We start from the raw sequence: 71,234 nt of genomic DNA, 5'->3' as shown, positions 1-71,234 counted from the left end.
CTCACCCTTTAATATCACAGTATTCACAACCTCTCTCACACCACCTCCCTTTAATATCACAGTATTCACAACCTCTCTCACACCACCTCCCTGTAATATTACAGTATTCACATCCTCTCTCACACCCCCACCCTTTAATATCACAGTATTAACAACCTCTCTCACACCCCCACCCTGTAATATTACAGTATTCACAACCTCTCTCACACCCCCACCCTTTAATATCACAGTATTCACAACCTCTCTCACACCCCCACCCTGTAATATTACAGTATTCACAACCTCTCTCACACCCCCACCCTTTAATAACACAGTATTCACATCCTCACCCTTTAATATCACAGTATTCACAACCTCTCTCACACCACCTCCCTTTAATATCACAGTATTCACAACCTCTCTCACACCACCTCCCTTTAATATCACAATATTCACAACCTCTCTCACACCCCCACCCTTTAATAACACAGTATTCACATCCTCACCCTTTAATATCACAGTATTCACAACCTCTCTCACACCACCTCCCTTTAATATCACAGTATTCACAACCTCTCTCACACCCCCACCCTTTAATAACACAGTATTCACATCCTCACCCTTTAATATCACAGTATTCACAACCTCTCTCACACCACCTCCCTTTAATATCACAGTATTCACAACCTCTCTCACACCCCCACCCTTTAATATCACAGTATTTACAACCTCTCTCACACCCCCACCCTTTAATATCACAGTATTAACAACCTCTCTCACACCCCCACCGTTTAATATCACAGTATTCACAACCTCTCTCACACCACCTCCCTTTAATATCACAGTATTCACAACCTCTCTCACACCCCCACCCTTTAATATCACAGTATTCACAACCTCCCGCACACCCCCACCCTTTAATATCACGGTATTTACAACCTCTCTCACACCCCCACCCTTTAATATCACAGTATTCACAACCTCCCGCACACCCCCACCCTTTAATATCACAGTATTCACAACCTCTCACACCACCTCCCTTTAATATCACATTATTCACAACCTCCCGCACACCCCCACCCTTTGAACTTCTTCTCTCTCTGAGTACACATGTAAGGGGGTCCAGGCTCTAAATGGAACCAGGCTCCTTATCTCCCTTTTCTTTGACTGGGGTAACTGGTGGGGTAAGGCTGGGGGTCTATTTACCTTCACTACGCAGGCTGCTTCTAAAGAGGGGGGTCATGGTACATGTGGTACATGGTATCCTCCAGACTTACCACCCTGTGTAGGGCTGAAATCCTTCATCTCAGACCCCCCTGTGTTGGAGAGAAGTAGGGAGGTCTGGACACCCAGAGGACACCCAGCGGGGGACTAACGAGCAGATGACAGTGTGCCTCAGCGGGTGTCGTGTGGAGCGGATACACTTGGGTGAGGTACCTCTGGCCTCCACCAAGTAGTAGTAGAATCAGAGAAGATAGAAGGCATTCCTGTCTTGTCTGCTACTCAAGGCAAAGGAGAGGATATATTTCAACAAATCCTTTATCTCCTTCCTCACACCCTACAGATCCCACAGTTTTATGAATGACTCTACCAGGAGCTGAGGAAGCCGGGGCCTTGATTATACTGTATACAGCCTTATACAGCCTGTCAGTCTGTTGTGTCTGTTCTATAGGGATTAATCAGCAGACCATAGCCACACCTGGTTGAGTTAGTTTGGGTGCCTGACTGTAGACTGGACATCCCCATTGAGCCCCCAGGCCCTGTTTTCTAAACATGTAGCTGAGGTTACTCCAGAAACGGGGGACGGGTGGAGGTGGAAGGGGGAGGGGGAGGGGGAGGTTAGAATGGAGGGGGTGGATGGAGAGGTAGCGTTAGGATAGAAGAGGGTTCAAGAGAGGCTGCAGTAGCTTTAAAACCCCAGTCGGTCACATTTGAATGGAAGAGGAGGAGTGAAGATGGGTTGCAATTCAGTAGCATGACTCTCCCTGTGTCTGTCTGTGCTTTTGAGATGGAATGTTGTGGTTGGGATGATTAAGACAGAACAGGATGACTGTTCAGTCGTTTTCTCTCTGACAACATAGCCCCTCCCCTTCTCTGACAGTCTGTCCCCCATATAACCATCACCTTTCTCTGTTCTATTCAGTTCACAATTGGGTTGTATCATACATTCTGGGACCAGAATTTGTTATTTTGGTTTCTGTTTTACATTCTGGGATGAGAGTTAGTTATTTCTCAGAAGAAGGCAAATCCTCCTGGTACCCAACAACCAGCATCACCCTGGCCTCTCTATTTGTACTCTATCCCCCTCTAACGTTTGGGGATTTGAATAGTATGAGTCAGAGGAAGTTCAATTCACTGTGTCCGATTATTCCCCATCAGAGGAAGTGTGAGTTCTATTGTTAATGGTAATGAGTAAACAAAACTTTACTCATCCTTTTCTCAAAGGGCCAAGAAACAGACCTGAGGGAGGAGAAGAGTAGCATACCATCTTTCACACCCACGCACGGACGCATGCTAGCATACAAGCACACATGCACACGTGCACACACATAACCTACTGCTGTAGTTACTGAGTTTCCCAGACATTTTATTTTCCTGAGATATTACTGGTTCCGCTTCACTGAGCTGTGGTGGACAGAAAAGTAGTTTGAAACAGTAAAAAGCTTATTATAGTGAAAACATCCAGGAATAAACACGTGTAGGCCATCATTGTAAATAATAATTTGTTCTTAACTGACTTGCCTAGTTAAATCAAGGTTAAAACATTTTTTAAATAAATGACCTACCAGAACAAATGAAAGCCACTCTCGTGCATCACAACGGAGAGTGATTAGAATGTTTGTGTGGAAATGGAACACAGGGGAATAAACTATCCCGTAAGAGGGTTGTTCATCCCTTCAGTACACCAAACAGGGTTAAACGGTAACCTTTGGTCTTATCTAACCCTCTCCTGGCTCCACTAGCAGTATCTAAAGGGTCATTTGCATCCTAGACAGTAGCCTTGAGGCCCTTTTAAAGTGTATGTGTGTGTGTGTGTGTGTGTGTACCGCTCCAGTGTTTGTGTGTGTGTACCGCTCCAGTGTGTGTGTGTGTACCGCTCCAGTGTGTGTGTGTGTACCGCTCCAGTGTGTGTGTGTGTGTGTGTGTGTACCGCTCCAGTGTGTGTGTGTGTGTGTGTGTGTGCGTGTACCGCTCCAGTGTGTGTGTGTGCTGTGATTCTGGGTCAATTAACATTCCAGCCTAGTTTCTCAGGGGTTTAGCATGCGTGACCTGAGGCCCCAGGGCATCTTGGGATAGCCAAGGTCCGTGGTGGAGCAAGCCATCCTTCCACGCTACTGACCTTTGACCTTCAACTGAGCATGGCTCAGGAGTTAAACAGCTAAGTAAATGTTAGAGGAGGTTAGAGAAAATGGTTCTGTTGCAGGTAGTTTTCTGTGTTGACTGAAGTGCGGAGGTCAAAAGCCTGGAGCATTGACATTGGAGATACACTACATGATCAAAAGTATGTGGACACCTGCTCTTCGAACATCTCATTCCAAAATCATGGGCGTTAATATGGAGTTAGTCCCCCTTTGCTGCTGCAACAGCCTCCACTCTTCTGGGAAGGCTTTCCCCTAGATGTTGGAACATTGCTACGGCAACTTGCTTCCATTGAGCCACAAGAGCATTAGTGAGGTCGGGCAATGACGTTGGGCGATTAGGCCTGGCTCGCAGTCGCCGTTCCAAATCATCCCAAAGCTGTTCGATAGGGTTGAGGTCAGGGCTCTTTGCAGGCCAGTCATGTTCTTCCGCATCAATCTCAACAAACCATTTCTGTGAGGATCTCGCTTTGTGCACAGGGGTATTGTCATGCTGAAACAGGAAAGGGCCTTCCCCAGACTGTTGCCACAAAGTTGGAAGCACAGAATCATCTAGAATGTCATTGTATGCTGTAGTGTTAAGGTTTCCCTTCACTGGAACTAAGGGGCCTAGCCCAAACCATGAAAAACAGCCCCAGACCATTTTTCCTCCTCCACCAAACTTTACAGTTGGCACTATGCGTTGGGGCAGGTAGCGTTCTCCTGGCTTCCACCAAACCCAGATTCGTCCGTCATACTGCCAGATGATAAAGCGTGATTCATCACTCCAGAGAATGTGTTTCCACTGCTAGTTTCCAATGGCGGCGAACTTTACACCACTCCAGGCGATGCTTGGCGCATGGTGATCTTAGGCTTAGGCTCCATTTCATGAAGCTCCCAACAAACAATTATTGTGCTGAAGTTGCTTCCAGAAGCAGTTTGGAACTCAGTAGTGAGGGAAAGGGAAAGGGGGATACCTAGTCAGTTGTACAACTGACTGTATTCAACTGAAATGTGTTTTCCGCATTTAACCCCTCTGAATCAGAGAGGTGCGGGGGCTGCCTTAATCGGCATACACGTCATCGGCGCCAGGGGAACAGTTGGTTAACTTCCTTGCTCAGGGGCAGAACGACACATTTTTACATTGTCAGCTCAGGGATTCGATTCAACAACCTTTTGTTTACTGGCCCAACACTCCTACCCGCAAGGCTACCTGCCGCCCCAGTGCTGCAACCAAGGACAGACGATTTTTACGCGCTACACGCTTCAGCACTCGGCGGTCCAATTCTGTGAGCTTGTGTGGCCTACCACTTCGCGGCTGAACTGTTGTTGCTCCTAGACGTTTCCACTTCACAATAACAACACTTACAGTTGACCTGGGCAGCTCTAGCAGGACAGAAATTTTATGAACTGACTTGTTGAAAAGGTAGCATCCTATGACGGCGCCACATTGAAAGTTGCTGAGCACCTCATGAAGGCCATTCTACTGCCAGTGTTTGTCTACGGAGATTGCATGCTGTGTGCTGGATTTTAGACACCTGTCAGAAATGGGTGGCTGAAATAGCCAAATCCACTAATTTGAAGGGGTTTCCACATACTTTTGTATATATAGTGTGTTTTCCTTCTTCTGAGCAATATATACTGAACAAAAATATAAATGCGACATGTAAAGTGTTGGTCCCAATCTTCATGAGCTGAAATAAAAGATCCCCGAAATATTCCATCCGCACAAAAAGCTTATTTCGCTCAAATTTTGGTCACCCAGTGACTGGCTGGCACTGTTAGTGAGCATTTCTCCTTTGGCAAGATGATCCATCCACCTGACAGGTGTGGCATATCAATAAACTGATTTAACAGCGTGATCTTTATACAGTTGCACCTTGTGCTGGGGACAGTAAAAGGCCACTCTAAACTCATTCTGATTGTCTGGGCCTGGCTCCCCAGTGGTTGGGCCTGGCTTTGAAGTGAGTGGGCCTGGCTACAAAGTGGGCCTATGCCCTCCCAGGCCCATCCATGGCTGTGCCCCTGCCTAGTCATGTGAAATCCATAGATTAGGGCCTAATGAATTTATTTCATTTGACTGATTTCCTTATATAAACTGTAACTCAGTAAAACCGTTGAAATTGTGGCATGTTGCGTTCATATTTCTGTACAGTATAAACAATCTCTTTCTTTCTCTCTCGCTTTTTTTCTCTCTCGCTCTCTCTCTTATTATATATCTTTCTCACACACAAATACACACACAAATACTCAGGAAACCAACCACATGACCTGCCTGGGGCAAAAGGAAACGTGAATATTGAGCGGCAACCTTTAACTGACCTCAGAGATGCAGAGCTCTCTCCATCATGATTGGACTGAAGCCAAGCCAGGGTCGTCCCTACTGGGTCGAGGCCAAAGTGGGCTCATTCATGCTGGAGCAGAGCCAAAGTGATGACTCAGTCAGGAGGGCAGTGGAGGTGTTCTGAGTCCCACTAATGATGAGAGGAGAGGAGAGGAGAGGAGAGGAGAGGAGAGGAGAGGAGAGGAGAGGAGAGGAGAGGAGAGGAGAGGAGAGGAGAGGAGAGGAGAGGAGAGGAGAGGAGAGGAGAGGAGAGGAGAGGAGAGGAGAGGAGACATTGCTCTCTGAGTCAGAGCATGGGACTGAGATGCGTAAGAAGAGAAAGAGTGGGATTATGTGAGAGGGGAGGATAGGGATAGAGAAAAAGACAACAATAAGGACAGAGAAATACTTAGGGTTTTGTAGAGAACAAAACAGTAATTCAGTGCTTGGTTCAGACATGTTTTCATAAGAGTTAGCATTATGGAGTGGAATGGGGTAGACAGAGCACTGAATATACAGTATGCACTATACACAACTAATTACAATATTACTCACTATGGAGATGTATTTCATGCTACGTTAAAGATGCTCCAGGTCAGGAGATGTGTGAGTCAGATAGATCCAGTAGGAGTAGCGGAAAGGAACAGCCATGGCTTGTCTCTATCTGTGGGAGGGACTGCTTTGTGGATGGGAAAATGTCCTGGAAGATCAGTCATGAGGGAGGGCTGGAGGGAGAAGGTTGGAAGGAAGGACAGATGAGTTGTGTGTATTTTCCTGTGGTCTGATAGATGGAGAATGTCTGTGCACACAGAACAGAAGAGTCAAGGAGAGTTGAAAGTTGAAAACTGGGTCATGGTCTCTAAGGATGTTAACGTCTAGAGAGAGCCAAGGTTAGAGATAGTGATGCAGCAAGGGAGGAAAGTGAAAAAGAGATTTTTAGCTTCTCATAGAAAAAAGTCCTTAGGAAAAGGCTGAAAAATAATATAGAAACTGAATGATTGTCTATTACATTGAGGAATATTCTGAAAATAATGAATATGCAGTATTAGAGCGAGTAAGTTAGTTAAAACACTTCAAATGTATCAATGTAAGCAAGGGGAGTCAGTGGAAAATGGAAAATGCATTAATGAGAGAGGGGAAGGAAGGAATTGTAGATGAGGTGAGACTCGGCACATGAAGTGGGCCTGTTCAGAGGGAATGGATGATGGAGGTGCTGTAAGGATGTCATTTGGAGGTTAAAGGAGGTTATAGCTGTATGAAGGTTGAACGTCAAGGTAATAGAGAGTACAGTAGCCTAAGCCTGAGGTGTACTGTAGTTGTACACTGAACAAAGAGAGGTTTCCTCCTTCCCTCCACAGCTGTAATGGTTTGCCAGCTGGACCATTTCCAATCATCTTTAAATATTAAACAAAATCACAAAATGTCATTGAATTGGGAAACACAAAGAAACAGAAAGGAAGGACAAACTTAAAGGGAGCAAGGCAGGGAGGGAGAGAGGGGAGAGCAAGGGAGGGAGGGAGGGAGGGAGGGAGAAAAGTGAAGGCTATAGATACAGCAGAATGACGAGATAAAGGGACATTCCCATTTCCCTCCTGAAGATTCTCCTCCTCTCCAAACTGCTCCCTCCCGGCCTGCCTCTAACCCCACTGCTTCCTGCCTGCCTCTTCTACCCCACTGCCTGACTCTCCTCCCTGCCTGCCTCTAACCCCATTGCATCCTGCTTGCCTCTCCTCCCTCCCTGCTTGCCTGCCTCTTCTCACTGCTTCCTGCCTGCCTCTCCTCATTGCCTTCCCATGTTTCATACAGCACTATTTTCACCCTGCACATAAAGTCCTTGTTTTTCACCCAGACCCAGTCCATACGCTGTCACGGGAATCAACAGAAATAATAGTATCTGTAATAGTCTCTGTGACTGGAAGGGCAAAGTCATTTTCCACCATAATTGGAATGCTTCGTCATTTCATTCTATTTATCATGTCTGAGCTGGTGGAGGAAGAGAGTGAAGGAGGAAGAGAGAGCGAGAGAAAGTGAGAGAGAGAGAGAGAGAGAGCGAGCAAGAGAGAGAGAGAGAGTTGAATTGAAAGTGAAAATGAATTGAAATTGAATTGAGATATTTTCTCTCTCACACACACTTCTATAAACAGACACTAGCTCAAAGTCATACACAATCAAACACACACAGACACACACTAACAATCACACATACACACACAAATACACACACACACACACACACACACACACACACACACACACACACACACACACACACACACACACACACACACACACACACACACACACACACACACACACACACACACACACATAGACCCATGAGCACAGAACCCAATCACCCGCTGTTTGTCTCCCTCTCTGTAGACTCCCAGGCTAAATCCTCAAGCTAATCTTCAATTAAAACAGTGATAATAGCTGTTAGCATAACACTTGCTGGCTAGCCCTCCACCCTTCTACCCAGTGACTTGCTGGCTAGCTGTCCACCCTTCTACCCAGTGACTTGCTGGCTAGCCCTCCACCCTTCCACCCAGTGACTTGCTGGCTAGCCCTCCAACTTCCACCCAGTGACTTGCTGGCTAGCCCTCCAACTTCCACCCAGTGACTTGCTGGCTAGCCCTCCACCCTTCTACCCAGTGACTTGCTGGCTAGCCCTCCACCCTTCTACCCAGTGACTTGCTGACTAGTCCTCGACCCTTCCACCCAGTGACTTGCTGACTAGTCCTCCACCCTTCCACCCAGTGACTTGCAGGCTAGCACTCCAACTTCTACCCAGTGACTGGCTGGCTAGCCCTCCACCCTTCCACCCAGTGACTTGCTGGCTAGCCCTCCACCCTTCCACCCAGTGACTTGCTGGCTAGCCCTCCACCCTTCCACCCAGTGACTTGCTGGCTAGCCCTCCACCCTTCTACCCAGTGACTTGCTGGCTAGCCCTCCAACTTCTACCCAGTGACTGGCTGGCTAGCCCTGCCCCTTCCACCCAGTGACTTGCTGGCTAGCCCTCCACCCTTCTACCCAGTGACTTGCTGGCTAGCCCTCCAACTTCTACCCAGTGACTTGCTGGCTAGCCCTCCACCCTTCTACCCAGTGACTTGCTGGCTAGCCCTCCAACTTCTACCCAGTGACTTGCTGGCTAGCCCTCCAACTTCTACCCAGTGACTGGCTGGCTAGCCCTCCACCCTTCCACCCAGTGACTTGCTGGCTAGCCCTCCACCCTTCCACCCAGTGACTTGCTGGCTAGCCCTCCCCCTTCCACCCAGTGACTTGCTGGCTAGCCCTCCACCCTTCCACCCAGTGACTTGCTGGCTAGCCCTCCACCCTTCCACCCAGTGACTTGCTGGCTAGCCCTCCACCCTTCTACCCAGTGACTTGCTGACTAGTCCTCCACCCTTCCACCCAGTGACTTGCTGACTAGTCCTCCACCCTTCCACCCAGTGACTTGCTGGCTAGCCCTCCAACTTCTACCCAGTGACTGGCTGGCTAGCCCTCCACTCTTCCACCCAGTGACTTGCTGGCTAGCCCTCCACCCTTCCACCCAGTGACTTGCTGGCTAGCCCTCCACCCTTCCACCCAGTGACTTGCTGGCTAGCCCTCCACCCTTCTACCCAGTGACTTGCTGGCTAGCCCTCCAACTTCTACCCAGTGACTGGCTGGCTAGCCCTGCCCCTTCCACCCAGTGACTTGCTGGCTAGCCCTCCACCCTTCTACCCAGTGACTTGCTGGCTAGCCCTCCAACTTCTACCCAGTGACTTGCTGGCTAGCCCTCCACCCTTCTACCCAGTGACTTGCTGGCTAGCCCTCCACCCTTCTACCCAGTGACTTGCTGGCTAGCCCTCCAACTTCTACCCAGTGACTGGCTGGCTAGCCCTCCACCCTTCCACCCAGTGACTTGCTGGCTAGCCCTCCACCCTTCCACCCAGTGACTTGCTGGCTAGCCCTCCACCCTTCCACCCAGTGACTTGCTGGCTAGCCCTCCACCCTTCCACCCAGTGACTTGCTGGCTAGCCCTCCACCCTTCCACCCAGTGACTTGCTGGCTAGCCCTCCACCCTTCCACCCAGTGACTTGCTGGCTAGCCCTCCACCCTTCCACCCAGTGACTTGCTGGCTAGCCCTCCACCCTTCCACCCAGTGACTTGCTGGCTAGCCCTCCACCCTTCCACCCAGTGACTTGCTGGCTAGCCCTCCGCCCTTCCACCCAGTGACTTGCTGGCTAGTCCTCCACCCTTCTACCCAGTGACTTGCTGGCTAGCCCTCCACCCTTCCACCCAGTGACTTGCTGGCTAGTCCTCCACCCTTCTACCCAGTGACTTGCTGGCTAGCCCTCCACCCTTCTACCCAGTGACTTGCTGGCTAGCCCTCCAACTTCCACCCAGTGACTTGCTGGCTAGCCCTCCCCCTTCCACCCAGTGACTTGCTGGCTAGCCCTCCACCCTTCTACCCAGTGACTGGCTGGCTAGCCCTCCCCCTTCCACCCAGTGACTGGCTGGCTAGCCCTCCACCCTTCCACCCAGTGACTGGCTGGCTAGCCCTCCACCCTTCTACCCAGTGACTGGCTGGCTAGCCCTCCACCCTTCTACCCAGTGACTTGCTGGCTAGCCCTCCACCCTTCCACCCAGTGACTGGCTGGCTAGCCCTCCACCCTTCCACCCAGTGACTGGCTGGCTAGCCCTCCCCCTTCCACCCAGTGACTGGCTGGCTAGCCCTCCCCCTTCCACCCAGTAACTTGCTGGCTAGCCCTAGACCCCTCCACCCTGAATCCATCCCTCCGTCCTTCCACACCTCTACCCTGAATTAATCCCTCCATCCCTCGCCCTTTATCCTGTTAAAGGGGACTGACGCAAGCAAACTAGCAAGCACACGCACGCACACACACACACACACACACACACACACACACACACACACACACACACACACACACACACACGCACGCATTGCCGGCCGGACTCTTTTCCAAAGGATTGACCTAAATTGAGCCCCACTTCACAAACTAATTTGTGTTTAACACAAAGGGGGATTAGTGCAGATTAGGATGACAGGGTCTGAGGGGTAACAGGCCCGGGCCAATTAGAATCACTGTGTGCGTCCCAAATTGCACCCTATTCCCTATGTAGTGCACTACTTTGGAAGAGAGCCCTATGGGCCCTGATTAAAAGTAGTGCACTAAGTAGGGAAGGTGTGTTATTTGGGATGCAGCCACTGCCTTTACAAAGACACCAATAGGGCTAATCCAGCCAGCCGTGCTGCAGAGGCTAACACTGGAATCTGTGATATATGGCCCTGAAATGTTACAACACTACAGAACTGTTATGTACAGCAGTTGTCACGAGGCCTGCGTTGTTTATTTTCTTTCAAATACTTTAGCTGTGCTCAATTAAAGTTGCCTGGCGCAATAGAATCAATGAGATAACCCTAAACCTAAATCTGCTACTAATCTTCATTGAATTTATATCACTTGTAAGGAATTGATTGCCCTCCTCCTCCTATAATACAGTCGTGGCCAAAAGTTTTGAGAATGACACAAATCTTAATTTCCACAAAGTTTGCTGCTTCAGTGTCTTTAGATATTTTTGTCAGATGTTACTGTGGAATACTGAAGTATAATTACAAGCATTTCATAAGTGTCAAAGGCTTTTATTGACAATTACATGAAGTTGATGCAAAGAGTCAATATTTGCAGTGTTGACCCTTCTTTTTCAAGACCTCTGCAATCCGCCCTGGCATGCTGTCAATTAACTTCTGGGCCACATCCTGACTGATGGCAGCCCATTCTTTCATAATCAATGCTTGGAGTTTGTCAGAATTTATGGGTTTTTGTTTGTCCACACGCTTCTTGAGAATTGACCACAAGTTCTCAATGGGATTAAGGTCTGGGGAGTTTCCTGGCCATGGACCCAAAATATCCTTGTTTTGTTCCCCGAGCCACTTAGTTATCACTTTTGCCTTATGGCAAGGTGCTCCATCATGCTGGAAAAGGCATTGTTTGTCACCAAACTGTTCCTGGATGGTTGGGTGAAGTTGCTCTCAGAGGATGTGTTGGTACCATTCTTTATTCATGGCTGTGTTCTTAGGCAAAATTGTGAGTGAGCCCACTCCCTTGGCTGAGAAGCAACCCCACACATGAATGGTCTCAGGATGCTTTACTGTTGGCATGACACAGGACTGATGGTAGCGCTCACCTTGTCTTCTCCGGACAAGCTTTTTTCCGGATGCCCCAAACAATCGGAAAGGGGATTCATCAGAAAAAATGACTTTACCCCAGTCCTCAGCAGTCCAATTTCTGTACCTTTTGCCGAATAGTAGTCTGTCCCTGATGTTTTTCCTGGAGAGAAGTGGCTTCTTTGCTGCTTGACACCAGGCCATCCTCCAAAAGTCTTCGCCTCACTGTGCGTGCAGATGCACTCACACCTGCCTGATGCCATTCCTGATCAAGCTCTGTACTGGTGGTGCCCCGATCTCGCAGCTGAATCAACTTTAGGAGACGGTCCTGGCGCTTGCTGGACTTTCTTGGGTGCCCTGAAGCCCAAGAAATTCTTCACAACAATTGAACCGCTCTCCTTTAAGTTCTTGATGATCCGATGAATGGTTTATTTAGGTGCAATCTTACTGGCAGCAATATCCTTGCCTGTGAAGTCCTTTTTGTGCAAAGCAATGATCATGGTATGTGTTTCCTTGCAGGTAACCATGGCTGACAGAGGAAGAACAATGATTCCAAGCACCACCCTCCTTTTGAAGCTTCCAGTCTGTTATTCGAACTCAATCAACATGACAGAGTGATCTCCAGCCTTGTCCTCACAGCTGTGTTAACGAGAGAATCACTGACATGATGTCAGCTGGTCCTTTTGTGGCAGGGCTGAAATGCAGTGGAAATGTTTTTGGGGGAATCAGTTCATTTGCATGGCGAAGAGGGACTTTGCAATTAATTGCAATTCATCTGATCACTCTTCATAACATTCTGGAGTATATGCAAATTGCCATTATACAAACTGAGGCAGCAGACTTTGTGAAAATTTATATTTGTGTCATTCTAAAAACTTTTGGCCACGACTGTACATAATATAATATATAATCTGAGTGTGGGAAGGGGGGGGGGTATGAGTGTGGGAAGGGGGGTAAATGAGTGTGGGAAGGGGGGGTTAAGAGTGTGGGAAGGGGGGGGGTTATGAATGTGGGATGGGGGGGGTCAATGAGTGGGGGAAGGGGGGGGCCTATGAGAGTGGGAACGGGGGTCTAAGAGTGGGTGTGGTTGTGTGTGTGGGGGGGTCTATGTGTGTATGGGGGGGGTCTATGAGTGTGGCTAGGGGAGGTCTATAAGTGTGTGTGTGTGTGGGAAGGGTGGTTGAGCAAATTCTATTGTGGTTGTTTGGATGGGTGTTCAGCACATGGTTGTGATTATGAGTGTCTAGCCTGAGATGGAGGAAAAGAAGCAGGGCTCTCATCCACAGCACAGAGACATACAGACATCCAGGCCCCATCCACAGCACAGAGACATACAGACATCCAGGCCCCATCCACAGCACAGAGACATACAGACATCCAGGCCCCATCCACAGCACAGAGACATACAGACATCCAGGCCCCATCCACAGCACAGGGACATACAGACATCCAGGCCCCATCCACAGCACAGAGACATACAGACATCCAGGCCCCATCCACAGCACAGAGACATACAGACATCCAGGCCCCATCCACAGCACAGAGACATACAGACATCCAGGCCCCATCCACAGCACAGGGACATACAGACATCCAGGCCCAGGCTATGTGGGTGTCTATGTGGGTGTCTATGTGGGTGTCTATGTGGGTGTGTGTGGGTGTGTGTGGGTGTGTGTGTGTGTGTGTGTGTGTGTGTGTGTGTGTGTGTGTGTGTGTGTGTGTGTGTGTGTGTGTGTGTGTGTGTGTGTGTGTGTGTGTGTAGGTGTAGGTGTCTGTGTGGGTCTGTGTCTATGTGGGTGTGTGTCTGTGTGGGTGTGTGTCTATGTGGGTGTGTGTCTGTGTAGGTGTGTGGGTCTTCTATGTAGGTGTTTGTCTGTGTGGGTGTGTGTCTGTGTGGGTCTGTGTCAATGTAGGTGTGGGTGTGTGTCTGTGTGGGTCTGTGTCTATGTGGGTGTGTGTCTGTGTGGGTCTGTGTCTATGTGGGTCTGTGCCTATGTAGGTGTGTGTCTGTGTGGGTCTGTGTCTATGTGGGTGTGTGTTAGTGTAGGTGTGGGTCTGTGTCTATGTAGGTGTGTGTCTGTGTGGGTGTGTGTCTGTGTGGGTCTGTGTCTATGTAGGTGTGTGTTTGTGTGGGTCTGTGTCTGTGTGGGTCTGTGTCTATGTAGGTGTGTGTCTGTGTGGGTCTGTGTCTATGTGGGTGTGTGTCTGTGTAGGTGTGTGTCTGTGTGGGTCTGTGTCTATGTGGGTGTGTCTGTGTGGGTCTGTGTCTATGTAGGTGTGTGTCTGTGTGGGTCTGTGTCTATGTGGGTCTGTGTCTATGTAGGTGTGTGTCTGTGTGGGTGTGTGTCTGTGTGGTTGTGTGTCTTTGTGGGTCTGTGTCTATGTGGGTGTGTGTCTGTGTGGGTCTGTGTCTGTGTGGGTCTGTGCCTATGTAGGTGTGTTTCTGTGTGTCTGTGTGGGTGTGTGTCTGTGTGTGTGCGTGCGTGCGTGCGTGCGTGCGTGCGTGCGTGCGTGCGCGTGTGGCAGAGATACAGTTTAGAGAGTGAAGCTGCATGCCACCGGTCGGGGGTCAGTCCTAGTCGGAGGAGCGTGTCTCTCTGAGGCACAGTTAACAAGCTGCCTGTGGGGCAGAAGATAAAAACAGTCCAACTCCTCGCCAGCTGTTGGACGTCCTGCTTAACTCTGCTAATTACAAACTCACTGGGCTTCCTCTCTGTCCAGACTCCCCCTGCACACACACACACTGACACACACTCACACATGCATATGAACGGGCAGACACGTGAACACACACACAGGCACGCGCACACACATAAACACCCCACACACACCCTGTCCCATCCTGCCTGTCCCGTCCGACCCCCACCTCCGCTCCATCTGCTAGCGAGCTCTTTAATTAGGAGCATCTCTTTAGTTGATGAAAGAGAGTGAAGGCTTGAAAACTTCAAACCAACGTCTGACTCCAAACCACGGCACGTCTGCGCTGTGCTGCACTCAACCCCACATACAACTGCCAATGAAATGGGCCTCCTCCCTCCTTCATTAACATTAGATAACAGTGGCTATGCTAGCTACCTCGTCATGTCAGACGTCATTCATTAATGGGGCGTCTGAGGTAAACCGAGTGTGCCTCCATAAATAAAGGCTTTACCTGAAGCTATGTTGTTCTTTGTTTGCTGGACTTGTTTTCTCTCTGTAGTTGGTTTGGTTTGTAGATTAAGGTCTTTGCTTGGGACTGTTGTTTGGACTAGCTAGCAGGCTGGCAGGAGCACTGATCTTGTCACTGACAGGTACCTTCATTGGGGGTTTGGTAGGGTGGTGTGTGTGTATATATATGTGTGTATGTGTGTGTGTGTGTGGGGGGGGGGGGTCAGTTCTTTGCTGTGGAGGTAGAATAGTGGCCTTGTGGAATATTGATCGTTTTGATCCGTTGACAACATTCCCCATCATTTGATGTCTGCTGTTGTCTTGTCTGAGACAACACTCCAACTATTTCCCTCCCTACTCTTCATTCAGATGGATTGTCTGACTTTCATTCAGATGGAATATCTGATTTTCATTCAGATGGAGTGTCTGATTTTCATTCAGATGGAATATCTGATTTTCATTCAGATGGAATATCTGACTTTCATTCAGATGGAATATCTGATTTTCATTCAGATGGAGTGTCTGATTTTCATTCAGATGGAATATCTGATTTTCATTCAGATGGAATATCTGATTTTCATTCAGATGGAATATCTGACCTTCATTCAGATGGAGTGTCTGACCTTCATTCAGATGGATTATCTGATCTTCATTCAGATGGATTATCTGATCTTCATTCAGATGAATTATCTGATCTTCATTCAGATGGATTATCTGATTTTCATTCAGAAAATCACTGGCCTGACCTGAGCCGCTTTCCCTTCTGTGTCCAAAAGGCACCCTATTCCCTTGATACTGCATTACTTTTAATCAGGGCCCATTGGGCTCCCTATAGGGCTCTGGTCAAAAATAGAGCACTATGTAAGGAATAGGGTGCCATTTGGGATGCACATAGGCCTGCCGGTCAACGGAGTAGCAGATTGTGCCGGTTCCTCATTCTAATCTAATCACCTCCTCTGTGTTACGCCCTGATCTGTTTCACCTGTCTTTGTGATTGTCTCCACTACCCTCCAGGTCTTGCACATCTTCCCCATTATCCCCAGTGTATTTATACCTGTGTTCTCTGTTTGTCTGTTGCCAGTTCGTTTTGTTCGTCAAATCTATCCGCGTTTTCCCCTTGCTCCTGTCTTTTCTAAAGTTCCTGTTTTTTAGTTTTCCCGTTTTTGACCTTTCTTCCTGCCCTGACCCTGAGCCTGCTTGCTGTTCTGTACCTTGTCCCACTACCCTGGGATACTGACCTCTGCCTGCCCTTGACCTGTTGTATTGCCTGCCCTCTGTTCTAGTAAAAAACGTTTGTTACTTCGACACTGTCTGCATCTGGGTCTTCCCTGAAACGTGATACTCTGTGCTGGTTCCTCATTCTAATCTAATCACCTCCTCTGTGCTGGTTCCTCATTCTAATCTAATCACCTCCTCTGTGCTGATTCCTCATTCTAATCTAATCATCTCCTCTGTGCTGATTCCTCATTCTAATCTAATCACCTCCGCTGTGCTGGTTCCTCATTCTAATCTAATCACCTCCTCTGTGCTGATTCCTCATTCTAATCTAATCACCTCCTCTGTGCTGATTCCTCATTCTAATCTAATCACCTCCTCTGTGCTGGTTCCTCATTCTAATCTAATCAACTCCTCTGTGCTGATTCCTCATTCTAATCTAATCACCTCCTCTGTGCTGGTTCCTCATTCTAATCTAATCAACTCCGCTGTGCTGATTCCTCATTCTAATCTAATCAACTCCGCTGTGCTGGTTCCTCATTCTAATCTAATCACCTCCTCTGTGCTGGTTCCTCATTCTAATCTAATCAACTCCTCTGTGCTGATTCCTCATTCTAATCTAATCACCTCCTCTGTGCTGGTTCCTCATTCTAATCACCTCCTCTGTGCTGGTTCCTCATTCTAATCTAATCACCTCCTCTGTGCTGGTTCCTCATTCTAATCTAATCAACTCCGCTGTGCTGGTTCCTCATTCTAATCTAATCACCTCCTCTGTGCTGGTTCCTCATTCTAATCTAATCACCTCCTCTGTGCTGGTTCCTCATTCTAATCTAATCAACTCCGCTGTGCTGGTTCCTCATTCTAATCTAATCAACTCCTCTGTGCTGGTTCCTCATTCTAATCTAATCACCTCCTCTGTGCTGGTCCCTCATTCTAATCTAATCACCTCCTCTGTGCTGGTTCCTCATTCTAATCACCTCCTCTGTGCTGGTTCCTCATTCTAATCAACTCCGCTGTGCTGGATCCTCATTCTAATCAACTCCGCTGTGCTGGATCCTCATTCTAATCTAATCACCTCCTCTGTGCTGGATCCTCATTCTAATCACCTCCTCTGTGCTGGTTCCTCATTCTAATCAACTCCGCTGTGCTGGTTCCTCATTCTAATCAACTCCGCTGTGCTGGATCCTCATTCTAATCTAATCACCTCCTCTGTGCTGGTTCCTCATTCTAATCACCTCCTCTGTGCTGGTTCCTCATTCTAATCACCTCCGCTGTGCTGGATCCTCATTCTAATCTAATCACCTCCTCTGTGTTGGATCCTCATTCTGATCTAATCACCTCCTCTGTGTGTTTGAAAAGGGCAGCTGACAGGGAATCACTGGAGTCTGACAACATTGGAGACAGGCTCACTGAATGCGTCCCAAATGCCAACCTATTCCCTATATAGTGTACTACTTTTGACCAAGGCCCTTGACCAGGGCCCCTAAGGCTCTGGTTAAAAGTAGTGCACTAATAGGGAATAGGGTGCAATATGGGACACAAGCACTGTTCAACTGCCAGGCAACGGACTCATTACCAAATACCTAGCTGTAATTAGAAAGCTGATGATTGCGCACCTCGATAATGTTTAGCGTTTAACAGACTTCACCAAAACTATGCTACTTTGGAGTGAAAATAATACATAACCAACCGAGCTAATTCAACAACCCCTCCTCTCTCTCACCCTCTCCTTATCACATGTGCCATTTATCACAAACTCAACCTTAACCACACCCAAGCAAAAAACCTTAGAACAGTAGAAATTGCAGGGCGAACCAACGCATTTCCTTTGAGCTAGAGCCTGATTAAAAGACCAAACAGGACTATTTCAAAGCGAGAGAGAGAGGGGTGTAAACAATGTTATGAGGCTGCCAGCTACACCTTGCGCCCGCCCGCCTGCAGGGACTCAGACCTGTACCACACTGGTATTACACTATATCCCAAATGGCACCCTATTCCCTATAGGCCCTGGTCAAAAGTAAATCAAATGTTATTTGTCACATGCGCCGACCTTAATGTGAAATGCTTACTTTTTTCCCCCTCATTTTTTATTTTATTTTATTTAACCTTCATTTAACTAGGCAAGTCAGTTCAGAAAAACATCTTATTTACAATGACGGCCTACACCGGCCAAACCTGGACGACGTTGGGCCAATTGTGCGCCGCCCTATGGGACTCCCAATTATGGACGGTTGTAATACAGCCTGGATTACAAGCCCTTAACCAATAATGCAGTTCAAGAAATAGAGTTAAGAAAATATTTACTAAATAAACTAAAGTAAAAAATGAAATAAAAAGTTACACAATAAAATTACAATAAAGAGGCTATATACGGGGTACAGGTTAGTCAAGGTAATTTGTACATGTAGGTAGGGGTAAAGTGACTATGCATAGATAATTAACAGGGAGTAGCAGCAGTGTAAAAACAAAGGGGGGGGTCAATGTAAATAGTCCAGGTGGCCATTTGATTCATTGTTCAGCAGTCTTACGGCTTGGGGGTAGAAGCTGTTAAGGAGCCTTTTGGTTCTAGACTTGGCGCTCTCTGCTAGAAAAGTCTATGGCTTGGGTGACTGGAGTATTTGACAATTTTTTGGTCCTTCCTCTGACACCGCCTAGTATATAGGTCCTGTATGGCAGGAAGCTTGGCTCCAGTGATGTACAGGACCATCCGCATTACCCTCTGTAGCGCCTTACAATCAGATGCTGAGCAGTTGCCATACCAGGTGGTGATGCAACCGGTCAGGATGCTCTCGATTGTGCAGCTGTAGAACCTTTTGAGGATCTGAGGGCCCATGCCAAATCTTTTCAGTCTCCTGAGAGGGAAAAGGTATTGTTGTGCCCTCTTCACGACTGTCTTGGTGTGTTTGGACCATGATAGTTTGTTGGTGATGTGGACACCAAAGAACTTGAAACTCTCGATTCACTCCACTTCAGCCCCGTTGATGTTAATGGGGGCCTGTTCGGCACTCCTTTTCCTGTAGTCCACGATCAGCTCCTTTGTCTTGCTCACATTGAGGGAGAGGTTGTTGTCCTGGCACTACACTGTTAAGTCTCTGACCTCCTCCCTATAGGCTGTCTCATCGTCGGTGATCAGGCCTACCACTGTTGTGTCGTCAGCAAACTTAATGATGGTGTTGGAGTTGTGTTTGGCCACGCAGTCGTGGGTGAACTGGGAGTACAGGAGGGGACTAAGCACACACCCCTGAGGGGCCCCAGTGTTGAGGGGGCGGCCCATCAGGGGACGGCCCATCAGGAAGTACAGGATCCAGTTGCAGAGGGAGGTGTTTAGTCCCAGGGTCCTTAGCTTAGTGATGAGGAGGGTGTTGAATGCTGAGCTCTAGTCAATGAACAGTACTCTCACCTTTTGTCCAGGTGGGAAAGGGCAGCGTAGAGTGCGATTGAGATTGCGCCATCTGTGGATCTGTTGGGGCGGTATGCAAATTGGAGTGGGTCTAGGGTTTCTGGGATGATGGTGTTGATGTGAGTCATGACCAGCCTTTCAAAGCATTTCATGGCTACCGACGTGAGTGCTATGGGTCGGTAGTCATTTAGGCAGGTTACCTTCGCTTTCTTGGGCACAGGGATTATCGTGGTCTGCTTGAAACATGTAGGTATTACAGACTCAGTCAGGAATAGGTTGAAAATGTCAGTGAAGTCACTTGCCATTTGGTCCGCGAATGCTCTGAGTACACGTCTTAGTAAAGTAGTGCACTATATAGGGAATAGGGTGCCATTTGGACACAGAGTGCATCCACCTTACGGTGTTTCATCTCTATCCCTGAGATACGCCTCTGAGTGCTGAGGTAAGCTAAGTGGCACTAAAAGCAATTCTTAAGACGTTAATAATTACGCTCTAATGACCCTAAACACATTTTATCTTATATGAAAGAGTCTGATAAAAAAACGTATCGCATATTCAACGGAGCGATGCGGTGGGGTGATTGGAATTTACAAGCACGAAGTATGAGGGAAGGAAGGCTTTTAAGTCTGCTGCTGTGAGAGAAATGAGAGCGGGCGGGGGGCCCGTTACAAGGCCAGGCTGCAACACAAAGGTATGGAGCCTCAGCCCCAGTGCTTCACAGAGAGAGAGCAGCAGTCAGTTTTCTTATCAGTATGGGATAGGGAGTTTCATACCTTCCCAAGGATAAAGCTTTGTAAAACCATTAGTCTCTAGGTGTGGAGCTGGAATATTTGCTGCACGGTGAGGTAGGTAGGTGTCAAAGTTGTTGGACAAAGCAGAGCTTATTGAGCTCCTCATAAAACATTTCCAGCTGCCTGCTTCTGATGACCTTGCTATGAACAGCTATTTTCATAGGCTTTCAAACGATGAACAGCACAAACCTTGTCTGGAGTATTGTTAACTCCTTTCCCACTATCCAAAGATGTAATCAGAAATATCTTATTTGTGGGATTTGGCAACGTTAGAAATATATTACTGGCTTTAACTGGGATTGGGCAACGCTGGTAACTTCTACCATGCAAGACCATAGTAGCCTAGGCTAACCACAGCCATCAGATGACTATGACCTTAGGCTGCTTCCCAAGAAAAGCCTTGAGAAACTGTTGCAATCCTCTGTCTTATTAGTCGGAGAAGGCTTGACACTCTCTCCATAAGCCAACATTTACTTTAGCCCCTTTCGTTAACGCTCACATCTGCGAGATAGCATTGAGCATCACGTCCCACTCCAAATTTTTTGTCGTGTCACGTCCAATCTGCATCTGTAAACCCATTGAGAGGTTTCTGGGCTGAGACAGGACCGGGTTAAGGAGCATCCTGGTGCTTTATCCCACAGATGAGGTGTGTCAACTCTGACACTGATAAGCCAAGAGAAGCGGAGCGGAGCCGCTGACTGAGACACCATGCTCTGTTTCCCCCTGTCCTTCTCCTGACACTCACCCATACTGAGTTCTAAATGGCACCATATTACCTACAGCACTGGTCAGAAGTAGTGGACTATATAGCGAGTATGGTGCCATTTGGGACACACAACCAGTCAACTGTCTCTTTACACAAACAACAACTCCAAGAGCTTGTTTTCCTAAATAGTTTTATGTTTAAGCTTCTTAGAACAATCTTTGTAGAGGAGAGGAGATAGAGCAGACAGGCAGAGCAGACATCTAGAGCAGACAGGTAGAGCAGACAGGCGGAGCAGACAGGTAGAGCAGACAGGCAGAGCAGACAGGCAGAGCAGACAGGTAGAGCAGACAGGTAGAGCAGACAGGTAGAGCAGACAGGCAGAGCATACAGGCAGAGCAGACATCTAGAGCAGACAGGTAGAGCAGACAGGAAGAGCAGGCAGGCAGATCAGGCAGGTAGAGCAGACAGTTAGAGCAGACAGGCAGAGCAGACAGGCAGAGCAGACAGGCAGAGCAGACATCTAGAGCAGACAGGTAGAGCAGACAGGCAGATCAGGCAGGTAGAGCAGACAGTTAGAGCAGACAGGCAGAGCAGACAGGCAGAGCAGGCAGGTAGAGCAGACCGTTAGAGCAGACAGGCAGAGCAGACAGGCAGAGCAGACAGGCAAGATCAGTGGTTGTTTGTTGCTCCCCAGTGTTTGATTAATTCTATCGCTTAGCTAACTACTGTCCTCATTCTGATGGAAAATCACTTCAGATTATGTTCAAGTAGTAAATCAGGCGCTGACGGCATTTGGAAGGCGACCCAATCAACGCAAGGTCTCTCCAAGGATTGCACAGGGCGAGAGGGAGCGAGAGAGAGGGAGAGAGGGAGAGAAGGGGAAGGGATAGGGGGATAGAGGGAGGGAGCGAGAGAGAGGGAGAGAGGGAGAGAAGGGGAAGGGATAGGGGGATAGAGGGAGAGAGAGAGGGAGAGGGAGAGAAGGGGAAGGGATAGGGGGATAGAGGGGTAGAGGGAGAGAGAGGGATAGAGGGAGAGAAGGGGAAGGGATAGGGGGATAGAGGGATAGAGGGATAGAGGGAGAGAGAGTGATAGAGGGAGAGAAGGGGAAGGGATAGGGGGATAGAGGGAGAGAGAGGGATAGAGGGAGAGAAGGGGAAGGGATAGGGGGATAGAGGGATAGAGGGAGAGAAGGGGAAGGGATAGAGGGATAGAGGGATAGAGGGAGAGAGAGTGATAGAGGGAGAGAAGGGGAAGGGATAGGGGGATAGAGGGATAGAGGGAGAGAGAGGGGGGGGGGACTGTAAGAGGGGTAGAGAGCAGAGGAGGCTGGTAAGCTATAGGACGATGAGCTCATTGTAATGGCTGGAATGGTATTGATGGAATGGAGTCAAACATGTGGTTTCCATATGTTTGATGTGTTTTACACCGTTCCAAAGATTCCATTCCATTCATTACAATGAGCCCGTCCTGCTATATCTCCTCCCACCAGCCTCCTTTGGTAGAGAGAGGAGCTAATTGAATCCATTTCAATTTCCCTGTTCGTTCAATCATGCTGCAGAGGAGACAGAAGCAGATGTGTTGGACCTGGGAAAAACCAATGAACCGTCTCCCCTCTCTGACTCCATGGAAACATTGGGACATTTCTGATTCAAACAGAACACTTATGCTCTCATTCTTTTCTCTGTATGTTCTCTTATGGTGCAGCAATCGACAATCACTCTCTTTCAGCAAGGGAAGTGCAATCGCTGTGCAATCAGATTTAAAATCTCCAACCTAAGAGTTAAAGATACTCTTTCTTTTTTATTTTCTGATATAACACAACGAGAACAGGACCTGACCTGGGTTTAGATAGTCTTGTGTGGTCCAGACCTACAGTAGGCCTGCTGAGCCCCTCCTCTCCTATCTTTCTCTGCTGCAGTAAGTCCAGCATATGTTAGCTAGTTAACTTTCTCTACCCTTTCTTCCATCATGTGTTATCTCCTGTGTGTCTAACTGCCAGGTGATCCAGATCAGCAGAGAGCCAAAGGTCAGCAGAGAGCCAGATGTCAGCTGGAGGGCAAAGAGAGGCAGAGAGCCAGAGGTCAGCAGAGAGCCAGAGATCAGCAGAGAGCCAGAGGTCAGCAGAGAGCCAGAGGTCAGCAGAGAGCCAGAGGTCAGCAGAGAGCCAGAGGTCAGCAGAGAGCCAGAGGTCAGCAGAGAGCCAGAGGTCAGCAGAGAGCCAGAGGTCAGCAGAGAGCCAGAGGTCAGGAGAGAGCCAGAGGTCAGGAGAGAGCCAGAGGTCAGGAGAGAGCCAGAGGTCAGCAGAGAGCCAGAGGTCAGCAGAGAGCCAGAGGTCAGCAGAGAGCCAGAGGTCAGCAGAGAGCCAGAGGTCAGCAGAGAGCCAGAGGTCAGCAGAGAGCCAGAGATCAGCTGGAGGGCAAAGAGAGGCAGAGACTGCTGCACACTTTCATTACTATACAGCAGTTGAGGGCTGTGTCTAAAATGACACCCTATTCCCTATTTAGGTCTCTACTTGACCAGAGCCCATAGGCCAAAAAAAGTGCACTATATAGAGAGTAGCGTGCTGTTTCGGACACAGACCAGGATCCGTGGGCTAAAAACCAATACATCAAGCCACATGCTGTGCTGTATGAGAGGCCTGTGTTACCTCATTGAGAGGCCTGTGTTACCTCATTGAGAGGCCTGTGTTACCTCATTGAAAAGCTTATGTTACCTCATTGAGAGGTCTATGTTACCTCATTGAGAAGCTTATGTTACCTCGTTGAGAGGCTTATGTTGCCTCATTGAGAGGCCTATGTTACCTCATTGAGAGGCCTATGTTATCTCATTGAGAGGCATATGTTACCTCATTGAGATGCTTATGTTACCTCATTGAGAGGCCTGTGTTACCTCATTGAGAGGCCTATGTTACCTCATTGAGAAGCTTATGTTACCTCATTGAGAGGCTTATGTTACCTCATTGAGAGGCCTATTTTACCTCATTGAGAGGCCTGTGTTACCTCATTGAGATGCCTGTGTTACCTCATTGAGATGCTTATGTTACCTCATTGAGAGGCTTATGTTACCTCATTGAGAAGCTTATGTTACCTCATTGAGAGGCCTATTTTACCTCATTGAGAGGCCTATGTTACCTCATTGAGAGGCCTGTGTTACCTCATTGAGATGCTTATGTTACCTCATTGAGAGGCTTATGTTACCTCATTGAGAAGCTTATGTAACCTCATTGAGAAGCTTATGTAACCTCATTGAGAGGCCTATTTTACCTCATTGAGAGGCCTGTGTTACCTCATTGAGATGCTTATGTTACCTCATTGAGAGGCTTATGTTACCTCATTGAGAGGCTTATGTTACCTCATTGAGAAGCTTATGTAACCTCATTGAGAGGCCTATTTTACCTCATTGAAAGGCCTGTGTTACCTCATTGAGACGCTTATGTTACCTCATTGAGAGGCTTATGTTACCTCATTGAGAGGCCTATGTTACCTCATTGAGAGGCCTATGTTACCTCATTGAGATGCTTATGTTACCTCATTGAGAGGCCTATGTTACCTCATTGAGAGGCTTATGTTACCTCATTGAGAGGCCTATGTTACCTCATTGAGAAGCTTATGTTACCTCATTGAGAGGCTTATGTTACCTCATTGAGAGGCCTATTTTACCTCATTGAAAGGCCTGTGTTACCTCATTGAGATGCTTATGTTACCTCATTGAGAGGCTTATGTTACCTCATTGAGAAGCTTATGTTACCTCATTGAGAGGCCTATTTTACCTCATTGAAAGGCCTGTGTTACCTCATTGAGACGCTTATGTTACCTCATTGAGAGGCTTATGTTACCTCATTGAGAGGCCTATGTTACCTCATTGAGAGGCTTATGTTAACTCATTGAGATGCCTATTTTACCTCATTGAAAGGCCTGTGTTACCTCATTGAGACGCTTATGTTACCTCATTGAGACGCTTATGTTACCTCATTGAGAGGCCTATGTTACCTCATTGAGAGGCCTATGTTACCTCATTGAGAGGCCTATGTTACCTCATTGAGAGGCCTGTGTTACCTCATTGAGAGGCTTATGTTACCTCATTGAGAGGTTTATGTTACCTCAATGAGAGGTTTATGTTACCTCATTGAGAGGTTTATGTTACCTCAATGAGAGGCTTATGTTACCTCTTATTAATAATTCATAAACTAAACATACAGTGTGCTCTTGATCATTCCCCACCTGTCTCACAGATCTGCAAACCTGCAGCACAACTGGAAATGAAAGGTGGCCCTAAATTCAACATAAAAATGACCCCACCATGAAGATAATATTTTACTTTGTCACTTAAAACCCCTCCGGGGGTACATGTCTTTTCTGCTGTGATATTTACTTGGCCTGAAGCTCCCTGGCCTCTCTCTGTCTATCTTATTGGTGATGTAAAGGGGGAGTAAGGGCTGGCACATCTCAAAAGACCTCTCTCTCTTTTCAACTCTACTTTGACAGGAGACTGTGTGTGTGTGTGTGTGTGTGTGTGTGTGTGTGTGTGTGTGTGTGTGTGTGTGTGTGTGTGTGTGTGTGTGTGTGTGTGTGTGTGTGTGTGTGTGTGTGTGTGTGTGTGTGTGTGTGTGTGTGTGTGTGTGTGTGTGTGTGTGTGTGTGTGTGTGTGTGTGTGTGTGTGTGTGTGAGAGAGAGAACTGGTAAGGCTGAATCAGAGAGCTGCCATACGTGTTGCCAGGCAACGGTGACATGCAGGAACATTGTTTTTATCGCCTGTGGGCACGTAGTACATGCTGCCAGAGCGTAGGTGGCTGCCTGGGTGGGCAATCATTCTGTCCATGTTATATTTTAAAAGCAGTCTTTCTAAATCTGAATATGTTTCATCTTTCTCTCTCTCTCACGCTCTCTCTGTCTCTCTCTCTTGCGCTCTCTCTCTCTCTCTCTCTCTGTCTCTCTCTCTATTTATTTCTTTCTCTGTCTCTCTCTCTCTCTCTGTTGCTCTCTCTGTCCCTCCCTCCATCTGCAGCACAAAGCAGGGATTTGAACTGAACTTGGTGAGGACAGACTTCCCAGTAATCACTGGAGGTCAACTTATCATTGGTAATGTTATGTTAAGGGAAACAGGAGCCATTTCCTGCTAGACAGGATATTCCATTTCCTTTGATTAATAAGGGACTGTTAACTCACATAGGGGCCCTAGAGGAGCCTCCCAGTCCCTCACACACAGACCAAAACTTCAACTCAAGTGCTAATCACTGTATCTTTGTTATACAGCATTGCCGCTGGGGGAAAATAAACACTTACTCAGTTCTCTTTGTCCCAGGTGGGACATAAGGCAGCAACAATATTCTACCACTGGAGTCTGTCTTTGGCCAAATCTTGTGCCCTGTCCCATGAGGAGGAAAGTAAAGAGGGAAGAAAATTCATTCCATCTGACAGATACACCTCAAAAAAGCCTGGGCGTCGCAAGTGAAGCTGAATAATAGCACATGTCCAACCTATGAACTTGAAGAATGTCTCTTTTAGTCGCGTTCCCCATCTTTCTGTGAAAGGGTACGTGTGTTGTGTTTGTCTATGGTGAGGGTCGGGACTGGAGCCAGTTAAACTCGTGTTTCAGAACCTGCTGTCACCAATCACCAATCACCAATCACACCAAGCAGAGCAGAAAGGAGAGGAGCTAGACTCCACAGTGCTAGAGGAATGCAGTGTTATGTTGAGTCCCAAATGGAACCCTAACTCCATAGGGCATTGGTCAAAAGTAGTGCACTAAATAGGGTCATTTGGGATGCTGTCTTATTAAGCAGCTGGGCTGTGCTGTGCTGTGCTCTCTGCTTTGCAGTCTCCACACTAATGGGATATTAAACTTGTTAGAGAGACAAGGAAACGTTAAACACAGTGAGTCCACAGTTGGCAAGCAGATATGTACCGTATTCTCTGCACTGTCTCATGTGGAAAGAGCGAGTGGAGGGTGTAGGAAGTGAGATATGAGGGAAGGGAGGGAGAGAGTTCTCCTTTTTCCTTCCTCAGCCCCCACAGTTTTCAGCAGATAAAGGTCACCGTTGCCTAGGTGACATGGCAGAAAAAGGGAAAGTATCTGGGCAGTCTTTTTCGCCTTATTCCTTCCCAAGCTGCAGATAGAGAAAGAGAGAGCAGAGCAGAGAGAGAGAACAGAGAGAGAGCCGTAGAGAGCAGAGCAGAGAGAGAGCAGAGAGAGAACAGAGCAGAGAGAGAGAGAACAGAGAGAGTCGAGAGAGAGCAGAGCAGAGAGAGAGCAGAGCAGAGAGAGAGGAGAGAGCAGAGCAGAGAGAGGAGAGAGTGAAAGCAGAGAGAGAGAGGAGAGAGAGAGCAGAGAGAGCAGAGAGAGCAGAGAGAGAGGAGAGAGAGAGCACAGAGAGAGAACAGAGTGAGAAAGAGAACAGAGAGAGAACAGAGTGAGAGAGTACAGAAAGAGAGCAGAGAGAACATAGTGAGAGAACTGAGAGAACAGATAGAGAGCAGATAGAGAGAGAACAGAGAGAGAGCCGAGAGAGAGAGCAGAGAGAGAGCCGAGAGAGAACAGAGAGAGAGAACAGAGAGAACAGACAGAGAGAACAGAGAGTCGAGAGAGAGAACAGAGAGAGAGAACTGAGAGAACAGACAGAGAGAAGATAGAGAGCAGAGAGATAGAGAACAGAGAGAGGAGAGAGAGAGCAGAGAGAGAGCAGAGAGAGAGAGAACAGAGAGAAAGAGCAGAGAGAGAAGAGAGAGAACATAGTGAGCAGAGAGCAGAGCGAGAGAGCAAAGAGAGAGCAGAGAGAGAGCACAGAGAAAGCAGAGCAGAGAGAACAGGGAGAGTACAGAGAGAGAGAACATAGTGAGAACAGAGTGAGAGAGAGTACAAAGAGAGAACAGAGTGAGAGAGAGTACAAAGAGAGAACAGAGTGAGAGAGTACAGAAAGAGAGCAGAGAGTGCAGAGAGACAGAGACAGAACAGAGAGAACAGTCAGAGAGAACATAGTGAGAGAACATAGTGAGAGAACAGAGAGAACATAGAGAACAGACAGAGAGAACAGAGTGAGAGAACAGAATGTGAGAACAGACAGAGAGAACAGAGTGAGAGAAGAGAACAGACAGAGAACAGAGTGAGAGAACAGACAGAGAACAGTGAGAGTACAGACAGAGAGAACAGAGAACAGAGTGAGAGAACAGACAGAGAACAGTGAGAGAACAGACAGAGAGAACAGAGAACAGAGTGAGAGCAGAACAGAGTGAGAGCAGAACAGAGCGGAGATGGAAAGCCACAGGCATACAGTAGATAGGATTATTTTAGTCTCTCCTCTAACAGAACAAAAGGCTGTGTGGAGGGATAATACAGTGGGCTTTAATACTGTGGGACAATTAAAGTGAACTACATTCCCTCTAAAGCTGCCTAAATATGTGAAACATGCAATAATGAGCTTGCTAGGCCTCCGAAACCCAGGCTATGGTGCTACTGCTGGAATGAGTGGGTTGTATTTTTCCTCATTCCTACTACTCAAGAGCTATGTCAAAATATTTGCAGGAGGTTTATAGGGAAAGTTGGTCTTAGGAATGATAGATAGCCTGTATGCAAAACCGTCACGTGCCTTCATGAGTTTAGCCTGGGAAAGACATTGGATGTTGGTTTAAGCATAGTGGTAAATACATTTCTTTAGAGGTCATTGTGTGTGTACACCAAATAGTTACTGTCACGTTCCTGACCTGTTTTCTGTTGTTTTGTATGTGTGTGATGGTCAGGGCGTGAGTTTTGGGTGGGCAGTCTATGTTTTCTGTTTCTATGTTGGTTTTGGGTTGCCTGGTATGGCTCTTAATTAGAGGCAGGTGTTTTGCGTTTTCCTCTAATTGAGAGTCATATTAAGGTAGGTTGTTCTCACTGTTTGTTTGTGGGTGATTGTCGCTGTGTCTGTGTTTGTTGCACCACACGGTACTGTCTCGTCTCGTTCTTTCCTGTTCATGTGTTCTTCGTTTCATGTAAGTTCGTAGTTTAGGTCTGTCTAGTTCGTTTTGTTATTTTGTATATTTAGTCAAGTGTATTTCGTGTCTGTCTTCGTCTTACAATAAAGTATTATGTATTCATCACCCGCTGCGCCTTGGTCTACTCACTCACCGAAAGAGAGCCGTTACAGTTACACAAATAGTTGCAATATATCAAAGCTCAATTGCAAATAAAGACAGGTAAGGCAAGTGATTACAGTAAAGAGGAAAAACTCATTTATTTTGCCATGAATTTCACACTGTGAAAAAAAATCTGTCACATGTACAAAACAATGTTATAAAAAAATTGAAACATGACAGAAAAAATGAAAGCAAATGCACATTGAAAGTGTTTATAAAGAATTTTACATCATTTTGGTGAATGCCTACAGCAAGCCAGTCAGGGAGAACACACTACACGTAAGCGGACGTAAGCGAGCTGAATCCCAATAAAGGGGGAAGAGAGAGGGGGCAAAAAGAGAAATGAGAGAGGGAAGAAAATGACACTGAACAATCACTTGTAAATTGGAGGGGCACTCACTGCTTGACCGTTGCCAGGGTAACTTATGTTCTAAAAGGAACCCTCTTATCTGATTGGTGAGGAGAAACGTGCAGTGTTCTGTGGGCGGGTTGGTTAGGGGGTCGACATCAAGCAGCAAATGAGTTCTCCATAGAATTCCTTCATCAGTTTGTGCTTTTGTAGGCCTGGGAGGAGGGCTGGGAGGTGGGAGGTGGGCTGGGAGGAGGGCTGGGAGGTGGGCTGGGAGGAGGGCTGGGAGGTGGGAGGTGGGCTGGGAGGAGGGCTGGGAGGTGGGAGGAGGGCTGGGAGGTGGGAGGTGGGCTGGGAGGTGGGAGGTGGGCTGGGAGGAGGGCTGGGAGGTGGGAGGTGGGCTGGGAGGAGGGCTGGGAGGTGGGAGGTGGGCTGGGAGGAGGGCTGGGAGGTGGGAGGTGGGCTGGGAGGAGGGCTGGGAGGTGGGAGGTGGGCTGGGAGGAGGGCTGGGAGGTGGGAGGAGGGCTGGGAGGTGGGAGGTGGGCTGGGAGGAGGGCTGGGAGGTGGGAGGTGGGCTGGGAGGTGGGCTGGGAGGTGGGCTGGGAGCTGGGAGGTGGGCTGGGAGCTGGGCGGTGGGAGGTGGGCTGGGAGCTGGGAGGTGGGCTGGGAGGTGGGCTGGGAGGTGGGAGGTGGGCTGGGAGCTGGGCTGGGAGGTGGGAGGTGGGCTGGGAGCTGGGCTGGGAGGTGGGAGCTGGGCTGGGAGGTGGGAGGTGGGCTGGGAGCTGGGAGGTGGGCTGGGAGCTGGGCTGGGAGGTGGGAGGAGGGCTGGGAGGTGGGAGGTGGGCTGGGAGGTGGGAGGAGGGCTGGGAGGTGGGAGGTGGGCTGGGAGAGGGGCTGGGAGCTGGGAGGTGGGCTGGGAGGATGGCTGGAAGGTGGGAGGTAGGCTGGGAGCTGGGAGGTGGGCTGGGAGGTGGGCTGGGAGCTGGGAGGTGGGCTGGGAGCTAGGAGTTGGGCTGGGAGCTAGGCTGGGAGCTGGGCTGGGAGGTGGAAGTTGGGCTGGGAGGAGGACTGGGAGGTGGGTGGCTCAAATAATCAAACAGGAATGTGGAATACAAGGGATTGAGGCCATTCACCGAATCCATCCAGAACACATCCTGCCTGGGAAAATCTATACAGCTGTTAGCTTTTATGTTGACCTTGACAATGATTTCATCATGCTAAACTGTACATGTCAATATTCTGGCCACCCAGACAGACAAACAGACAAAAACATCAAGAAATCAACTACTGATACAACATTTTGGATGCAAGTATTTAAGACATTATTTTTGTTGGTCTTTGGAACTCTCCCCTGTCACATTCCCTCCCATACATCAGTGCCCATATGGTGAAGAGCACTGCGGTGTCTGCCTGCCCTTTAAATGTACAGGATTCAGTTAACTACACATCCTCTTCCTCCTCCTCATCTTCACACGCACACTATACTAAAATGGCAATATTCTGACTTGAGATCTACATGCTTAGCTTGTATTTTTCATGCAAGTCTCCCGTTGACATTGATAAATGATGTACACAGAAGTCTGAGCTACATACGCTCATCTCAAGTCATAATATTGAATATTTGAGTGTGGGACCTCATAGCAGTCAACATTTAAATGTGAGATGTTACTCTACCCAGAGTCCACCTCTAAAACAGACACATTCTCTAAGCAAGGCCCACCCACAGGCCACTTGCAATCTAGGTAATCTAAGTGTCCATCCCTACACTGACTCCTAACCCCAGACCTCTGACCTGTTCACCTAACTGACCATATGGTTAGAACAGGTTGCACTTTGGGAGAAACTGAACAGTGCAAAAAAAAGCAGACCAAAGGATAAACAATAAAATAGAGCATCTATAACAAGGGTCATGCATGATTTACCCTTAAAAAGATCTACATTAATTTACCTGGAAATTAATGCAGGGAGAGAAACAATAAAGAAAGTAAAGTCATTTTTGTATAAATTAAGACTTATGAAACATGATACACTGGAGCAAGATAAGACAAGAATGTATTAAGTTTCAGTTTTGGTTAGGAAGGTAACAAGATGCTCTTGACCAGAGAAGTTCATCATGCCAATCTTACTTGAATCCCCATATCCATGGTACATGCTCTGAAGAGTTCAGAATAATCTTCTAGGCAAAGTAGAAAATCTATCCATCGGTGATCCATCAAAACAATACTGCTCATTGGAATGACTTCAGAACAAACAGTAAATAGTGTGCAAGAGCAAACCCTTCAGGGCTGGATGCAATCCGTATAGGAAGCTTAACATTTTAAAGGTCCTTTCCGATTGAGCCGACATGCAGCTATTACCGTGAATGCAGTCTCCGCGAACGTGGAAACATTGCCTTTCAATTTCAATCACGCTGTAATCCTGATATTCAGCGCTACAGATTGAATCGAGCCCTTAGTGTCCAACTGTGCTTGGATTAGCATTTTCTTCAGTTCTGTGTTGCATTGTCCACTTCTCTTCTTGGATTATTGTTATTTTGGATCAGGAGAGTGTAGTGACCTACTGCAAGAATGGGGTTGGGGGAGGCAGGGCTAAAGGGGGTGGTAACTTTATATTGGTAGACATGTCAGGACTTGACCCTCCTTCACCCTCTCCCAAACTCCGCTCTCAGACTCAGCTGGTGCTGGCACTTCAAGTCCTCACAACACGTAGTGACAGCTAGAGCCAGGTCTCACAGCAAACTGCCAAAGAGGAACTTCCAACACCCATTAAAACGTTTTAAACCCCAAACGCCTACTAGGTGGTGGGGACAGGAAGAGGAGGGGAGGAGGTTGTCAATCTCTGTCTCTCTCCTCTTGGCGAGGGCAGAACGACTGGAACTAGAAGAGTCTAAAGTCTCAGATACACCAGGGAGAGAACTCTTGATGGATCAGTTGGTTATAATCAAGCTGAAGAGGAGTCCGTCTCTGGTCACTTTCCTCTCTCCCCTCATATGTATCCTATGTCCAAACAGGTCCTCCTTCATGCTATTCAATTAAAGGCCCTGTGCAGAGGATGTTTCTTCTTCTTTTTTAACATTTCCTATCACAGAATTATCAGAGTGAGAAGAGCAAAGACATAGTCTGTAGTACAAGTATTTCATGATTGAATGGAAAGAAATCCAGGCTGTGTGAGTGTGTAACTGACTGATATGTTGATGGGTCTTTCATGGAAGGCTGAGAAGCACAGGCGCGGTATGCCGATAGTACACTGGGATTAGGGGGTTGTTGGATTTTACAGTACAAGCAGCAGGTTGTTGGATCGTACAGTACAAGCAGCAGGTTGTTGGATCGTACAGTACAAGCAGCAGGTTGTTGGATCGTACAGTACAAGCAGCAGGTTGTTGGGTTTGTTTGCATGAATAACGTCCAAACCTCTCTCTCAGAAACGATATGACATCATTGACATCATTCTGTGTACAAGGTCCTCTCAGGAGCATTGATGGTTCTTTAAACGTCTGTAAACTCACAGTAGCATTAGGGTGGATCAAGGTGTGTTTTCACACTTATACAATGGTTCAGTTTTTTTCATGAAGAAAATTAGAAAGTCTTTTTTTTATTGCACAGACAGGAAGTTAAAGAGTGTGATTCTATCTTCACAGCTGGAATCCAGTGGATGATGCAAAACAGAGAAATCTGAGGAAAAAGGAGAGAGAAAAAAATTACCCATTAGACAAACAGTGTTTAAGAGGTCATGGAAAATATCTCTGCTTTTGCGCCTCGAAAAAAGGCTCAAAAGTAGACAATTTAACATATTTGCTAAGATTCAAAAGTTCAGGGACAGAAAAATCCCTCAGATAGACTCCAGACCCTATCTTCACTCCATTACTGTCCCCCCTAACTCCTTCTCTTTCTCCCCTCAGTAAAAAAAAAAACTAAACAGACACTGCCTTGCCTGCCGTGGCATTTGCACCTGTTTCTCTAGAGACTTGTCAGAGATATCATGCATTAGGCTAGAAGGCTAATGGACTCCTTTGTGAAATTCATCCACTTTACTGCCATTCCCCCGACACAGTTAGGGTTCTTTTTATCGCTCCCCCAAATCTAAATCCAGATAGATATTTCAAATCTGATGGCCTTTGACTTCTGCTCTGCATCTTATTCTGACTTTTCGGTTTTAAAAGCTTTATTTTTTTCCAGCATTACACCACAGATGGTTTAAAGCCTTGGGAAGGCCCCATGTGTAACGCAAGTCTAATATCCATTTTAAATACATATCCTCCTCCCCCATCTCTCTCGCCTTCTTCCCATGTGGCCCTATCTTGAGGGGGAAGCCCAATCTTACAACTGGCTGTGGTAGCTAGAGGAAACGCACATACAGGCACACACATGCAAACACGCACGCACACGGTCGCACACAGACACACACACACACACACACACACACAGATGAGTGCATAACGGTCGATCCGCCAACTCTGCCTCCCAGAAGAGGCCTTTCTCAATTAGGCTTCCAGAAAAGATCCAGTTCTACTGGCCTAGTGATGGGGATATCTGCCTGGAGGTCATTGCATAGTGAAGGATGAATAACAATAAGCAAGCATCTCTATCCTCTCCAACGCATGAGTGGAATGAGCTAGCTGACTGATAATCAAATCCTCATTTCAGATTTTGGAGGATTCTATACCCTGGAGTTCCCCAGTCCTTACCAACCTTGGAAGTTACAAAATGGAATGATTGGAAAATTGGATTTGATCAGTATGGCACCCTTGCGAGACTAAAGCAGATCTCTGAACAAAAGCATAAATTGGCTTGACACCAGATACCTAGTGGGGCTGTAAACAGTACAAGCCAGCAGGACGGACTAGACCTAATAGAGGGAGAGAGAGGAAGGGAAAAGGGAGGGATGAAGAGAGAGGAGGGGGAAGTGTAGAGGGGAGTGTTGAGCAACCAAAAAAGTGTGAAAACAGACTGAAGAGGAGAGATCTGTTTTTCACCCTTCTCTCCTCCCCTCCCACTATTTAGTGGCCAGTAATACATCAGTGTCACTGTGTCTCTGTGTGGAGTCACCACTCCACACTATGACTGTTTACAGAAAAATGGGCACCTACGCAAAAGAGAGGATCAGGCCTCAGTGACTGAAATCGGAAATAATTGTACACCCAAAAGCAGTATGTTGCATTGGTTTAGTCTAGAGGGTTAAAGCTTTCACTGCAGTCTCTGTTTCAGAGATGAGTCATTGAAGAAAAATTTGCACTTAAGTCAGGGAGCATTTTATCAAAGGAGAGCAAAGAATAGTGGAGCGGAGAGGCGCATCAGTATCCCAGGCCGATCAATCTATTTATCTATCCTTCCCTCTCTGCCTCTCCCCTCTCTTTGGCTCATGAGCTGAGGGCACACAGCCATTTCACCAAGGTCTGCGAAATGAGAAGGTCTGCCAATTGTGTGTCTGCATGCGTGTGTGTGTGTGCGCATCTGTCCGAGTGTGTGCATGTGTGTCTGCCTTTATACGATCGTGTGTGAGTGTGAAAGAGAGAGTCGGATTATGACACCAGGGTCTCCAGTGTTCAGAATGAGCAGGGTTGCCAATGGTCTGTGCTCTACATCTGTCTGGCCAGCTTATCGTCAAGGAGACAGAGAGTGGTTACTATAAGGCTTTGCAGATACACACAGACAGACACACAGACACAGGGAACAGGGGAGAGGTGGGGGAGACTGGGGCTGCTCAGAGAAACAGTAAACACTCACTTCCTGTCCAGGCACTGTTATTTGTCAGGGCCGGAGTGTGTGTGTACTGGCTGTGTTTTGCTTGTCTGCATGGCTGTGCAGCCGCGTTCTCTCTGAAAGACAGGCACCAAATCCTTACTCCCTGTTACCACCCTCTGCCTTCTCCTCATCTCAGTAACTCCAGACTGCCTCTCTCTCACTCACCTCCCACCCAGAGCCCCATAAACCCATCAAAATGAGGCAATTGAGAGTGGATTAGCTTCACCAGGATGTTGTAGCTTGCCGGCATGTAACTTGTCTAATTGGCATCACCCCTCTCAACCCCCTCAGATAAATTTCCCCCACAGGGACAATAAAAGTATTTTATTCTGTTTCAATTACCCCCTGTGTGCCTCCTCCTTCACTGCCTCGTGCAGGTTGAAGTTTATTGTCATGAGTCTTGTCCTGTAGGCAGAACTGAGTGATTTCCCCTTAGGCCAGCCGCAAAGTCAAAATTGTCTCACCCCAAACCTGCGGTCTCATAACTCTCATGACCTACGCATACAATCCTACCACTCACTCCCCTCTCTCCACACAGTGGTCTGGTGTATTTTGTTTCGCCCTGTATCTGTGGTTTTCACTGGTATCGACAGACCCAAATCAAATAGCGGCGGCTGCTTGGTTAGTATTCAAAGCATGCAGTTCAGCCCTGGCCAAAATCGCATGGCAATCTAATTACTCTATCAATAGTCCATTTGTGCTTGATTCAATCAGGATCTTTGTAGGGTGACGGAGGAAGAACAGGATTTTTATCTACTGGCTACTGAATGAAAACAGCTGTCTTTAACCTATGAGCTGGGAATTTTACTTATATCATCCCAGTATGTGACAATGAGAGCTCAAAACACAGCCCAATAGATATGTGACAATGAGAGCTCAAAACACAGCCCAGTAGATATGTGACAATGAGAGCTCAAAACACAGCCCAATAGATATGTGACAATGAGAGCTCAAAACACAGCCCAGTAGATATGTGACAATGAGAGCTCAAAACACAGCCCAATAGATATGTGACAATGAGAGCTCAAAACACAGCCCAGTAGATATGTGACAATGAGAGCTCAAAGCACAGCCCAATAGATATGTGACAATGAGAGCTCAAAACACAGCCCAGTAGATATGTGACAATGAGAGCTCAAAACACAGCCCAATAGATATGTGACAATGAGAGCTCAAAACACAGCCCAGTAGATATGTGACAATGAGAGCTCAAAGCACAGCCCAATAGATATGTGACAATGAGAGCTCAAAACACAGCCCAGTAGATATGTGACAATGAGAGCTCAAAACACAGCCCAGTAGATATGTGACAATGAGAGCTCAAAACACAGCCCAGTAGATATGTGACAATGAGAGCTCAAAACACAGCCTAGTAGATATGTGACAATGAGAACTCAAAACACAGCCCAGTAGATATGTGACAATGAGAGCTCAAAACACAGCCCAGTAGATATGCGACGAAGAGTGTTTATTAGAAAAACTGACAACAAGAAACTGTCTTATGCACTCAGCTCAGCTGAGAATACTTGAAATCGCTTGGACTCTCCAGTCTGGACTGCCCAGAGTATCACTAATACATTATGCATTCCATCTCATTCCCCTACTGACAGATAGTGAGAGACAGATAGATAGAGAGAGAGAGAGAGAGAGAGAGAGAGAGAGAGAGAGAGAGAGAGAGAGAGAGAGAGAGAGAGAGAGAGAGAGAGAGAGAGAGAGAGAGAGAGAGAGAGAGAGATAGAGATCTCCATACCTCATGAGAGGGGGGTTGGGATGGAGGTGTGGGGCTATCCCAGAATGCCATGCAGGTCAGGCTGGGAGATGTTTCCAGGTGCTGACGAAGGCAGTGGGGATGAGGGAGTAGGGTACGGTAGTGATGCTGTTCCAAGCATCCAGCGTCGGGTCATAACAGTCCAGAGTCTTACACCGCTGTGTGCCAAAGTAGCCCCCCACCACATACAGTTTGTTTCCTGACGCTACGGCCTGGCAGCTCATCCTCTTAGCCGTCACGTCTCCCACTTTAGTCCACTGGTAGGTATCGCTGCTGAACTTATAGGCCGAGCACGCCGAGAACTCTGTGTCCCCGCCCATCACAAAGATCTGATTGCCGAGGACGGCGGCGGCAGTGTAGCGCCAGGGCTGCGGGCAGGAGGCGGGAACCATCCAGCAATTCTCCTGCGGATCGTAGCACTGCACCTTGGGAAGTTTGTCGTGGGTGACGCTGGTGCCGCCGAAGGCGAAGAGTTTCAGCTTGACGCTGACCACCGCCGCGTTGCTCACGCCTTCCCTCAGCGGCGCCACCATGGTCCACTTATTGGCCGCCGGGTCGAACTGCTCCACCTGTTTCAGGGACACCGAGGGCGAGGCGGGGAGGCAGCCGGTGCCGGCCGTGTGTCCTCCAACCACGTACAAGCAGTGTTTCAGCTCGGCTGAACCGTGGCCGAAGCGGGCGATGAGCATGGGCGCTGCCTTGGACCACTCCTCATGCACGGTGTCATAGACCCACACGTCTTTGGACACACCGTTCTCCGAGCCCCTCCCACCGGTCACGTAGACCTTACAGCCGATTGCACACGCGCTGAACTCCTTCCTGGGGCTGGGGATGTCCGCCTTGGGGATAATCTCCTTGGCCTTCTGGTCCACCAAGTACAGCTTGTCACACATGAAGGTCTGTCCTCCCAGGAGGAACAGGGCGTGGCTGGTCTTCCTGGGCCGGGCGCAGGGGCTGTTCACCACCCCGTCGTTCTGGAGGATCTTCAGTTTGCAGTGGATGGCCTCGTCCACCAGCTCCTTGCTCTTTAACTGGGCGTTGATCAGCTCCTCCGTGGACACGTTCTCCATGAGGAAGATGGCAGGGAGGAGTGCCAGGCGGACGGTCTGCAGCAGTTCCGGCAGGTGGCAGTGCCTCCTCTCCAGGTCGTAGTTGACCCAGTTGAGGGTGGCCTCATAGACCAGTCTCTCGTCCTCTGTCTCCAGCTCCTCGTGGGACAGGAGCTGCACCACCATGTCTTTGGGGAGCTGCAGGAAGTCCTCTGTCTTGCAGATGGCGGGGAAGTTGCTGAGGCACATACCCCAGGAGAGCTCAGACAGCTTGGTGCACTGGTGGGCGTCGGACAGCAGCAGCATGCCCAGGCAGTTGGACGGGTGCAGGTTCCTCTCCAGGAACTCGGCGCAGGCGTCCCGGATGTCCTGGAACTCCAGCATGTCCCCGGCCTCCAGGAGAGACTCTGCATTCTCCTCGTTGATGACCACGCGAGAGGAGTAGGCGTAGTCTAATAACAGCTCCAGGACCTCAGGGTGGATGGAGTCCCTGAAGTCAACCTCGCTGGCCTGGCTTTCCCGGAGACCTCCAGAGAACATAGCCTGACAGACAAACAAGGGGGTGGGAAACCAAGAGTTAGCGCATTAGCATTTAGTCCAGCTAGTGTTAGCATGGCAGCTAAACGTGACTTGTTTTCCAATGGCAAACACTAACAGTACCCTGCCTTGGGTGACAGTGTCTTTACCTGGAAGTAGCGGCTGCAGGCGGCCAGCACGGCACGGTGGCAGGGGAAAGAGCGGCTCCCGGCGTGGAGGAGGACATCGGTGAAGAGACGTTGCTGCCGCAGTGTGTTCAGGTGCATCAGGACGCTGTCGGCGTACGACGACTTGTGGAACAGGTAGATGTTCATGGAGCCAGTGCTGGCACGCGACTTGCGGTTCTCATGGACGCACACAGACATTTTCATTGAATCCTGGATAAGGAGAACAAAATTATGAATTGTATTTGCATTTGCATTATTATACTGTATAATAATCAAGTAATAGACATAGCCAGTGGCATGAGTGATTCTAAAAAGAAAACCCATACAAACATATGGAAACCCATACAAACACATCATAGAAAAATGCATGATAATATATTTAAAGCATTGGGATGTAGCCTACTGTTCAAAGTAATTTTTCTAACCAGAAACCCTGAATATAAATGGAAGCTAGTCCAAGCCAAGCCAAGCCCTGTAAGAGTGTATTACTCATCTCTACACAGTCCTAAGGAAGGGTAGTGATTCTCCATCACATTCTCAGGATGCATCCCAATTGGCCCCCATTCCCTATAGAGCCCTATGGGCGCTGGTCAAAGTAGTGCACTATATAGAGAATATGGTGCCATTTGGAATGCAACCTCTCAGTCTCATTTTGATTTCAGGTAGGGTGTGTGATATGATCAATATCAGCAGGGTCGCTCCCTGGGCTGGGATCAAGAAAGCAATGCCTGTCTGCCAGAGATGTTGATATGACTGGGACAGGCAGACAGATAGCTGCTGTGCTGGATGATGTCATGACACATACACACACACACAGACCCTGTCTGATCTGATGTCTAGGGCTGGCTGGAATCTGTCAAATCATTGCCAGGTGTTCAAAGTGGACCAGGGATACAGAGAGAAGAGGTGGGGGGGGCTAGGCAGGGAGAAAACTTGCAAAAGTAAACAGCAAGGCATGTGTATCCTATAACTGTCCAATCCCTGCAGGAAAAATAAACCCTATCACTGGGCAAAATGCCAATTTAACCCGTCACTGTAAACAGCCGTCATCTGCGAGTGTATATTCAAATCCAATCAGTCCTAATTGTATTGTAACCAATACAATGCCGGCGGTCCCCGACTGGCTGTCATCGTCTCTGCGCGAGAGGTTAATTGTGTTGTTAAACCCAACGCTCCACGGGACTAAAATTGTGTTCCTTGCCGAATTTAACCGAATAAGGAACATTAATGACACATCAGCAGCTATGTTGGCACTATATCACACCTGATGCCCTCCGTTAATCTCGTTACACCGGGAGCAGCTGTGAAGGGCACCCAGGGAGACCATTCTGAATAGACCGGGTTTAATCAATGAGAAGACACAATATAAGGGTTACAATTGCAAGGGATGATTTATTTATTTTTTAATAAATATCGCCTCAGTGTTTCTAGATGAGATTGGCTTGAATATATTTATAAAAGACGTACACATGCTAAAAGTCCTCTTCATGCCCTAAAAATAACACATTTTAGGCTATATGATCTCAATCTTTGCTTTGTCTTGCTTCTCTCGTTAAAGTATACTAGAATATATGCAGTCAATTAACATGATAATGCAAAAACACAACGTTCCCTCTGAATATTGTCCTCTAAATTATTCTAATATGGTATCTCCTAGACAGATGTTTGAGGAATTCCTTTAATAAGTGGCATGCTGCAAAATCCATTACAGGATGGTGTCTTTAGGCTATGTTCTTAAATTAGGCGTTTCCCACAAAAAGACACAATAAAGGTAGATGTGATCCTCTCAAATGCCCCATCAGAGCTCCTCCATGCATGGAGCCTATATCACAACATCAACAATAATGGCAATAACAATTCTCAAATGTGAAAAATACAAATAGACTATGTGCCATTCCTACCTCTTTGGGTGAAAGTAGGAGTTCAATTTTGTCTGCTTTATCCCTCGAACATGCCACTGCTGGAAGAGTAGCCACGATGCTGGTTCAAGCAAGCCACTTGTGCTTGGGAGAATGCGCGTCTTGGGTTCCTCAAAAAGGAATAGCCTTATTTGGAAAGGATCTGGACAATATTTCTATCCCTATATAGATGTCAATGGACTCGACTCATCTAAATGTGTCGTTCAGTGATGAGATCTCCAGTTCAACATTCGTCGTTCCGTCCAGTTTGAAGGAATACAGATACGGGTTTGCGCTCGCGGACTGACTCCAGACTTGCTTCTGATCCTATAGGAGTTCTATGTCGATAGTGCATACGGTGCGCTCGGTTGAGTCGGGTCTTCCCTCGGTAAAATCAATGGGTGTGTTTATAGTGAGAAAGGGGGAGGAACGTCCTCGTGTCGAGGAAGCGGAGTGGGAGAGGTAAGCTATGCAAAGTAGCCTAGTGTGATGGGAACGGAGCAGCAGCAGCAGAGGCGGTAGGATAACAACGGAAGGGAGAAGTAATAAAACAGTAAAATAGTCAGTGAGAGATAGTCTGCCGTCTCAAATCTAAGAGTAGTACAATTTACTCACCTGCAGAACTGTGCCCTTTATTACAAACAGACGCTCAACAGACAAAGTGTATCCGGATCCGTCAGAAGTCCTATATAGCCTACCTACACTCTGTAATGTAGATGTGAGTTCAGATTTTTTTGCACACCATACGAGGCCTACTGGATGATAAAATGCACAAAATATGATTTATATTAGGCTACATTTGATTTCCATGAAGTCAACTTCCTTAATGGGAAACGTCACCATTTTCCAACTTCATAGTCATCATCTCCAGCACCATCCCAACATCAACATGTGAAATTGGTGCATTTCTACATGTTGTACTAAAACATAGAGGAAGATAAGCGTTTCCAATGACATCATAGGTGTGCATCATGTGATTTTGATCAATTGTGAGTAGGTATTGCCTACTAATTGTCTACTAATTGGTTGATGATGTCATTGGAATCACATATTTCTCTATCGTATATCTCTATTCTGGATTTTAAAAAAGAAACGGAATGGGGCTAAACACAGACAAAATCCTAGAGGAAAACCTGGTTCAGTCTGCTTCCTACCAGACACTGGGAGATTAATTCACCTTTCAGCAGGACAATAACGTAAAACACAAGGCCAAATCTACACTGGAGTTGCTTACCAAAAAGACTAACTCACAGTTAAAATCTATGGCAAGACTTAAAAATGGTTGTCTAGCAATGATCAACAACCAATTTGACAGAGCTTGAAGAATTTTGAAAATAATAGTTGACAAATATTGTACAATCCAAGTGTGCAAAGCTCTTCGAGACTTACCCAGAAAGACTCACAGCTGTCATTGCTGCCAAAGGTGATTCTAACATGTACTGACTCAGAGATATGAATATTTCAGGGAGACATTTCTGTATTTCATTTTCAATAAATGTGCAACATTTCAAAAAATGTTTTCACTTTGTCATTATGGGGTATTGTGTGTACAGGGGTGAAATGTGTTTTGTTGCTTTAATCCATGATGAATTCAGGTTGTAACACAATCAAATGTGGAATAAGACGAGGGGTATGAATACTTTCTGGATGCACTGTACGTTTGTCAATATACACGTGACCAGAGGCCTGGCCATGACCCAACATAGTCTAGTGTACAAATTACGTGGAATATACATTTTGCCTGCCAGGGTCTTTACACCTAAATGTGTTCATATTTGTAAAATATAATGGACCGACAGACACGGGACAGTACGTTTAGATGGATATAGGTCATTTTGGCATGCAACATTGGCAAAATTCCAAAAGTTTTACTGCCGAAACATATTGTCACAAATAATGAATCCACTTAAAAATTGTGAAATGGTGAGATATTGTTGAGATTGATGTGATACTGAATGAAAACTTCATTAGAGAGTCTGAAACAACTTTGTGAAACATTACTGTTTTTGTGACAACATCGCCACTTGCTGGAGAAAATTAAAGCTTGAGAAAAGGTTGATTCTAGAACGTTCAAAGAGCAAGGAGTCATATTATCAAGTCTTCTTACTCACTCACTGAACATCGAACATTCGTTTGGTCAATGTTCAGGCAGCCGGTGTAATATGTGACCATAGGTACTGGCTAGATTACCCCTCAACCTGCTTATGTATTTTGTCCATATGCTTTTTTAAACCATGATCTATTTATGTGGCAATAAGACTTTAATCCATCCGGTGGGGATGAGAGCAAATGAACATAATCATGTTGTAATGTGTTTGTGGAGATATTCTAGACATTCATACTTGTAGTAGGTATTTACAATAAATAGCCTAGCTATCTTGAGGACATCTAACTCATAAATAATGTATTTATATTTCCTTTACATTATTTATGAGTTGAAAGTCCTCAGATAGCTAGATTGAAAGGTCATCTAGCCAGTCCCTATGGTCACATATTACACTGGCTGCTTGACCATTAACCAAACAAATGCTCGATTTTCAGTGATGTACTGTCTCATGGCTCAATATATAAATAAAGACATGTCTTATATGATTTGCTAGATTAGATTTCGTCCTATTTCCACATTGATTCAAGCCCCACCCGCTCGAGGCTAATGCAGTCTTGCCAGTTGTCAGCTGACTGGCAACACCATAGCACATCATGTTTGCGACGCTGAAGTTTGCAGCGTTGTTGCTCGCGGTTGTTGTCTGCTGGGCAACGCAAGATTATGACTATGATGACGCTGAAATAGACGAGGAGCCTACTCTGGGTGATTCTCCATATGGATCTCTTTGGCCGTTGCCTCAGAAAGTCCAAATATCCACGGTAGTATTCAAACTCAGCGGTGCTAGCTTCCATATATTCGACGCTAAAGAATCGTCTTCTGGTGCGAGCTGCAGACTTCTTCAAAATGCATATCGAAGGTAAGACGACTGAGTCATGTAAATAACAGGCATCAGCATGCTTTCATGATTTGTTTGTTTTGCGTTAGCTCCTTTTAAAGTGGCAATATGCGGTTGCTACATCAGTTGTTTTACTTTTAAATGAATGTACCCATTGACTCTTGAAGAATATAAATGAATTTCCTCATGAGTTTATGAATGAGGCGTTACATTTCTCCAACCCCAACCCTAAACTGTTTACCCCAAAAGGTGTCGCTTATTATTGTTTAAACTGCAGATGTACCATTTGAATAACGTTTGCTTTAAATGCCTGTAGTCAATTTTAATTTAATTAGGCTTACAGATGTATCAATCTGAACGTTTTTCAAAAGTACGAGATAAATGAATGTATAAATACAAATGGCTTGCTGCTGAAGTGTATTATGGATAGACATTCTACTTACATTCCTTCTCTTCCTGGGGTTCTAGACCAACTGTCACACAAACATGACACACTGCTTTTGTTCCTCCTTCCTTCAGGTATGATGAGTACATCTTTACCAGTTCCAGAAAACAAGGGAAAAACAAGAGCAAAAAGGCATTGTCCTCTGACATGTCTGAATTACAGGTGTGGATCACATCAGCTGACTCCGAGTGTGACAGCTACCCCAGTGTGACATCTGATGAGTCATGTGAGTGCACAGGCATGGGGTTTGTCTTACGTTTCCATTTTAGTCATTTAGCAGACACTCTTATCCAGAGCCACTTACAATTTAGTGCATTTGTAACTGATGTGAAATGGCTAGTTAGTTAGAGGGGTGTGCGCTAACCGCGTTTTAATCTGTGACATCACTCACTCTGAGACCTTGAAGTAGTTGTTCCCCTTGCTCAGCAAGGGCTGCGGAGCGATGGGCAACGATGCTTCGTGGGAGGCAGTTGTCGACGTGTGCAGTGGGTCCCTGGTTTGAGCGCAGGTAGGGGCGAGGAGATGGACGGAAGCTATACTGTTACACATTCATCTTAAGGTAGCTAGGAGAGACAATTACATATCTCAGTCATAATATGTACATTTTACCACAATAAAACCGCTGTCAGCAAAGTCAGTGCTAGTAAGAAAAGACGGGTGCTGGTGTTGTAAAACAGGGTCCGTATGCACAAAGACTTTCAGAGTGTGCTAACACAGGATCTGATTTCTAAAGCATATGGTCAGGGGGGACCTAATCCCAGATCAGCCCTCCTGAGACTCTGTGACTATGGGCACATGTTTTCAAGTTTGGGACTGGAGCAGGATATATGCAAATGGAAGAGACTTCAGTCGTATAGTGGAGGGGCCTCCCCAGAGGGATCGGGGTCTCATCATCCCACACCAGTGCTTAGGGGAGTATTATCCTCTGGTGCGGTTTACGTCTGCCAGTATATTTTACGTCAGTAGTAGACTAAGAGGGAGACCCATTGGATGAGATGGTCAGAAGGGCGGGACCTCTGACCTTCTCATCCAATGGGTTTTGAGATGGAGTCGAGAAGAGCAGACGCAAGGAATCAAGAATCAATTGAGATTATCCCACAGAGGGATTACCTAGCTTGTCTTGGAGATAATGGATTTATTCTACGGTCAGATCTTTGTTGTGAAGGCCCTTAGCTACTGTTTCATGAATGCACACCAGTAGTACACATGCAAGTTTGGTCGTGGACGAGTTTCAAGGCCCCAAACTAATAGAGAAATGAACGTATTTACTTACACATCAAAGAAGAAACATTCACTTACCTAGATGGGTAACCATGACAAATGCATGTCTTTGAATCAATATGCATTATTGGATGTTAACACATTTTAAAACAAAACATAGGACTGACTGTGTTCTCTCTGCCTTTCCACAGACAAACTGTCAGTGGACTCTCCTGTTGCTGTGCTGAAAGCACCTAAGGTGTGGGGAGCTCTGAGAGGTAGGGGTCATGGCTTTTATTCTACACACTGTTTATATTCTGATGAAGAGGTTTGTTCCGTCACGACATCCTCTATTTTCATACTATAATACCCCTTTATTGTTCTGCATGCTTATAACATTTAACTTGTTTTCATAACCCATGTGCAACTTTTGTGGTTGCCTTTAGAGTTTCTTGTGTCTAGACCTTGAGAGCTACAGAAAGTACTAACTCCATAACCTGATCTTTGAGACTTATACTTTCTATAGTACTGTTGTCCTGAGAGGAAAGCTTGCAAGTAACCATTTCATTGTACTGTTTACAACACTACACTGTATCCTGTGCATATGGCTAACTTTGATTTGAGACATATCCAGGTTTGCAGCAGTGTGTTGTAAATGGGGATGTAACAATTCACGATACCCATTGGTCACAGATTAAAATGTTTAAGATACAAGTGCATGCCTCCCGGGTGGCGCAGTGGTCTAGGGCACTGCATCGCTGCGCCACCAGAGTCTCTGGGTTCGCGCCCAGGCTCTGTCGCAGCCGGCCGTGACCGGGAGGTCCGTGGGGCGACGCACAATTGGCCTAGCGTCGTCCGGGTTAGGGAGGGTTTGGCCGGTAGAGATATCCTTGTCTCATCGCGCACCAGCGTCTCCTGTGGCGGGCCGGGCGCAGTGCGCGCTAACCAAGGGAGCCGGGTGCACGGTGTTTCCTCCGACACATTGGTGCGGCTGGCTTCCGTTGGAGGCGCGCTGTGTTAAGAAGCAGTGCGGCTTGGTTGGGTTGTGTTTCGGAGGACGCATGGCTTTCGACCTTCGTCTCTCCCGAGCCCGTACGGGAGTTGTAGCGATGAGACAAGATAGTAATTACTAGCAATTGGATACCACGAGAAAAGGGGGTAAAAGAAAAAAAAAGAAGTGCATTGGTCCGCGGACCCCAAACTGACCGAAATGTAGCATGCATCGGTCAGAAAATCTATTCAAACGTTTTGAATCAGCAGTTCAATTTGTTGTTGTTGCTCATATTAGGTTCTTCATACCTTCCGAAAAGACCATCTATTGTGACAACTGAAGTCCTATTCTTCAGTGTCAAACTGCATGTAACTATTTTGTTGTTGATCTACAAGTCATTTTGAATGCAGAACAACTCAAGGCGATATCAGAAGCCTAGTCAAACTGCGCACTGTGCGGCAGGTAGCCTAGCGGTTAAGAGGTTGGGCCAGTAACCGAAAGCTTGCTGGTTCGATTCCCAGAGATGATTAGGTGACATCTGTTGATGTGCCCTTGAGCAAGGCACTTAACCATAATTGCTCCTGTAAGTCGCTCTGGATAAGAGCGTCTACAATAGTGTTGGTAGTTTTGCTTTAAACAATCAGACTACTTGGTCGTTTTTTGATATACAGGGTAAAGTTCATAACGAGGACAGCAATCACTTTTGCGAGGAGAACTGTGTGGCAGAAGCGAGAGAAGAGAAGATCACTCTGTTAACTTCCAAACGATCAAACCCATTTGATTTTGACATGTGGTGGGGTGAAATCCAAAGTTGTGCTATGTATTGGCTTTGTCATAGCTAATTTCTAAACGATAAATATTGATACTAGCTCAAACATTTAATCTGCAAAAATGACAAGTGTGTGTGATTGCGGTTTCATAACCAAAGTGGGGAGACCAAAAACAGGCTACAGTGCACCCCCCTAATTTGATAGTGGTAATGAGATGGTAGATGCCTAGTCTCCCTTATGGCTCAACTCAGGAGCCTACATAGTACATGCACTATAGACATACATCATTTACACACACACACCACATATCAAACCGACTCTCACGAATCGTTTCAAACTAAACTAAAACGTATCTGTCCTATATGGTATCGGAGCCCAAACATCTAGGTACGTATCGAATCCTCTTGAAATGGTAAGGTGCACATCCCTAGTTGTAAAGCATGTCTTTGCAATCGTTGCGATTGTGACTCTGTTGATTAACCATTGTCTGTGTCTCGTTTCCTAATTGCTAGGTCTGGAGACTTTTAGCCAGTTGGTGTATAAGGATGAATATGGAGCAGTAAGTTTGCGTTAGTGCCATGTGAATAGTTTGCTACATTCAACCAGGAGGCCTCACCCATGTCTGAACACCAGTCGTATGATTGCGGAAGTAAACTACCTCACCGGTTTTCATTTGTTATTATTCTAAGTGTTTTGTATTGCATCAACACATTTGGACACTCAGTTGCCCTCAATTTAGCAAGCTATTTTCAATCCAACATTGTGGTTTTGGCCTCAGTGACTCAGTATTCATTATATGTGAATAGTTTAAATTGTACCAATATTTCAATAATACTTTCATTTTAAAATTGTTTTATTTTCACAGAAAAGCATCAATAGGACAGACATTCACGACTTCCCGCGGTTTGCACATCGAGGCCTCTTATTGGACACCTCTCGTCACTTCCTGCCCATCAAAGTCATTTTAGCCAATCTGGTGAGAGGACGATACATGGATCCTGATTTCAGTTCACTTCGTTATGGTTAAATGTTTGCGTTGGACGTATGATCAAATCATTTTCAATTTCTAATAATGGCATAACATAACGTCATACTCATAACAAACATCATGTTCTCCCCCAATCCATACACAGGAAGCCATGGCGTGGAACAAATTCAATGTGTTCCACTGGCACATAGTAGATGACCCCTCCTTCCCTTACCTGAGCCGTACCTTCCCCCAGCTGAGTCAACATGTGAGTGGATGGGCGTTGTTATTGATATCCTGGTCCCATTTCAGCTGCTATGCTTTCAGTTTTCACACACCTGAAAGGACTAGATGGGTGAAGGGGATATGGCGAAAGTGAATTGTGAAAAGAATATGGTCGGTGCTTCACAAGGCCTATTGGAGGGCTAGGTAGAGCCGTCATATTGCTAACACATCTGTAATCATAGATGTAGAGATATATAACCAGTCTAAACTTCATTGTGATCATGAAGTACAGGACGTGCATAAATGATGCATGTTTCATATAAATGTAAAATGTGTGTAGATAACTTTTTCTATCCTGTGACTGCAGGGAGCATACCACCCGTACACACATGTGTACACGCCTTCTGATGTGAAGATGATCATCGAGTTTGCTCGCCTAAGGGGCATTCGGGTTGTCCCCGAGTTTGACACCCCTGGGCACACTCAGTCATGGGGCAAAGGTGAATGTGGGGTCATTCAGATGAACATTTTCTGGCTGTATCGAGGGGTTCATTTCTAGGGGGTCAGGGTTGTCTTTTGTCCTTTAGACATGCACATTTTCATAATCTTTTTGTAAGAATTTAACTGATATATGCAGCTACCTGAAATTGCATTGGTTTTATCTGCACCAAATAACTCCTCTTTCCTCTCGAATGCACCCTTCTCACTCATGCTTCCCTCCCCCTCATGCTCACCCCTTCCAGGCCAGAAGGACCTGCTGACCCCCTGTTACTCTGGAGCCAGCCCCTCTGGTTCATTCGGACCGGTCAACCCCATGCTCAACACCACCTTTGACTTTATGAGAATGTTCTTCAAGGAAGTCAGCACAGTGTTCCCTGATGCCTACGTCCATCTGGGAGGAGACGAGGTCGACTTCAGCTGCTGGTGAGACAGGGACATTTTAACATGCATTTTCCAATGGGAGTTAGTTAACATATTCAGCACCCACTTAACCACAGACTCCTCATCCACTACAAATTTATGACCACACTAATTGTCAATAGTCAACAGCCATGTGACACTGGCTTGTTTGACACTCAATGGAAATGAAATCACAGAAACCGTACTGTAGGCCGTGTCTTGGCCAACATCAAGCACATCAATAAAAACACTTCTACTTTCTGCCTCTGTGATCCACAGGAAGTCCAACCCTGACATCCAGAAGTTCATGGAGCAGCAAGGCTTTGGGACGGACTACAGCAAGCTGGAGTCTTTCTACATCCAGAGGTGTGGCTTCATTCAGACCTCTGGATGGCCTTAAAGTGAAACAAATTACGTCGATCAGTCATTCGGCCAACCTGAGAAACCGTAACTTATCCATATATTCTCAATGATTTCCTCTCCTTGATTTCCACTCTTTTCTGAAGCTTAATTATTCACATTATCATGTGGTTATTTTCTGTCACATGATAGGCTCTTGGATATCGTCACCACTACCAACAAGGGCTACATGATCTGGCAGGAGGTCTTTGACAACGGTGTTAAGGTAGCAGAACAACAGCAGTTATTAGCACTGGCAGAGTGAAAAGCAGCCACTCTAATGTCTAGAATTCAAAGGGTAATTTTTTTAATTCAAATTCGGATATTTCTTTAATCAAAATATCTTCAGTTACCCTACTCACTTCTTGCCTGGTGTTTACATAGTAGTACATTTAGCTTCTATAGTTTCCCCCTGTTAGTATTAGCTTTTCCTTTCCAACTCTATCTGATAACCAACAGGACTTGGTTCACACACATAAGTCTATCTGTGTCTGTTTGAGCTTGCCTGGATTAATAGACCAATAGAAATGTCCCAAAACTGAAAATACCACCCATCTGGCCCTCCCGGCAGAGAGGGGATTCGAGGAAGCTTAATCAAATTCCCATCAGACTCAAGCAAACGCTCAATGTATTTGAATCGATCGGCCATTTGAAACCCAAGTCTGACGACCACATCCACAAATAATACACAGACAAACATGTTTTCTGAGTCTAACAAATCAGTGTAATACTTGCAGTTGAAGTCGGACACGGTAGTGCATGTGTGGATGGGGAACAAGGTGGAGGAGGAGCTTCAGAAGGTGACGGAGGCAGGCTTCACCACCATCCTCTCCGCCCCCTGGTACCTAGACTACATTAGCTATGGACAGGACTGGCAGAAGTACTACAGAGCCGAGCCGCTCAGCTTCAAGGGTCAGTTGGCTTCATCAGATGATGTTTTTATACTCTCAACGTGTGTAAAATATATGGAAATTGCCCTTTGTTTTGGCCTAACACGCCAAGGCTGAAAATGCCAAAATAGTGATTCAAAACTAAAAGACCTCACTCAACAGGTTTGCGCTTTAATATTGCACAGCTGTATCGAAATCTCTGCTCTCTGGAAGAAAGTTGTGTTGTAGGGAGATGGTGACTGTTGGAAGGCGGGTTTGGCTCTATGTTGTGCCATTAGCTCTTGCTGGTTTTGAGAGCAGCCTATTCAGTTAAAAAAGTGTCTATTACAAATGTTTCTCCATCCTGGTCTTGGGGTCCCGAAGGGGTATTTTGTTTTTTGCCTTACCACTAAAAACCTTATTCATATCATCAAAGCTCGTTGTTTTTCAGCTGTACAATGCTTCTCTTAAATCAGCGTTACATTCAAGACCAGTAACACTGTAACATGTTAAACATTATGAGCAAGAAGTTGACATGCAATGCATTCAGAAAGTATTCAGAACCCTTCCCTTTTTCCACATTGTGTTACGTTACAGCCTTATTCTAAAATTGATTAAATAAATAAAAAATCCTCATCAATCTACATACAATACCCCATACTGACAAAGCGAAAACAGGTTTTTAGACATTTTTGTAAATGTATAAAAATGTATATCTCGAAATTGGGCTCTGGTGCATCCTGTTTCCATTGATCATCCTTGATGTTTCTACAAGTTGATTGGACATGATTTGGAAAGGCACACATCTTTCTATATAAGGTCCCACCAAGCCATAAGGTCAAATTAATTGTCCGTAGATTTCTGAGATAGGATTGTGTTGAGGCACAGATCTGGGGAAGGGTGGCAAAAAAATTCTGCAGCATTGAAGGTCGCGAAGAACACCGTGGCCTCCATTTTTAAATGGTAGAAGTTTGGAACCACCAATACTCTTCCTAGAGCTGGCCCCTTGGCCAAACTTAAGCAATCAGGGGAGAAGAGCCTTTGTCAGGGAGGTGACCAAGAACCCAATGGCCATTCTGACAGAGCTCCATTGTTCATCTATGGAGATGGGAGAACCTTCCAGAAGGACAACCATCTCTGCAGCACTCGACCAATTAGACCATCATGGTAGAGTGGCCAGACGGAAGGCACTCCTCAGTAAAAGGCACATGACAGCCCGCTTGGAGTTTGCCGAAAGGCACCTAAAGTTTCTCATGGTCTGAGAGTCCAAGATTCTCTGCTCTGATGAAACCAAGATTGAACTCTTTAGGCCTGAATGCCAAGCGTCACATCTGGAAGAAACCTGACACCATCACTACGGTGAAGCATGGTGGTGGCAGCATCAAGCTTTGGGGATGTTTTTCAGCGGCAGGGAATTGGAGACTCAGGCTCGAGGGAAAGATGAACGAAACAAAGTACACAGATCCTTGATGAAAACCTGGTCCAGAGCGCTCAGAACCTCTGGGTCGAAGGTTCAATTTCCAACAGGACAACGACCCTAAGCACACAGCCAAAACAACACAGGAGTGGTTACGGGACAAGTCTCTGAATGTCCTTGAGTGGCCCAGCCAGAGCCCAGACTTTAACCCGATCAAACATCTCTGGAGAGACCTGAAAATATCTGTACAGCAACGCTCCCGATCCAACCTGACAGAGCTTGAGAGGAATCTGCAGAGAAGAATGGAAAACTCCCCAAATACAGGTGTGCCAAGCTTGTAGCGTCATACCCAAGAAGTCTCGGTTGTAATCGCTGCCAAAGGTGCATCAACAAAGTACTGGGTAAAGAGTCTGAATACTTATGTTAATTAATGCAAAAATTGCTAAAAACCTGCTTTTGCTTTGCATTATGTGGTATTGTGTGTAGTTTGAGGGGGGGGGGGACTATTTGATCTATTTTAGAATAAGGCTGTAACAAAATTTGGGGGAAATCAAAGCGTCTGAATACTTTCCGAATGCACTGTAAAACCTTGCAAATGCAGGCAGCTTTGGACTTTGCTCCATCTGTATTGTGATGTCTACCCCCGAAGAGAGACGAATGCCAATGCACTGATGAAAACCACCCCACCGGAAGCATCTGACAAGAGGACCGCTCCTTCTATTGGTCACTGCTCTGTTGTTTTGCATCTTGAATGTACCCTGATGTAAGCTTATCCACGAGAGCGCTGCTGTGGCATTTTGTTTTTCTATTTCATGTTTTTCTCCAAAAAATACTACTCTACCCTAATTAGTACTAATAATTCCCCTAATTGCTAAGGCTATTTCTCAATCACATGTTGCATGTGTATCTGTGTGTGTCTACTGTATGTAGCTGAAGGCAGACTCACTAATCCACATGTGGAAAGGCAACCAGCAGCAGTACAAGGCTGAGATGACGAGGGTCACAGCATCAGGCTACCAGACCCTGCTCTCCACACCCTGGTACCTCAACCGCATCTCCTACGGCCAAGACTGGCAGGCCACTTACAAGGCCGACCCACAGAACTTAAATGGTGTGTGTCCTATATGGCTGTGTTTACACAGGCAGATAAATTCTGATATTGTTCTCCACTAATTAAAAAAAAAAGGAAAAAACTATCAGAATTAGGCTGTGTTTACACAGGCAGCCCATCTAGATGCTTTGGACAGAGGCTTTATTTCTTGGAAAGTACTATTCCTCAGCTCTTACTTGTCTTTGCTGTGTTGGTACAATGTCCAACTTATTTGGTGCTTGTTCATTTTAAGGTTTCTTAGTTTGTCGTTTTGCACACTGGCCACAACACTCATCACAAACCCAGTGGTGTAAAGTACTTAAGTAAAAATACTTTAAAGTACTTCTTAAGTCTCTTTTTTTTGTTGGTATTTGTACTTAAATATAAATAGTATTACCAACTTTTACTCAACTACATCCCTAAAGAAAAATAATGTGCATTTTACTCCATACATTTTCCCTGACACCCAAAAGTACTTGTTACATTTTGAATGCTTAGCAGGACAGGAAAAGGGTCCAATTCACGCACTTATCAAGAGAACATCCCTGGTCATCGCTACTGTCTCTGATCTGGTCGGACTCACTAAACACGTGTCGTTTGTAAATTATGTGTTAGCCAGGGGCACACTATCGGTAAATGAAAAAACAAGAAAATCGTGCTGCCTAGTTAGCTTAATATAATGAATTTGAAATTATTTATACTTGTACTTTTGATACATTTGATAAATTCCATGTACTTTTGATACTTAAGTATATTTAAAACCAAATAGTTTTAGACTTTTACTCAAGTCGTATTTTACTGGATGACTTTCACTTTTACTTGAGACCTTTTCTATTAAGGTATCTTTACTTCTCAAATATGACAATTGGGTACTTTTTCCACCACTGACAATACCTAACTCAATATTAACAGTAGGGCAGCAAAGACCAATACAGTGATTGACTTGCTTTATGGTTTGTGATAAAGAAAGACGTTGCCTGGCCCTGCTGTTCTAGAGTGCTAGTGGATTCATGTGACAGTTCTGAGGTCACCCACTTTCTGAGTCTGAATAGGGAAAACCCCCTCCGTGCCAAAAGCCATCTGCTTTTTTTCTAATGAGCCGATGGTCACACGGTTTGGATTTCTGTGCAACTAAGTGCAAACCTGTTGACTGAAGTAGCAGAAAAATGTCCCTCCAAAAACTGTGTTCACATGGTAAGATTAAATACAGAAATTGGCATACAGAAATGTTTACATATATGATGTTTATGTGAATGTGATTACCCCCTGACCACTAAATTACACTTTGAACCCAGGCACAGATGCCCAGAAAAAGCTGGTGATTGGAGGAGAGGCATGTCTGTGGGGAGAATATGTGGATGCTACCAACCTGACCCCTAGACTCTGGTACACCAGGCAACGCCACATCAATAATAATAATAATGAAACATCCTTTCTCTCATCTATCTCACACATGTTCAGCAATGTTATAGCCTACAGATTATTACTAAGAAGTCTGTTGGTCCCATAATGTGTTTCCTATGCTCAGGCCCCGTGCCAGTGCTGTGGGGGAGCGGTTGTGGAGTGACGGGGATGTGAGGGACCTAAATGATGCCTACAGTCGTCTAGCCAAGCACCGCTGCCGCATGGTCCAGTAAGTCGTGCCCATAGAGATACATAAACTCAGCAAAAAAATAAACGTCCTCACTGTCAACTGCGTTTATGTTCAGCAAACTTAACGTGTAAATATTTGTATGAACATAAGATTCAACAACTGAGACATAAACTGAACAAGTTCCACAGAGATGTGACTAACAGAAATGGAATAATGTGTCCCTGAACAAAGGGGGGATCAAAAGTAAGTCAGTATCTGGTGTGGCCACCAGCTGCATTTAAGTACAGCAGTGCATCTCCTCATGGACTGCACCAGATTTGCCACCTCTTGCTGTGAGATGTTACCACACTCTTCCACCAAGGCACCTGCAAGTTCCCAGACATTTCTGGGGGGAATGGCCCTAGCCCTAGATCCATCAGGTCCCAGACGTGCTCAATGGGATTGAGATCCGGGCTCTTCGCTGGCCATGGCAAAACACTGACATTCCTGTCTTGCAGGAAATCACGCACAGAATGAACAGTTTGGCTGGTGGAATTGTCATGCTGAAGGGTCATGTCAGGATGAGCCTGCAGGAAGGGTACCACATGAGGGAGGAGGATATCTTCCCTGTAACGCCCGGCATTGAGATTGCCTGCAATGACAACAAGCTCAGTCCGGTGATGCTGTGACACACCGCCTCAGACCATGACGGACCCTCCACCTCCAAATCGATCCCGCACCAGAGTGCAGGCCTCGGTGTAACGCTCATTCCTTCGACGATAAACGTGAATCCGACATCACCCCTGGTGAGACAAAACCGCGGCTCGTCAGTGAAGAGCACTTTTTGCCAGTCCTGTCTGGTCCAGCGACAGTGGGTTTGTGCCCTTAGGCGACATTGTTGCCGGTGATGTCTGGTGAGGACCTGCCTTACAACAGGCCTACAAGCCCTCAGTCCAGCCTCTCTCAGCCTATTGCGGACAGTCTGAGCACTGATGGAGGAATTGTGCGTTAATGGTGTAACTCGGGCAGTTGTTGTTGCAATCCTGTACCTATCCTGCAGGTGTGATGTTTCGGATGTACCGATCCTGTGCAGGTGTCGTTACACGTGGTTTGCCACTGCGAGGACAATCAGCTGTCCATCCAGTCTCCCTGTAGCGCTGTCTTAGACGTCTCACAGTACGGACATTGCAATTTATTGCCCTGGCCACGTCTGCAGTCCTCATGCCTCCTTGCAGCATGCCTAAGGCACGTTCACACAGATGAGCAGGGACCCTGGGCATCTTTCTTTTGGTGTTTTTCAGAGTCAGTAGAAAGGCCTCTTTTTAGTGTCCTAAGGTTTCATAACTGTTACCTTAATTGCCTACCGTCTGTAAGCTGTTAGTGTCTTAACGACCATTCCACAGGTGCATGTTCATGAATTGTCTATTGAACAAGCATGGGAAAGTGTTTTAAACCCTTTACAATGAAGATCTGTGAAGTTAATTCGTAAAAATCCAAATATCTTTGAAAGACAGGGTCCTGAGAAAGGGACGTTTCTTTTTTTGCTGAGTTTACATCTCTGTATTACTGTTCTATTTAATTCCATGGTGACCCCCCAGTTGTAGTAAAAAGAATGATCAACTCTTGACGGTAGTATACAATGTGGTAACTGTCTCTTCCTGTACTCTCTCTTGACTGGTAACTCTCTCCCCCTCCCCAGACGTGGTATCCCAGCTGAGCCTCTCTTTACAGGTTACTGTGCACATGAGTACAAAGAGGTATGAAATGTGAAGACCACTGTGATCGACTTCATTGATGCACTGATACGAGCCAAAATTCATTTTTTTAAACAATGTTTTCCAGAACAATCCTCATTCCATGTAATGTCACATTGATCTTGTTTTTAGAAAACCATTTATTTTTATATGAATGTATGATTCAAATTATTAATAATTACATTTTAGTCAATTAGCAGATGCTCTTACAGTGACTTGCAGTAGTTAGTGCATACATTTTCATTTTTTTTTTATACTGGTCCCCCGTGGGATTCAAACTCTGAAATTGCAAGCTCCATGCTCTACCAACTGAGCCACATGGGACTTAATCATAATAATAAACCTTTGCAAGGTCAGTTGTCTGTGTACAGTGCTGTGGACACCTGAAGTGTGATAGTTTTATATACTCATGAAAATGACACATTTCATCACAAGATCATCTTTCATACAATGTCTATACATTTTACTACAATATGTTCAGCAGCACTACTATATGCCCTCATACACGACTACCATGTTCTTGATTAATCTGTTTGCACAGCAAACACCCTTACAAGAGTATTGACACTGGCTTTCCTGGCTTACATTTACATTCAAACATCATGTATATTCCACAGAAACATACTATAACAACTGAATTGTGCTCTTGTTCGGTACAAGAGTCCATTAGTCCAATCCTAGTCTCTTGTGACATGCCCATGCCACATGCTTGAACTGGATGCTGAGATTTGTCAAACCATAACTGTTCAGTTTCGAAGTGCAACAATCTCAAATCCTCCAGCCATTTCTTGTAGTTTAGGAACAGGAGGTGACGTCATCAGGCGAGGCCAGCCATCTTGTTGAGCAGGGTGTTCTGGTGCTGGAGGTTCATGGCCTCGTAGCTGTCCAGCTGGAAGGAGAAGGTGGCGTTGTCAGAGTTCGCAGGGCGGTAGAGTAGCCCTGAAACCGAGGAGGAAAGATTCGATTCATTACGACCTGGGACATATTTATTAGCGCACACTGTAGAAAAAAGTGAATATGACCCTGGTAAAAGGTGCTAAACATGGACTTAGACATCGCGTCATTGTATCTGTCCCATTCTGGCGTCTGTGAGAACATGGGCGGCGCCATGGAGACCGTCTCCATTTTGTAGTCCAAATTCTGTGAGTTGGCAAACAAACTGAAAGGGTGCACACTGCCACCTAGTTTGTTTGAACGGGTATAAGGTCAAGGTTGGCGATTTACTGCTACTTGCAGTTATGGAATGTTTACTCACGGGTATACATTATTGGCTGATCCCTCCTGGTGATCTGGATGGAATTATGTGATCCTTCCTTAACCCATAGGAAGTCCCACCCAGTTGACTACTTCAAAATAGTGAAATTCCTCAATGGCGCTGCCCATGCTATAACAGGCTTTTGGGCACTAGAATCCTATCTTTCTCTATGGTGCTAACTGATGAGTCTACTATTTGTCTCTGATACAGTTATATTATGATCTGCATTTAGAATAGTGATGAAAGGGATTTGTCATTCGTTGGCAACAAGACCCACTGGAGATGAGCAAGACAAACAGCAAAACGAATAGTACAATTCACAATGCCCTTAAGTGTCTCCAATAATGACATGATTCATTTCAGAAATTGCTATTTACTTTCATTGTGGATTGGTGTAAGTAGAAGATGGTCTGTCACTATGTGAGGTTTCATTTACATTTTAGTCATTTAGCAGACGCTCTAATCCAGAGCGATTTACAGGAGAAGTTAGTGTTAAATGCCTTGCTCAAGGGCACATCTACTGATTTTTCACCTAGTCAGCTCAGGGATTCAAACCAGCGACCTTTCGGTTACTGGCCCAACACGCTTAACCACTAGGCTACCTGCCGCCCCAGCGATATTAAAGTACCTCTTCTCAGCCTGGGTGTTGTCATGGCAACTCTGGATGTCCCGGCTAGCCCCTTGTTTCTGAGCCAGGTCACCCAGCATCATTCCCCCCCCCCCCCCCCCCAGAGCCTACAGAGAGAGACAAACAACACTTACTACTGTAGTATTACTAATGGGGACACTGTTACTACTGTAGTATTGCAATTAGGGTCACTTTTACTACCGTAGTACTACTATCACCAACGAACCCACTACTGTATTGCTAATAATGTCTTCTTCTATGAACACTCTATTTCTGTGGACACTCACAAATCCATGACGAGACTACGGTACAGTACATAGGCAGAGATCTCATTGTGTACACAGCACTATCAAACGGTGTCCCTATGCAGTTTCTGAAGATAAGCACAAATTCATAACATTGTACAAATTGGATTCGTAACATATATGAAACCATCACTCTTCCTCTCCCCCTCCGTGTCAGACCTGTGAAGAACAATTTAAATACCAACTGTAGAATCTCTGGGTGGTTCAGCTCATAGCTTTTACACAGCTTTGTGCTGTACTCAGAAGAGGGCTGGCACCACTCAGTCTGGTTCCTCTCTAGGTTTCTTCCTAGGTTCTGGCCTTTCTATGAAGTTTTTCCTAGCCACCGTGCTTCTGCATTGCTTGCTGTTTGGGGTTTTAGGCTGGGTTTCTGTACAGCACTTTGTGACATCAGCTGATGTAAGAAGGGCTTTATAAATAAATTTGATTGATACTCTTATTTGTAAAGTGATATTAGCTATCAGTAGGCGTATCTTCCTACATCCACACTAGATCAGGGGTTCCCAAACGTTTTGCTTAGTGATCTACCAATTGAGGTTTCGTTGAGTTGGGATGATGATGTCATTTCCATTACCTGTTCTATCAGAGCTTCCCTGGCCTCCTGTAGAAGTTCCTGGTCATCTAATTGGCTGAGGGGTTTGATTTCAAACAAATGGCCATCCTCTGCTCTGGTTGGTAATCAAGTCGACCAATCCTGTGAAGCTCTTCCCGCTGCCAATTGGAATATGTGCAACAGGTAGTTTCTCATTTATAAAACAGCTTCTGCAGCATTTACTTTGCTATAAATACGATCATACTTCACTATTTTTATTCTCAAATGTGAGTGAAATGCTCACACTGTCGAGCCTTGACCACCCGCCAACGTGGCTGGGGAAATTGACATTTTACCCGCCAGTGCCAAAATCGACCCGCATTTGGCAGGTGGTGTTAATTTTAGGCCCTGCATGATTCTTAGTCATTTAGGCCTACAGTTCTCATTGTCAGATTGGACATGTGTTTTGCAGAACTCACAACCTATGCACACTTGTGAGAAACAATTTTTTTTTTTCATTCAATTTGAGTTTTGTCAATTTGTATATATTTTGTTCGAAACGCTCCTGTCAATGTTGAGTAAGGACGCGCACCTGATTATGCTTATAGAAGTAGGAATAGTCCACATGGTCTGGCAATTTCGCCCCTGCTCAACTCTAAACTTAGCACCTACTGTTGGCCTTGAACTGGCTGTAAAATAGGCTAAACACATTCTTTAAATGCCCGGAAATCATTTTTCATGATAACAATAATCAAAAACAGTAATGTATGCATATCTTAATGATGCAACTATAAGAAATCTATCCACATTTTCCTCATTTTCCTCACACTTTCCTCATGAAAGCAACCTTCAAAATACATTCGCATCAGAATTTCACTTCCGGTTTTACATTTTAAAAAGATAAGTGTAATAAGTATTAAAACTGGCCTGATTTTTTATTATTTTGTATTATTAATTTATAGGTAACTCGTCAATTTAGTACAGTTTATAGTGTGCAACGGGACAGTTCCTGAACCCTCGCACCAGGTTTCATTCCGGAATTTGTTTGAGGACACTCCAATTACGTACTTCCTCTAAAATTCTGGCTTCGGGGAAAATAAACACCAACGACCCAAGCCTTAAGTCAAAACAACGAAAGATAAACATATTTGAAACAACCAGTTCAATCAAATAAGTATTGTACCTGAACACGTAACATTCAAGACACAAAATGGTAAGATATTCACGTTCTATATAACATATTTGATAGGAAAACGTGTTAGCATGCAAAGTTAGCTAGCTGCCTAGCTAACATGTGGCAGACGCCTGACGACAGTGTCTCATGTGTTTGTTTTGTTGGTCGAACTGCTCTAGATATAAAACCACGGCTTGTTTCAGATACATATTTGCAAATCCGATGCACAATAGTTAATATCATTTGAAATTACTATGAAACATACTTTAGGAATACGCCCGCTGAACTGAATTGTTTTGATCTTGCCTTACCTCAAGTAACTAACGCTAATCAATCAACAATTAGCTAACCAAGTTACTTTAATGGTCATCATTCCAAACATATTTTGAGGATGCTTGAGCCAAGTAAGCCGACCTTTATATATTCAGAAATCATAAATGATTTGTGATGTTTGTTTACTTAGCACACATTCAGAAAGCCCCAACCCTTTAAAAAAGAAGTCGAACTGTAATCCTTTTTTGCCTCTTACCCCAGCCCCAGAACGAACACATTGAGTTACATCGCAAGCGCCATGGCCAGCGCCTGGACCATCAGGAGAGGAAGAGGAAGAAGGAGAGCCGTGAGGCCCATGAGCGCTCGCACAAAGCCAGGAAGATGATTGGTCTGAAGGCCAAACTCTACCACAAACAGAGGCACTCTGAGAAGATCCAGATGAAGAAGACGTGAGTATATATGTCATACACTACCATGCTGCAACACCCTCTGAAAAATCAGAATAACATATATTTTTTTATTATAATGAAAGTAGTGTACTGGGCCTTTACTAGTCCTGTATTAACAGACCAATATAGCTGTCTGTAGCGCGGGCAAACAAATGTTTCCTTTGATTTGCCATTGCCGCTGTTTGTTGACAGCTATGTACCACAACCTGTCTCACCACAGCCTCAAAATGCACGAACAGAGGAAGACCAAGCAGAAGAACGACGACAAGACGCCTGAGGGAGCAGTACCAGCCTACTTGCTGGACAGAGAGGGACAGTCACGCGCCAAGATCCTCTCCAACATGATCAAACAGAAGAGGAAGGAGAAGGCTGTGAGTATTCGATGCCTTTCTTTTACTTGTTTGTGTTTTCGTCATGTCTCACCGAAGACAGTGTATGTCTGGACAGATTATCTTGTATAAAAGGGAACAATACCTAGCTGACTAATTGTTTCAAATGTCAACATAAAACTGTATGGGTTGGTTTCCAACAATCCCATATTAAGCCTAGTCCTTAACTTAAATGCACGTTCAATGAAATTGGACCTACGTGTGCAAAGCCCAAGCCAGTTTAGTTGAAAACAGGTTCTTAAAGGTGTCCTGAAATGGTCTCTGATCGGATATTCTGTTTCTCCCTGTAGGGTAAATGGGAGGTGCCCCTGCCCAAGGTTCGGGCCCAGGGGGAGACAGAGGTGCTCAAAGTAATCCGTACAGGCAAGAGGCAGAAGAAGGCCTGGAAGAGGATGGTGACCAAAGTGTGCTTCGTAGGTGACAACTTCACCCGCAAGCCTCCCAAATATGAACGCTTCATCAGACCCATGGTAAGAAGGATGGTGCCATTACTCACTAGCATACTGTGTGTGTGTGTATAATATATATATATTTATTGTGTGTGTATATATTAGAGGTCGACCGATTTATGATTTTTCAAACGCCGATACCGATTAATCAGCCATTTAAAAAAAATTATTATTATTATTATTTTTTTTATATATATTTGTAATAATGACAATTCCAACAATACTGAATGAACAATGAACACTTTTATTTTAACTTAATATAATACATCAATAAAATCAATTTAGTCTCAAATAAATAATGAAACATGTTCAATTTGGTTTAAATAATGTAAAAACACAGTGTTGGAGAAGAAAGTAAAAGTGCAATATGTGCCATGTTAAAAAGCTAATGTTTAAGTTTCTTGCTCAGAACATGAGAACATATGAAAGCTGGTGGTTCCTTTTAACATGAGTCTTCAATATTCCCAGGTAAGAAGTTTTAGGTTGTAGTTATTATAGGACTATTTCTCTCTATACCATTTGTATTTCATATACCTTTGACTATTGGATGTTCTAATAGGTACTTTAGTATTGCCAGCCTAATCTCGGGAGCTGATAGGCTTGAAGTCATAAACAGCGCAATGCTTGAAGCACAGCGAAGAGCTGCTGGCAAATGCAGGAAAGTGCTGTTTGAATGAATGCTTACGAGCATTCTGCTGCTTACCACCGCTCAGTCAGACTGCTCTATCAAATATCAAATCATAGACTTAATCATAATATAATAACACACAGAAATACGAGCCTTAGGTCATTAATATGGTCAAATCCGGAAACTATAATTTCGAAAACAAAACGTTTATTCTTTCAGTGAAATACGGAACCGTTCGGTATTTTATCTAACGGGTGGCATCCATAAGTCTAAATATTGCTGTTACATTGCACAACCTTTAATTATGTCATAATTATGTAAAATTCTGGCAAATTAGTTCGCAACGAGCCAGGCAGCCCAAACTGTTGCACATACCCTGACTCTGCGTGCAATGAACGCAATTTCCCTAGTTAATATTGCCTGCTAACATGAATTTCTTTTAACTAAATATGCAGGTTTAAAAAAATATATACTTCGGTGTATTGACTTTAAGAAAGGCATTGATGTTTATGGTTAGGTACATTCGTGCAACGATTGTGCTTTTTCGCAAATACGCTTTTGTTAAATCATCCCCCGTTTGGCGAAGTTAACTGTCTTTGTTAGGAAGAAATGGTCTTCACACAGTTCGCAACGAGCCAGGTGGCCCAAACTGCCTCTCATACCCTGACTCTGTTGCACAGAACGCAAGAGAAGTGACACAATTTCCCTCGTTAAAAGAAATTAATGTTAGCAGGCAATATTATCTAAATATGCAGGTTTAAAAATATATACTTGTGTATTGATTTTAAGAAAGGAGTTGATGTTTATGGTTAGGTACACATTGGTGCAACAACAGTGCTTTTTTCACGAATGCGCTTGTTAAATCACCCGTTTGGCGAAGTAAGCTGTGATTCAATGATAAATTAACAGGCACCGCATCGATTATATGCAACACAGGACATGCTAGATAAACTAGTAATATCATCAACCATGTGTAGTTAACTAGTGATTATGTTAAGATTGATAGTTTTTTATAAGATAAGTTTAATGCTAGCTAGCACCTTACCGTGGCTCCTTGCTGCACTCGCATAACAGGTAGTTCGCCTGCCACGCAGTCTCCTCGTGGAGTGCAATGTAATCGGCCATAATCGGTGTCCAAAAATGCCCGATTACCGATTGTTATGAAAACTTGAAATTGGCCCTAATTAATCGGTCGACCTCTAGTGTATATGTATGTGTGTGTGTGTGTGTGTGTGTGTGTGTGTGTGTGTGTGTGTAAACATATACGTGTATGTATGTGTGTGTGTGTGTGTAAACATGTATGTGTGTGTGTGTGTGTGTATATATGCGTGTGTGTGTGTATGTAAGCATATGTGTGTGTGTATACATACAATTATAGGCAATGATACCAAATACTAATTGTGTATACATACACACACACACACACGTATGTATATATACATACATACAGTTGAAGTCAGATTTTGAGAATGAAATGTCAGAATAATAGTAGAGAGAATTATTTCTTTCATCTTTTATTTCTTTCATCACATTCCCAGTGGGTCCGAAGTTTACATGCACTCAATTAGTATTTGGTATCGTTGCCTATAATTGTTTAACTTGGGTCAAACGTTTTGGGTAGCGTTCCACAAGCTTCCCAGAATAAGTTGGGTGAATTTTGGCCCATTCCTCCTGACAGAGCTGGTGTAACTGAGTCAGGTTTGTAGGCCTTGCTCGCGCACACTTTTTCAGTTCTGCCCACACATTTTCTATAGGATTGAGGTCAGGGCTTTGTGATGGCCACTCCAATACCTTGACTTTGTTGTCTTTAAGACATTTTGCCACAACTTTGGAAGTATGCTTGGGGTCATTGTCCATTTGGAAGACCCATTTGCGACCAAGCTTTAACTTCCTGACTGATGTCTTGAGATGTTGCTTTAATATATCCACATCATGTTCCTACCTCATGATGCCATCTATTTTGTGAAGTGCACCAGTCCCTCCTGCAGTGATCAAAAAGTTATTTTGTTGGCATTTACGTGTCCCCATTACCAGTAAAACGTAATCAAAACATATTTTTTGCTGTTTCGTTGTTGTTAAGTCATTTCATTCTCAACCAGGATTTCATCATCCATGTCAAGCAGTGAAGTTTCAGCTTTGTCTGTCCGTGGCCTCTATTCCTCGGTGTGCACTGTCACTGTGTCCGTTTCCATCTTGTCCAGCTGTGTATGTAACATTTCACGTAAACCCTGTTTCTTGTCTGCATCGAAGTAACGGTCCTTGTACCTAGCATCGAGCATGGGGGCAACACAGTAAAGAGGCTCAGAGAGAGAATGCCGCCAAATCGTTTGTTCTCAGCCTTGAGTACTTTTGTAAGTTTTAACCCCTCGGTCTGTGTCGGCAGTTTTGTTGAGCAGGCGCTTCAATGCCATGACAGAGGGTATCACGTCTGCTGACGCAGTTGATTAGCTTATTTCTTGATTCAGTTGTTCGAATGGAGCAAGGAGTGTGTTCATGTTTCAAACATGTTCTCAAATGCCATTGAAATGGCAGCAGCGGTATGAGAACCAGCACATTCTTGAGCATGCAATACGGCTTTCTTCAGTACGAAATCCTTATCGACCCACTGTGCTGTCAGACTCTGCATGCTCATGGGGCTGACATCGTTGGTCCAAATGTCAGTCGTGAAGCTAATACCAGTGGTGCCCATAGCAAGTAGCTCATGGATGTGTTTCAACAATACTGTAACTCCGGTAGGGCAACATCTGAAAAATAGCGCCTACTTGGTAGTGTGTACCGGTGCTCGAAGAGTCGGGGAAAGCCAACATCATCCACAACAGAGAAAGGTTGATTGTCAAGGGCAATGAATTCCATTATCTTGGCGTTTTAATGGATTTTGCCTTTTGAGTTGTCTCGCTGAAATGTTCTTACTCTTTCAAATGACTGCTCGACTTGAACTTGTTTAGTTGTTGGACGTGTGCGCTTAGTATTTTTCTGCTTTGGTTCTGTGTAGCGCTGTATTTTTCATGGCATAGGTAGATGACGTAGTGACGTTATAGGTATGCACATCAGCTTCGACATCGGTTTTGCACATCGGTGTTAAACTAGACATCGGACCGATGTTGGCGTTTTTTGCTAATATCGCTCAATTCCGATATGCTCACTTTTTATATTGTGCATCCCTAATATTTATATTGCAAGTTCGGCCAACTTTGATCTAGGTATAATTTCACAAGCTCTGAATTCAGCTAACAAGGCAAAACAGTTGAATATTTATAAACACACCCTGCTGTCCGTCTCCACCTGTTTGAACAGCATGCTAGCCTGTCCACTTTGTTCACATGTTGAAATCAAGTGGCCTACCTTATTTCTCAGAATGGGAACGAGTTGCCAATTCCATATAATTGTTTAATGCTTATTGCACATTTTATAAAACCGACTAAACGGCCTGTATAGCAATCTTTATTTGACTAAAATGCTGCAGTAATGCGTGTGAAACTGAGCATTAATTTTCCACAATGAAAATTGGTACATCTGTTTTTAGTAGTGTATGCTCTGCTCAAGATTTGAGTTGAAACATCAACAGGGTATGGTTCGAAAGGTTAATTGATCCTCCTACAGTAAAATGTCTCCATGTGTTTCGAATGTCCATATGACCGATTTCTGTTGGACCAAACCTCAAATGCAAGTTGAAACTGTTTGAGTGGTAGGGGGAGGAGCTTGGGAGAAAGAGCCGAATCAGAGCTTTCACTCTCGCCAAAATCTGTACAAATTAAGCCCAATACGTTTCTATGGGCTTATTTTTATCCTAAGCTTGTCACCTGCCTTCCCGCCTTTGGGACAACGACTCCCATTGTTAGTGCGGAGACATGAGCATCTCGTCATTATATACAGATCTCTGGTGTGAATGGAAAGGTGCACAGATGGAGCGAACGAGACAAGACCAAAAAGACATGAGAACAAGTGGATATAAACACACAAATACAAAACTAAATTATGCGATACAGGCATTTTGGAATATCACGCAAAAAGATAATTAATTTGAATGTATCCCCCAGCCCTAATGTGTATGTTCTCTAATATACAGTATTTGGCATGTTGACACTTTTCTCAGTTAGTTGCAGTGTTTGAAACTTTGACGTGTAAACACCCTCATCACTGTGTGAGCAACTACATTTTACAAATGTATCAGTCTAGATCAACTTAGTTACAACCAGTGCATTCAACTAAATGACGTAAAACAACTTAAATTGACTTGACTTAAACCTTTTTGCTCTTTGGGGACCATTGGCAAACTTCCTCCAGTGGGCTCAGTGTTGAACAGAGTTTTCCACTTCTTTCAATGATGTTCCTAGTGAAGAGGCAAAAAAACCTGAAATAAATGTCCTACCTGCCTCTGCCCTTTCCTCTCTTCAGGGTCTACGCTTCAAAAAGGCCCATGTGACCCACCCGGAGCTGAAGGCCACATTCTGTCTTCCCATCCTGGGTGTGAAGAAGAACCCCTCGTCACCCCTCTACACCACCCTGGGGGTCATCACCAAGGGAACCGTAGTAGAGGTCAACGTCAGCGAGCTGGGCCTGGTAACGCAGGGGGGAAAGGTCATCTGGGGTGAGTCAGCTCCTGTCCTCTCACATGGATATTTATCTGGATCAGTATGGGCCGGTTTCCCGGACACCAATTTAAGCCTAGCTCTAGACTAAAAAGCACTTTCCATGGAGATTCTCCATTAAACATGCTTAGTCCACGACTAAGCTTAAACTGTCTGGGAACCCGGCCCTATATATGTTATTTATTTAATCAGAGGGCTGCAGAATTTTGGGGGTTGGTGTAGTCCGGCATTGCTACAGGAGAATGTATACTTTTATTAAACGGTGCAGAAATGTCTGATTATAAGACGGGTGTGGCCAAAGTAAAATATAGTGAGTGATGGCAATGTATTAGATTGATCTCACTCCTGACAACACTATATAAAACTGCATACAATCTCAGTGTAATTCAATTTCTGAAATGTAGGGATTAAAATGTCTCTTCTTCCTCAGGTAAATACGCCCAGGTGACAAATAACCCAGAGAACGACGGCTGCATTAATGCTGTACTGCTGGTGTAAAATGAAGAACTCTATGGGCCGTTTTCCCGGACACAGATTAAGCCTAGTACTGGACTAAAGCATTTATGGAGATTGACCTTGTTTAATAGTCTAGGACTAGGCTTAATCTGTGTCCGGGAAACCGCTCCTCTATACAGACTGTGCCTGTAAGATGCAGCCAGAGTTGGGACTGGCATAGAATAACAGACATCTGTGGTTAAACCGTGTGTTGGAGATGGAGAAAACATCAGATGGCATATTTTGCAACAAGGTGTCGTAACTAAATTCTGGACTGTGAATAAAAATGTTTGTCAAATACAGTTGTCATTTATTTTTCTGATTTTCTTGGTTGCATATTGCCTCACAACAAGATTCATATGTGACTGCGCTCTGAGAAGGGGGTGTCCTTCAAAACTGATTAAGATCAATGCTTGTGAAAAAGGATGGTGTGAGAAAGGGAGAAAGTCAGCCTATACAAGTGTCCTGCACTCCTCAGAAAGGTCTGACAGCAGGCAAGCCCGTTGATGTCCGGATACCTGAGGGTCATCCACTTTCTGTCACTGACTGGCGGAGATGTTCTCATTAAGAAAGTCCCCACAGTAGAGTAGGCGGTAGATGTTCCCTTTTTCTTTGCCGTCGGGAACTGCAGACCAATTTATCAGACCTACAAAATCACCTTTCATCATAAATTAGTACTCATTATGATTCGTAGATCGTTCATTCCGCAACTGCAATGCTGTGTAGTGGGCCAGCTTGCTGATGGTCTTGCAGCCCTTTACGGAGAAGAGCTTCTCTGTTTTGGGGAAGTAAATCATTTCTCTGGCAGACTGGTTAGCAACTTCCTGGTTGGGCTTCAGGCCCTTGGCAGCCATCTCAACCATGCCACACATCAGAACGTGTTTGTACTCCAGAGGCAGGAAGGGGACGAAGAAGTCCACCAGGCTCATCAGACTAGTGTGCCAGAACCCACCTTTACAGAGAAGGTGAGAACGAGACAGTAATAAGATGGGTTAGGGAGAAGAAACAAGGATGGACAGAATAAAACAGGAATTTTGTATTTGAGGTCTAAAACGCCTTGTTTTCTAATTCCAGGATTATAAACAAAAGGGATGAATCTTAACATTAGACAGACGTGTGATTTGATCTTTCAATGCATGATTTGTTAAATACGAGAATGAGTTACAACAGTGCATCTAAAGAGTGATAGTGAACAGCTGGCGTACTCTGCTTGTTGTTGAACACGGACAAGGAGAGCGGTGTTTCCAAATCCTTCAGCTCTGTCTCGCCCTGCTCTCCAGAAGTCCAGGGCCACCTGAACTATTTTATCTCCTCCAGCGTTGCTATGGAGATGAGCAACACACAGTAAATATTAAGGGATCAGAAATAACTTTAATTTTGTATGATTAAATGTCTTATTGACAGCTGACTTTCAGCTAAGTAAAATACTAGTCACTACAGGTCACTTAGTTGTGGGAAAGATAGGATAATGGATGCCTGTACAGTTGTGGCCAAAATTTGAGAATGACACAAATATTAACTTTCACAAAGTCTGCTGCCTCAGTTTGTGTGAGGGCAATTTGCATATACTCCAGAATGTTATGAAGAGTGATCAGATGAATTGCAATTAATTGCTAAGTCCCTCTTGGCCATGCAAATGAACTGAATCCCCAAAAACATTTCCACTGCATTTCAGCCCTGCCACAAAAGGACCAGCTGACATGTCAGTGATTTTCTCGTGAACACCGGTGTGAGTGTTTACAAGGACAAGGCTGGAGATCACTCTGTCATGCTGATTGAGTTCGAATAACAGACTGGAAGCTTGGAATCATTGTTCTTCCTCGCCAACCATGGTTACCTGCAAGGAAACACATGCCGTCATCATTGCTTTGCACAAAAAGGGCTTCACAGGCAAGGATATTGCTGCCAGTAAGATTGCACCTAAATAAACAATTTATCGGATCATCAAAAACTTAAAGGAGAGCGGTTCAATTGTTGTGAAGAATGCTTCAGGGTGCCCAAGAAAGTCCAGCAAGCGCCAGGAACGTCTCCTAAAGTTGATTCAGCTGCGGGATCGGGGCACCACCAGTACAGAGCTTGATCAGGAATGGCAGCAGGCAGGTGTGAGTGCATCTGCACACACAGTGAGGTGACGGCTTTTGGAGGATGGCCTGGTGTCAAGAAGGGCAGCAAAAAAGCTACTTCTCTCCAGGAAAAGCATCAGGGACACACTGATATTCTGCAAAAGGTACAGGGATTGGACTGCTGAGGACTTGGGTAAAGTCATTTTCTCTGATGAATCCCCTTTCTGATTGTTTGGGGCATCCGGAAAAAAGCTTGTCTGGAGAAGACAAGGTGAGCGCTACCATCAGTTCTGTGTCATGTCAACAGTAAATCATCCTGAGACCATTCATGTGTGGGGTTGCTTCTCAGCCAAGGGAGTGGGCTCACTCACAATTTTGCCTAAGAACACAGCCATGAATAAAGAATGGTACCAACACATCCTCCGAGAGCAACTTCTCCCAACCATCCAGGAACAGTTTGGTGACCAACAATGCTTTTTCCAGCATGATGGAGCACCTTGCCATAAGGCAAAAGGGATAACTAAGTGGCTCGGGGAACAAAACAAGGATATTTTGGGTCCATGGCCAGGAAACTCCCCAGACCTTAATCCCATTGAGAACTTGTGGTCAATCCTCAAGAAGAGTGTGGACAAACAAAAACCCATAAATTCTGACAAACTCCAAGCATTGATTATGAAAGAATGGGCTGCCATCAGTCAGGATGTGGCCCAGAAGCTAATTGACAGCATGCCAGGGCGGATTGCAGAGGTCTTGAAAAGAAGGGTCAATACTGCAAATATTGACTCTTTGCATCAACCTCATGTAATTGTCAATAAAAGCCTTTGACACTTATGAAACGCTTGTAATTATACTTCAGTATTCCATAGTAACATCTGACAAAAATATCTAAAGACACTGAAGCAGCAAACGTTGTGGAAATTAATATTTATGTCATTCTCAAAACTTTTGGCCACAACCGTAGATCTAGTTGAAGAAAATACTAAAGTTATTTCTTAAACACACACTGCTGGTCTGTCTCCCCTACTTGAGGAAGATGAAGATGGCTTGGCAGTAGGAGTCCCCGTCCAGTTTTTGGTAGTAGTCCAGGTAGGGCTTTATACAGTCGATCAGATCAGCGTCCATCTTGTCCATGTCATCATAGATGAACATGGAGCGTGGGCAGTTGGTGACATTGCCTTTGATCCACTGCTGCAGCTCTGACTGGATAATGGGGATAAACACAACAGTATTAAACACAGACTAGAGCTGTGAAGAATAACTTACAGCATAGCCACAAAATACATTTACGTCCTATATCTTACTTTGTAGTTCTCAATCTCTGATGGGGGGGAAGTGAACTGTAGATGCAAACTGGTGGATGAAACGGCTGGCCATGCCCTCCTTATAGATGTTTTCAGCTATCAGCTGGCTGACAAAGTTCTTCCCTGTGCCAGTCCAGCCATGTAGAGAAAGCACCAGGGTCTCTTTAGGGGTTTTATTGTTCATGATATGATATGTGTAATGGAAACGGCAGATATGAGACATTTTCTAATGCAAAGCATTTTTATTTGTCCAACGGGTGGATTTTTTTTCTGTCTAACTTTCTTATTTCGACAATGATGGTAACTGTGTTTTTCGAATAAATAATGATTGCCGAATCATTTTGAAGGTAGGACTATGCGGGGCACGTGATGTTACCGCGTAACTATAAAGTTCCACTTAATAATTGTGTCTTCACGCCTTATAAAATACTTTTTTTCAATATGACTTTCATGAATGCTTGAATT

At 45.4% G+C, this 71,234-nt stretch overlaps 3 protein-coding genes and 1 pseudogene across 7 annotated transcripts; 2 read left to right on the top strand and 2 right to left on the bottom strand.

The window, feature by feature from the left end:
* Nucleotides 1-32,800: 32,800 nt before the first annotated feature.
* Nucleotides 32,801-41,178, bottom strand: LOC139544211 (ectoderm-neural cortex protein 1-like). Its single transcript, XM_071351078.1, has 4 exons — nucleotides 40,701-41,178; nucleotides 38,782-39,009; nucleotides 37,029-38,638; nucleotides 32,801-33,208 (listed from the first exon to the last, which is right to left on the bottom strand). Exons 2-3 carry the CDS (start codon nucleotides 39,001-39,003, stop codon nucleotides 37,085-37,087), a joined length of 1,776 nt encoding a protein of 591 aa, XP_071207179.1. The 5' UTR covers nucleotides 39,004-39,009; nucleotides 40,701-41,178; the 3' UTR covers nucleotides 32,801-33,208; nucleotides 37,029-37,084.
* A 2,161-nt stretch (nucleotides 41,179-43,339) lies between these two features.
* On the top strand, nucleotides 43,340-56,595 carry LOC139544209 (beta-hexosaminidase subunit beta-like). Of its 5 annotated transcripts, none has more exons than XM_071351073.1 (14): nucleotides 43,345-43,660; nucleotides 44,159-44,310; nucleotides 45,497-45,562; nucleotides 47,558-47,604; nucleotides 47,911-48,021; nucleotides 48,179-48,280; nucleotides 48,605-48,737; nucleotides 48,981-49,161; nucleotides 49,417-49,503; nucleotides 49,690-49,762; nucleotides 50,274-50,448; nucleotides 54,208-54,298; nucleotides 54,441-54,545; nucleotides 56,185-56,595. In XM_071351073.1, exons 1-14 carry the CDS (start codon nucleotides 43,398-43,400, stop codon nucleotides 56,246-56,248), a joined length of 1,650 nt encoding a protein of 549 aa, XP_071207174.1. In that variant the 5' UTR covers nucleotides 43,345-43,397; the 3' UTR covers nucleotides 56,249-56,595. The 5 variants fall into 5 exon arrangements, with proteins under 5 accessions (XP_071207175.1, XP_071207174.1, XP_071207177.1 ...); XM_071351075.1 differs by lacking the exon at nucleotides 43,345-43,660 and adding an exon at nucleotides 44,511-44,592 and having other exon boundaries at nucleotides 44,178-44,310; XM_071351076.1 differs by lacking the exon at nucleotides 47,558-47,604 and having other exon boundaries at nucleotides 43,492-43,660.
* A 3,331-nt stretch (nucleotides 56,596-59,926) lies between these two features.
* On the top strand, nucleotides 59,927-67,703 carry LOC139544207 (ribosome biogenesis protein NSA2 homolog). Its single transcript, XM_071351072.1, has 6 exons — nucleotides 59,927-60,172; nucleotides 60,668-60,855; nucleotides 61,076-61,226; nucleotides 61,535-61,714; nucleotides 66,717-66,909; nucleotides 67,341-67,703. Exons 1-6 carry the CDS (start codon nucleotides 60,170-60,172, stop codon nucleotides 67,406-67,408), a joined length of 783 nt encoding a protein of 260 aa, XP_071207173.1. The 5' UTR covers nucleotides 59,927-60,169; the 3' UTR covers nucleotides 67,409-67,703.
* On the bottom strand, nucleotides 67,511-70,953 carry LOC139543443 (torsin-1A-like; annotated as a pseudogene).
* Nucleotides 70,954-71,234: the final 281 nt, after the last annotated feature.

This window comes from Salvelinus alpinus, chromosome 18, assembly GCF_045679555.1.
Source record: "Salvelinus alpinus chromosome 18, SLU_Salpinus.1, whole genome shotgun sequence".
Lineage (NCBI taxonomy): Eukaryota > Metazoa > Chordata > Actinopteri > Salmoniformes > Salmonidae > Salvelinus > Salvelinus alpinus.
This window is presented reverse-complemented; position numbering and strand designations above follow the sequence as displayed.

Bases quoted from the DNA above. Each gene is read 5' to 3' on its own strand.
- LOC139544211 (XM_071351078.1), bottom strand. From the start codon at position 39,003: ATGAAAATGTCTGTGTGCGTCCATGAGAACCGCAAGTCGCGTGCCAGC. The intron at 38,639-38,781 runs GTAAAGACACTG...TTTGTCTGTCAG, and splicing joins CCTGCAGCCGCTACTTCCAG to GCTATGTTCTCTGGAGGTCT.
- LOC139544209 (XM_071351073.1), top strand. From the start codon at position 43,398: ATGTTTGCGACGCTGAAGTTTGCAGCGTTGTTGCTCGCGGTTGTTGTC. The intron at 49,162-49,416 runs GTGAGACAGGGA...TGTGATCCACAG, and splicing joins GAGGTCGACTTCAGCTGCTG to GAAGTCCAACCCTGACATCC. The intron at 54,299-54,440 runs GTACACCAGGCA...TCCTATGCTCAG, and splicing joins AACCTGACCCCTAGACTCTG to GCCCCGTGCCAGTGCTGTGG.
- LOC139544207 (XM_071351072.1), top strand. The intron at 60,856-61,075 runs GTGAGTATATAT...GTCTCACCACAG, and splicing joins AAGATCCAGATGAAGAAGAC to CCTCAAAATGCACGAACAGA. The intron at 66,910-67,340 runs GTGAGTCAGCTC...CTTCTTCCTCAG, and splicing joins GGGGGGAAAGGTCATCTGGG to GTAAATACGCCCAGGTGACA.